General features: G+C 39.8%; 2 protein-coding genes, 1 non-coding gene and 1 pseudogene across 17 annotated transcripts; 3 read left to right on the top strand and 1 right to left on the bottom strand.

The window, feature by feature from the left end:
- Positions 1 to 11950: 11950 nt before the first annotated feature.
- RAP1B (RAP1B, member of RAS oncogene family) lies at positions 11951 to 63993 on the bottom strand. Of its 15 annotated transcripts, none has more exons than XM_055240029.2 (9): positions 63762 to 63982; positions 53353 to 53396; positions 25177 to 25259; positions 23497 to 23565; positions 21886 to 21942; positions 19376 to 19516; positions 16560 to 16703; positions 15783 to 15899; positions 11951 to 13194 (listed from the first exon to the last, which is right to left on the bottom strand). In XM_055240029.2, exons 3-8 carry the CDS (start codon positions 25231 to 25233, stop codon positions 15813 to 15815), a joined length of 555 nt encoding a protein of 184 aa, XP_055096004.1. In that variant the 5' UTR covers positions 25234 to 25259; positions 53353 to 53396; positions 63762 to 63982; the 3' UTR covers positions 11951 to 13194; positions 15783 to 15812. The 15 variants fall into 15 exon arrangements, with proteins under 15 accessions (XP_055096004.1, XP_055096005.1, XP_055096003.1 ...); XM_055240030.2 differs by having other exon boundaries at positions 63753 to 63942; XM_055240028.2 differs by lacking the exon at positions 53353 to 53396 and having other exon boundaries at positions 63753 to 63993.
- LOC129461143 (ATP synthase subunit d, mitochondrial-like) lies at positions 30901 to 31481 on the top strand (annotated as a pseudogene).
- On the top strand, positions 38658 to 48022 carry LOC129460238 (large ribosomal subunit protein uL16-like). Its single transcript, XM_063614240.1, has one exon. The coding sequence runs from the start codon at positions 46973 to 46975 to the stop codon at positions 47426 to 47428; it is 456 nt and encodes a 151-aa protein (XP_063470310.1). The 5' UTR covers positions 38658 to 46972; the 3' UTR covers positions 47429 to 48022.
- Positions 46888 to 47022, top strand: LOC129461327 (small nucleolar RNA SNORA70). The gene has a single exon (XR_008650480.1). It is a non-coding gene; the product is annotated as a small nucleolar RNA SNORA70 (small nucleolar RNA).
- Positions 63994 to 72089: the final 8096 nt, after the last annotated feature.

Here is a 72089-nt window from a genome sequence, read left to right as displayed (position 1 = left end):
GTAATGCATATTAACAACTTGGTAAATATCCTTCAGTTCCTTTCTTTGTCTCCTTTCCCAGGTGCACACATGCATCCCTCACGTACATCCTTCTCTGTGTTCTGTTTTGTTCACTTTGCACGGGAATCCTTCTAAGTCAACCTTTAAACATCAAACTCATTTTTAAATGAATGCATAATGTTCTATATTATGCATGAATCATAATTTATTCAATTTTTCTATTGATGGGCATGCACTCTGTTTTTCCTTTTAGAGTGTGGCAATAAATAATCTTGTGTATATATCCTTTCATTTCCTTGGTGTAGATATCAGTAGTAGAATTGAGGTCAAATATGCATATTTAATTAGAATAGATATCAGCTCTATAATGCACATTTCCATCGGCAATAAATGATTCATTTCTTGCCCTTTACCTCTCTTCTGGGACTGTAGTGTTCTCTGCAGTTTTCATCCATGTGTTGGGCTCATTGGTACTTTGATTTGTATTTCTCTGGCTACAGTTACAGCATCTTTTTATGTTGATGGGCCATTTGGATTTGTTCTTATCTAAACTGCCTAGTTATATATCTTTCAACCACTTTTCTTTTGAATAGTTTATCTTTTTTTTTTTCAGACGGAGTCTCATTCTTGTTGCCCAGGCTGGAGTGCAATGGCACCATCTTGGCTCACTGCAACTTTCGCCTCCTAGGTTCAAGCGATTCTCCTGCCTCAGCCTCCTGAGTAGCTAGGATTACAGGCATGCGCCACCACACCCAGCTAATTTTGTATTTTTAGTAGAGATGAGGTTTCTCCACGTTGGCCAGGCTGGTCTCAAACTCCTGACCTCAGGTGATCCACCCACCTCGGCCTCCCAAAGTGTTGGGATTACAGGCGTGATGCACCGTGCCTGGCCATGAATAGTTTAATCTTTTATCTGTGTTATACTTTCCCAAATTTGACTTTGCAATATATTTTGCCAAATTTTAAATTTATATATACAGTCTGTGACTTATGGTCTTACTTGTAATTTTTCAGCTTTGTGATGGATTTATCAGGGTATTAAATGCATTTTCGACTTACATTTTTGACTTCTGATAGGCTTATTGGGACATAACCCCATTGTAAGCTGAGAAGCATTTGTGTGTACACACACACTTATTATTTACTTGAAATATATATTTTAAATATAGCTTGAGTTTTAAAAATTGGCTAAGAAGGTCTACCCTATCTCTAGATTTCCAGTCTCTTAGATGTTCTTCTAAGATTTCTATTGTTTTACTCTATAGCTTGAAAAAATTCTAATATATCTGGAAAGTGCTTTTTGCATGATATAGGGGTTGAACTTTTATTGTCTTTAGATGGATAGTTAGTTGTGCTAGCATTTTATTGATATTATTTTCTTTTTTTTCCTTTTTTTTTTTTGAGACGGAGTCTCGCTCTTTCACCCAGGCCAGACTGCAGTGGCACTATCTCGGCTCACTGCAAGCTCTGCCTCCTGGGTTCACGCCATTCTGCTGCCTCAGCCTCCCGAGTAGCTGGGACTACAGGCACCCGCCACCGTGCCCAGCTAATTTTTTGTATTTTTAGTAAAGATGGGGTTTCACCATGTTAGCCAGGATGGTCTTGATCTCCTGACCTCATGATCCGCCTGCCTCGGCCTCCCAAAGTGCTGGGATTACAGGCGTGAGCCACCACGCCCGGCCTATTGATATTATTTTCTATTGAAATATATTTTTGTTGGCCGGGCATGGTGGCTTACACCTGTAATCCCAGTGGGAGGCTGAGGCAGGCAAATGACCTGAGATTGGGAGTTTGCAACTAGCCTGACCAACATGGAGAAACCCCATCTCTACTAAAAATACAAAATTAGCCCAGGCGTGGTGGCGCGTGCCTGTAATCCCAGCTACTCAGGAGGCTGAGGCCGGAGAATCACTTGAAACTGGGAGGCGGAGGTTGCGGTGAGCCAAGATCGTGCCATTACACTCCAGTCTGGGCAACAAGAGTGAAACTATCTCAAAAAAAAAAAAAAGAGAAAGAAAAAGAAATATATTTTTGTCATGTATAAACTTGTCATATACTGAAATCTAGTTCTGGACTCAGTTCTACTCTACTGATTAATCATTGTCATTTCTTTTTTCACTTGAACTTTAAGATCATTTTGCTTAATTTCTTTTCTTTTTTCTTTTTCTTGAGATAAGAGATTTGTTCTGTCACCCAGGCTGGAGTGCAGTGGCACAATCTCAGCTACTGCACCCTCTGGCTCCTGGGTTCAAGCGATTCTCCTGCCTCAGCCTCCAGAGTAGCTGGGATTACAGGCACCTGCCACCATGCCTGGCTAATTTTTGTATTTTTAGTAGAGACAGGGTTTCACCATGTTGAACTCCTGATTTCAGGTGATCCACTCGCCTTAGCCTTCCAAAGTGCTGGCATTACAGGCGTGAGCCACTGTGCCCGGCCCATTTTGCTTAATTTCAATTTCAAAACCTCACCCAAGTCTGGCATGGTGGCTCATACCTATAATCCCAGCACTTTGGAAGGCCAAGGTGGGAGGCCACTTGTTTGAGCCCAGGAGTTCGAGACCAACATCCAGTCTATTAAAAAAAACAAAAACAAAAACCTCACCCAGTTGAAATTTAATTGTAATCATTATACATTAACATGCTAATTTGCGGGAATTGATATTTTTATATTATCTTCCCATTCAATGTATTTGTTCAGATCTTGATTTATGTCCTTCAATAAGATTTTATAATAGTTCTTTCTTAGCCTTATACCTTAAGGCATTTAGTTTTCGTCTGTCGTGTTTACTATCATATCAACTTGTAGGTATTTTTAATAAAGAAAAGCTATTGATTTTTGTCATGCTTATCTTATATCCACCAAATTCCTGAATGCTTCTAATAGATTTTTTTGAGCTTTCAAGGTATTCAGTTATAATACAAGCAAAAATAATTTTATTTTCCAGTGTCTATATTTAACATTTCATTCTTTTGATATAATGCATTCATTAGCTCTATTAGGAGACTCAGCCCCTATTCCATAGCATTGCTGTGAGGGTTAAACAACACATGTAAAGTGCTTAGAGCAATGGTGGCACACCTTAGGGTGTCCAAGAAATAACTAGTATTATTATTTCTCAACTATCAGAGCTTATCAGTTCTTTAATCTAGAAATGTCACTTTCAAGCAGTATCAAGCCAAATAACTGAATAAGTAAGCTATCATTTGCTGGTTTTTCTTATTCTTTCATCATTCCCCATTTTAATTGAATTTGGGGAGCCTACATGACAGCCTTCTTAAACTTCTATTTGTGATTCATAGGACGGCAGAAAAGAAGAGCCGAGAAAGTCTGTGCAGGGATGATTTCAGATTGTTAAGGTTATTTCTCTTTGGAAAAGAAGTTAATGTCAAACTAGATTTAAGGTTAGACATTAAATCTGTTTTGGTTTAACTCATGAAGAGTTTATTTTGTGCAGGTCAGGGAGACCTGGTCACAAAAAAATCTTTTGCTTACTAGAATTTGTAACTTTTCTTTTTCAAAGTGAGATAAAGCAGTCGAGCCAATTGTGACAAATTCCACTTGCTCCTCTGAGTGAGTTTTAGTAGTAACTGGGCTAAGAAAAAAAACCCTTCCTTATTATAATAGTCTTAGGGAGATCAACACTGTGCAACTGGCTCCTCTGACACAGTATGGAGGTAGGTAGTGGCACTGTAAAATGTCTTAACTTGCCAGGGCTAACCTGGTTGGCATTCTGTATCCATCCTGTTTGGATGACATCCTGAGACCTGTCCTCTTTACTCTCCCTTGAACAAAGGCCTTGGCAGGGGGCCTAGGGCAACCAAGTCATTAATTCTGCATATGTCATTAACTACATCCTGCCAAGGAGAGAATGCCCTGACCATGAGAATATCCTGTACTGGTTCAGAGTGGAAGGATGGGGGAGGGTAGTGGATGCCACTTCTTTCTTTGATGACATCCTCTGTGAAAGCATTGGTGGAATAAAATTAGTTGTATGATAGTGGCCAATGATGTCCTCTTATTTCTGAAAAATTAAGTGCTGGCTGTTAGCTGTTTGCTAAATAGTAATTACCAGATAGTTCAGCTTCTGCAAGGAGCCCAAGATGCATTTCAGGAAGTACTATTGCTTTTTATTCTAACAAAATAGATATAAATCTCCCGTTGAAATCCTGTATGATCCAAGGCATGAAGTCATGCTTTACTAAAGTTGGAAAATGCAAAGGAATGAGTAAGTGAAGTGAGAACTTTTTCCACAACAGCTCTGATAGAGAATGACTGAATCGACTTCTGGGAACTATAAGTTTGTATCTTAAACGTGTAAAGCACACAAGTGGCTACAATTTCCTTATACCATTACTTGAAATAATAAATGGATAAAAAGGCTATCTGGAGAAGCCCAAATTCATTTTTGAGAAGTGATTACAGAGACAAGAAACCCAACCCTAATGCTGAATGTACTAACACATATAAAAACCTCAAAACCCATTGGGTTGAATTAATCTCTGACTTCCTCAAATGTTCAATGTACTTCATTCCAACCAGATGAGTTTTTATCATTTAATTCTGTGCCTGTCCATTCCTCCCATTTCTTTTTTTTCATGTACCTCTAGATATGACACTTCTCCCATTTCTTAAAAAACAAAAACAAAATAACCAAGCAGTAAATAAAACATTGAATTCAGTGCAGAAGCAAAATCTTATAAACACCACCATTTGGTCTCAGAAACACTAATTTTCTCTCATATGAATCACATATGTCTGATTAAAGATGGGACAGATGACACGAAGAGAAAACCCTCTGGATATGTCTGAAAATGAAAAACAAAGAAAATAAGTTTGTTATATTACTATTAGATCTAAGTAAAAGGGGAGAAGTTTCTGTCATCATTGATAAATATAAAATATGTAGGGTAGGCAGGATATATACTGACACAAGTAGAAGGTAATTCTGTGGGATGACAATGGTTAACAGTATTCCATACCCAGTATGTTGCTTCTGGAATTGTAGAACTAGTCCATACTGAAACTCTGATGGACTCATTAAAGTCTCACCTAATCCCAGACTTCCCTCAGAATCCTTGTGGAGTAGCTTAATTCTGGGGCTTTCCTAGGTGCTCAGGATCTCTCTAGGGAGACCTAAGGGTCTGCTGATTCAGTTCAGAATGTTTTGAGTTATCCTGGAGCAGACCCATCTTTGGTACTGAAAAATTGTTAAAATGTTTTGGTAGGTTGTTAATGGCTCCCAACGACATGTCCACATCCTAACCCCCAAACTTCTGTTAACTTTATTTGAAAAAAGTGTCTTTGCAGATGTGATTAAGCATTTTGAGATGAGATTATCCTGAAGTATGTGGGTAAGCCCTAAATGTCAAAACAATTGTCCTTATAAGAGAAAGATTATACAGAGGAGATACAAAGATGGAGGCACGTGATGTGGCATAATGCCATGGAACAGGTTCTCTCCGAGAGCCTCTAGGAGTACATCCTAACACTTTGATTTTGGACTTCGACCTTCAGAACTGTGAAAGAGTACATTTCTGTTGCTTTTTTTTTTTTTTTTTTTTTTAGACGGAGTCTCGCTCTGTCGCCCAGGCTGGAGTGCAGTGGCGCAATCTCGGCTTACTGCAAGCTCCGCTTCCCGGGTTCACGTCATTCTCCTGCCTCAGCCTCTCCGAGTAGCTGGGACTACAGGCGCCCGCCACCACGCCCGGCTAATTTTTTTTTGTATTTTTAGTAGAGACGGGGTTTCACCGTGGTCTCGATCTCCTGACTAAGCCACCAAATTTGTGATGTTACAGCAGCCCTAGGAAACTAATACATACTTTTAAACTAGGACACTAATTTTTTTTAGAAAACAATGGAAATAGATCAACATACGAGAATCTAATTAAAAAGAAGAATGTTCTCCCTAATATTTTGGGTAAAGCACCAAAATCCCACTTACGAAAATTGAGAGAAAATAAAGTTTACATTACTGGGGAAGTAGAGGAATACTGCAAATGCATATATTTGAAAGACGACTTGCCGGGCACAGTGGCTCATGCCTGTAATCCCAGCACTTTGGGAGGCTGAGGCGGGTGGATCACGAGGTCAGGAGTTCAAGACCAGCCTGGCCAAGATGGTGAAACCCCGTCTCTACTAAAAATAGAAAAACTAGCTGGGCGTGGTGGTGGGTGCCTGTAATCCCAGCTTCTCGGGAGGCTGAGGCAGAGAATTGCTTGAACCTGGGAGGTGGAGGTTGCAGTGAGCTGAGATGGCCCCACTGCACACCAGCCTGGGTGACAGAGCGAGACTCCCATCTAAAAAAAAAAAAAAAAGATGTCTTTTTACAGCTGAATTTAAATATAAGTTTGCCAATACTGGCTCTGAAACAGACTTTATAGTTGCTGCAGATATACATAGACCTGGTACTAATTAGAGGATGGTATTTCCAAAAACTATCCCATCATCTCCTTACCTTATAGCAAATTCACCACGAAGTATATACAGAGAGATAAAAATAATGAAGCATTTTGGAGCACAAAATTACTGCTGGTCTATAGCATACTAGAAGAGGAACAATAGTATTTTGCTCTTTGCCATAAAAGATGCTGTATTCTCAGTTGCTGCTCAGCTATTTGCCTTGTTCTCTGCCCATGTCTTTGTAATAGCAATCCTTGTACTCCAACCCTTCTCCCCATCCCAAGCCTGTTTAGGCCAGGCTTTCCTTTTTATTACTTTTAACCCCATGTAATTCTTATGAAAATAATTTCATTCACACTCATGGTTTCAGTTGCCTCCAATATGTCAACAACTCCAAGGTCCAACCATTCAAATCTGACTGTGCACAGAAAACACATGTTCAAAGGTAGCTGACAAGCTGGCTGTGTTAATTCTGGCTCTACCATTACCCCCTCTGGGTTATCTTTCACAGAGCTGGCAAATCTGTTGCTTATGTATTATGTAACATTTACTATTAGTCTCATTTAGAACAGTAGAGAGCTCCCCATAACTACGTGCTGTACCCATCCGATTCTATTCCATTTCCAGTAGGGAAAGATACTTTTTTCTTTTTTGAGAGTCTCCCTATGTTATCCATGCTGGCCTCAAACCACTGGAGCTCAAGAGTTCCTCCTGCCTCAGCCTCCCAAGCAGCTGGGATTACAGGCAAGCACCACCACACGCACTTACTTTTTTCTGCCAGCCACATAGTTTTTCATCATTGGTTGATTTGCTCAGGAAATCTGACACTGACCTGTTAATAGTCAACTAGATGTAATAGTTGGGAATATAAATCAAACAGTCCATATATTTTACAAAATACAATTTTTACTATGGGTCACTTGCTTTAGTATGGATAATGGAACAAGAACCACCTATGGTTAGACAAGTTATTAGATAGTTTATTTGGTCTTTCCCATCGACTTGTTAAAACACCTTGCCAGCAGAGACTGGATTTTTTTTTCTTTTTCTGTTTTTTTTGCAGTCTCACTGTTGCCCATGCTGGAGTGCAGTGGTGTGATCTCAGCTCACTGCAACCTCGGCCTCCCAGGTTCAAGTGATTCTCCTGCCTCAGCCTCCTGAGTACCTGGGATTACAGGCACACACCACCATGCCCGTCTAATTTTTGTATTTTTAGTAGAGACAGGGTTTCACCATGTTGGCCAGGCTTGTCTCAAACTCTTGCTTCCAGTGATCCACCCATCCTGGCCTCCCAAAGTGCTGGGATTACAAGTGTGAGCCACCAATGCCAGGCCAGACTGAATTTATTATATCATTTACTCCTTCCTACTCCCCTCTGCTCCAAACCTACTGCACTGCACATTAAAGAGTTTGACAGTAATAGAATTTCCTGTTCTGAAATTAGTGCTCACAGGGGACATAACTACCAGATTATAAATAGAAATCTGAATGGGTAATAATGGCAGATGACAAAAACATTAGAGGCTTTTGATCTCTGCCTATTTAAAAACTGAAACCTGACTTCAGTGAATGTATTATTCACACAAAAATCCTGTAATATATGTATGTGCTGTTTAGTTTTCAGGAAAAACCCTGCATTTTGACCCAAATGCTAAATTTGGATAATTGTCTCATTTATGTGGGTCTGTAAGGAAAGTCAGGTTAAACTAGGTTCATAGTAAAACAACATAGTAAAAACTGTCTTCGTACCCTTTTGGAGAAATCAGAAAAATTAGACTACCTATGAATAAAAAAAATTATATATATGAAAAATGACAGCTCACTTTTCTAAAATCATTACAATTTTCTCTTAGAAAGTTGGAAAGCTCTTAGAAAGTTTAAGAGACTGTTACCAATAGAGCTTTGTTCATTTGCTGTGTATTTTCCCCATGTGGGCAGAAAATCCCTGCTGTACCTCCGATATTGTAAACAGCGCCTGAAACACGGTAGACAATACTGAATGGATTTGATTCTTAGTTACAAAAATCAGGTAGATGTGCCTAATTTTGGACAAAGCCTGTAATTCCTAAGGTCAGTAACCTACAGGCCACCAACAGGGATGTTTTAAGAAGCAAGTTTAAAATATGTGTAACATGGAATACTTTTTTTAAAAAATTGCAGCATTTAGAATACAGACCTATTTAGCAATAAGCACTTTACTTGTACTTTTCAAAGATAAACTAATGTCAAGCCTATGGAATTAGTTGATTAATCTGTTTACTAGTCTTGTTTCAACAGGTATCCCAACACAGACTCATCCATTTTCTTCCCAATAGTTAAGGAAACATACATAAAGTTTAGTTCTTTTCTCAATCTACCTCTCTTCTCTCATGTATTCTTGAAATATCAAATGTGTTGATTAGGCTGGGTGCGATGGCTCACACCTGTAATCCCCGCACTTTGGGAGGCTGAGGCAGGCGGATCACCTGAGGTCGGGAGTTCCAGACCAGCCTAACCAACATGGATAAACCTTGTCTCTACCAAAAAATACAAAATTAGCCAGGCGTGGTGGTGCATGCTTGTAATCCCAGCTATTCCGGAAGCTGAGGCAGGAGAATTGCTTGAACCCGGGAGGCAGAGGTTGGGGTGAGCTGAGATTGCACCATTACACTCCAGCCTGGGCAACAAGAGCGAAACTCGGTCTCAAAAAAAAAAAAAAAAAAGAAAAGAAAAAAAAAAAGAAAATTCAAACACATTGATGCCCTGTAACAAATAGAACAGACTTATTTTTTATTTTTATTTTTTTCTGAGACAGGGTCTCACTCTATTGCCGTCGTGGGAGTGCAGTGGCATGAACACAGTTCACTGTATCCTTGATCTACTGGGATCAAGCAATCTTCCTGAATAGTTGGGACTACAGGTATGGACGTGCACCACCATGCCCAGCTAATTAGAAAAAAATTTTTTTTGTAGAGATGGAGTCTATGTTGCCCAGGCTGTCAGATTTGTTCTGTTTGAAAAAAAAATTTTAGTCTTACAAATCACAATGTTAAGGCTCACTGACAGATTATAAGAAAGCCTGCAAACACTTTTAAGGTTTCTAAGGTAATAGTAAGAGTATTAATTGTAAAACACTATAACTCCCTTTTACATTTCCAAGATTTAAAGAGATAAAAGAGATTAAATTCAATGAAAACAGATTAAGAGTTTAACTCAAAGGAAAGTTGTAGTGATTAGAGTTTTGATTCTAAGTTTGCTGTCCCACAACTAAAGATGGAATGATTTTAAAAAAGGCAAAACTTCATTTTATAAATGGAATTTTAAAAATTTCTATTTGTAATACCCACATATGGTAAAGATGAGCTATTTACATTTAAGAAACAACTGAATCAACAAGAAAGTCAATACAGGGTTTTTACACACATTTTAGAAAAATGTAAGTGAAAGACTACTCTGATTTTCTCCTAAAACTCAAGTTTCTCCAAGTATCGTTGGGGACATGAAAAGAACTCATGCCTTAGGCCGGGCGCGGTGGCTCATGCCTGTAATCCCAGCACTTTGAGAGGCCGAGGCGGGCGGATCACGAGGTCAGGAGATCGAGACCATCCTGGCTAACGCAGTGAAACCCCGTCTCTACTAAAAATACAAAAAATTAGCCGGGTGAGGTGGCGGGCGCCTGTAGTCCCAGTTACTCGGGAGGCTGAGGCAGGAGAATGGCGTGAACCCAGGGGGCGGAGCCTGCAGTGAGCCGAGATCGCTCCACTGCACTCCAGCCTGGGCAACAGCGAGACTCCGTCCCAAAAAAAAAAAAAAAAAAAAAAAAAAAAAAAAAAAAGAACTCATGCCTTTTCTGACTCAATTATTTTAGTTTTTTCCCATTAAGCACCAGAAGTCAATCTACATGAGTTGTGTTCCCAAACTGCAGTTACTATTTTCTATAGGAGAAAATGGTGCTTTTTGCCAAACCACAGCCTTATTCCTATCAGCATTAAAAAATATTAATTTTACATATATATATAGTATATATATACACAGACCTCCACTGTACTATATATATGTACTCTCTCTATGTATGTACTATAGAGAGGGAGACCTAGAGGATAGCAATGGCATTCGTTTCACTCTCCTATGAAGTAGGTATTATCATTCTCATTTTACAGATGAGGAAACCAAGGCACCCAACCAAAGGCATATAGTAGGAACTGGAAGAGCTGAGATTAAAAACCCAGGAAATCTGGCTCCAAAGTTTATATTCTTATTCACTATAGTAAACCATCCATCTTGTAACCCTAACACTCATCTGTAACTAATGTGTTGTTTCCCACCAGAGCAGTAGTTCTTCACCAGGGTGATTTTGCCCTCCAAGTTCACCTCCCTCGTCCCCCAGCAATCCAACTGGGGGACATCTGGCAATGTCTGGAAACGTTTTTGGTTGTCACAACTCGGAGGCTGGGGTGGTGTTACTGGCATCTAGTGGGCAGATATTAAAATTCCTATAATGCACAGAAGAGTTGCCAGAATACATTATCAAACATAAAACATCGATAGTGCTGAGGCTGAGAAACTCTTCAACAGAATATAAATTCTAGTAGGGCAGCATTTTATAGTTGATCTTGGTTGCTGCTACATCCTTAGGCCTAGAACAATTTTTGTACTTAAGTACTTAATTTGTCCAATGAATGAATATTTAGCTGTTTGAGCCTACAACTGGGCCTGGTACATAGCTGGTAGGCAGCATTTATTAAAAGTAATTATTGAATTAATGGTAGTATCAATGGATGTAACAGGACATAGTAAATTGAAGTAATTTTAATGTTTCACAGTCCCAGTTTTTTGGGCTTAATTTTTTTCCCAAATGATTATAAATAAAACCAGTTCTGCCAAAACAACTCCCTTTTGTAAAGAATCAGACTTTCTTCTTAACATGAAAGCCTTTAAAAATGTATCACTTAAACAGCGTGTATTTAGGGGATTAGCAGATACCCCTCTATTAGATATTATCACTAATTAATTGCTCCAGTAGCTGGCAAATACTTTGAAAAAGTTTGTGTTAAGAGCTTCTTTACAATTTTTAAAAACATTTTTAAAATAATTCTGTAAGAATTCAGTTCTTACAGAATTATAGCATATTTAAGAAAAATATGGATTCTCTAGAAGTGCTTAATCCACATCACTCAAAGATTTTTATAACCACAATATTCTAACTTCATCCTATATTTTAAAAAATCCATAGTGTAACATCCATCAAAGTATGTTAAATCATTCCTCTTTTACCTACCTCATCAAAGAGCTACTGAACATAACTCAAAGGCATTTGTTCATAAATAATACTGCTTGATTTACAAAATTATTTCTCAAAGAAAAGTTCAAAAGGTGGTTATGTGGATATTCAAACAATACGAGAAAACCTGCTGCTTACTTATTCCTGTAACTGAGTCTGGCTTGCCCAAATGTTAAATTATGAAACCACGCTGTGTAAAATGCACCTATTACAATTGAAACCAGGGTAAACCCATATTTATTTACTAGCACTGTTAAAACATTACACAAAACACATTCAAGTGGCAAGTAATTATAATGCAAGCCCTTGCATGGCAATCCAAATTTATTGAACTACTGATGCTAAGTTATACAAAATTGCACCACTTTAATTAAGGCTTTTAGTTTACATTTGGCCACCTCAAAGTAGTTGTAACATTAGGTTGGTCAATTTAAATACTGTGGCTCCCTGTTGGATAGACACACAATCTTTACATCCAAACATTAATGCATACAAAGCAACAAGGCATTGTTAAATAAAACAGCAATAGTTACTGCAAATTAGGCCTTGTGACCAATTACATATGATTAAAATTACTTCCCACATTCACATCCACAGTACTCGTCCACCATTTAACATCTCAACCAAAACGTTACACATGTGAAACAATCACTAACAGGCAAAAATACTAAACCTGTATATTTGGTATTGCAAATACACTTATGCATGAGCAAGCAAGGGATTCACAGTGAGAATCTACAGCTGCAGAAGCCTGAAAATGATTTACAAAAATTGTTAAATCATTAAAAAATTGTTTGAAAATATACACTTCTTGTTGTAGACCCCCACTGTACACACGACTATAAACATTGTTCCCTATGTAAACAAAAAAAGGAAACATATAATAAGAGATTTGAAAAGTCTGGACATTTCCTTCCCAACAGATATTAAAGGCAACGTCTTTAATCTAAGACATTATACTGAAAGGACTATCATATTTTAAAGACAAGATCACTGTCTCCACAGGTTTTTTAAAAATTAAAAAAACTATATAGCTGTGTTAATCAAAGCGCTTATTTTGTACAATAATAATGACCTTGAATTTCTTAAAAAAAAATTACAATAAGCTACAAGTATCAAAGAAGCGAAGTTATCTGGAGTAGTCTATATAGGAGCTCTTTGGACTTTCTTTTATTATGCTAAAATAGTGGTGCTTTTGGGATTTACATTATTGTACTCTCCAATACAAAGTATGGGGCATGTTAAAGTATACAGTACACCATTTTCATACATGTACAACATTGGTGGATGAAGAATGTCTCTTAGCAGTAATACTGGATGTAGCCTCTGGTTTTACCAGCTGCATACTCTAGGACTATTATGTAAGTAAAAATCTCTCTTGTGATACTGGAAAGTGATTAGAATGTGCAAACTGATATAGTAGCTTTCATCCGCCTCTTAAAGGGTACCACCACAGGAAAGTCCATTTAAGATGTTGGTAGGTTTAACAAAGTTGGAATGCTGGCACTGTTGAATTGGGCAACAGTTCTTCAGACCTGTCAAAAGGAAAAAAATTAATTAAAAACATGGGCTGGAAAAAGTAAAGACCCAAAAGGAAACAGTTAAGAAAACAGTCTTGAAAGTGTTAGAAATGAATATAATCTAGGCTCTTGTTGTAGGCATTACATTAGTGGCAACATACCACAATTCATGGCAGACCTTTTCATCTTTTCCTTCCAAAAAGATGAAGTCTATTCTGCTGCCCTCTTGAAAGTCAGTTAAATGAAAATCTTAGGAACAGAAAGGGAAAGTACCTTTGTGCAAATTTTTGTACATTACCTTCCAAGGATTAAAAAGGAAAAAAAATCACATTAAAATTGTTAGTCAAGTCAACCTGATTAGAATTAGGATTAAAAAGTCAGATAGCAATATTAACAAAATGGGTGATCCTGTGTTTACACAATCGTAATGTAATCCTAGAATTAGATCATAAGTATAGAATGCACATCTAACCAAGGTTTCTAGTATCAGATAATCAAGTTCTTCCTTTTTCAATAAGAGTGGCTAAAAAGCTCGTTCAGAGAAGCAGACAAATAGAATTTATTTCATGACAGTGTTTTACAGATTTACAATCACATTATATACTTTCTAATTCCATATTTAAACATTCTATTAACTTTAAGACTGATGTCAGAAAAAGCTGGTATTATACTAAAATCACATGTAATTAAAGTTTTTTAAAAAGTAAACTTAGAACTGTTAAATATGTACTTTGAATAATTTTCTGCATACATGCCTCAGCTAAAAAAATGTTTCCTATTATATTTTCCTGGTGATCAGACTTGTTACAAGCTCCAGAAGAGTTGTTAATATATATGTGGCTGCTGAAATAATTTTCACAAATGCCTAGAACTTTAGGTCCTCATTCTGAGTCTGAATGAGGTTTGCAATCAAGTTTTCTAAATCCTAGCAGACTGCTGCAAATTAAAAAGGACAGATGGAAGTGTGTGAGCTTAAGCACATGTGTGCTGCTAAGAACGGGCATGTGGTCAGGAATTACAGGATATCAGAATGAGAGGATATACCACTAAACAGAACGCCCTAGATGGAAGGCAGGAATAAAAACTCTAAAAAGATGCAGAATCAAAGTGCTATGGCAGCATTGAGTCAACTAACATAGGAAGAAACAAGAGTCAGGAATGTCAAAGGTTCTTAAGAATAAATAAATTAACAGTTTAACAATAAACAGTTTAATGACAGCTGAAGAGGAAACCATTATCACTGGCAAACAACAGCAGCTAACAGTTGAGTGTTAACTATGTGCCAGGTACTGATGGAGATCTCTGCAGCAAACCCCATGGTACACCTTTACCTATGTAACAAACCTGCACATCCTGCACAGGTACCCTGGAACTTAAAAGTTGAAGGAAAAAAAAAAAGTGACTGGCACATGATGAACATGTCAGGGGTGTGTGTGTGTCACATGATGAACATGTCAGGGGTGTGTGTTTTAAATTAGGCACGGGGTTGGCTGGGAGCGGTGGCTCACGCCTGTAATCCCAGCACTTTGGGAGGCCGAGGTGGGCAGATCATGAGGTCAAGAGATCGAGACCATCCTGGCCAACAATGGTGAAAGACCATCTCTACTAAAAATACAAAAAAACTAGCCGGGCGTGGTGGCACGCGCCTGTAATCCCAGCTATTAGGGAGGCTGAGGCAGGAAAACTGCCTGAACCCGGGAGGCAGAGGTTGCAGTGAGCCAGATCGCACCACTGCACTCCAGCATGGCGACAGAGCAAGACTCGTCTCAAAAATAAATAAATACATATAAATAAATAAATAAATAAATTAGGGATGGGGTCTAGCTATGTTGCCCAAACTGATCAACTCCTTGCCTCTAGCAATCCTGCCTCAGCCTCCCAAAGTTCTAGGAATACAGGCATGAACCACTGTACTTGGCCATGTTAGGGGTTTTTATTAGCAACACTACCCTGTATTTATCTTAATACAGAATGTATCATGTTTTGCAATTAACTGCCTTTCTCTTTCAGTATACCTGAATTAGCTTAAAGTAATTAAGAGTCAAGGAGAGAAGGCGGGTCTTGTTCACCACTGTATTGCCAGCACCAACCAGTATACCGAATGAACTTATTTAGAATACTCAGTTGGGTGTGGTGGCTCACGCCTGTAATCCCAGCACTTTGGGAGGCCAAGGTGGGTGGATCACTTGAGGTTAGGAGTTCAAGACTAGCTTGGTCAACATGGTGAAACCCCATCTCTACTAAAAATACAAAAATTGCTGGGCGTGTTGGCATGTGCCTGTGATCCCAGCTACTCAGGAGGCTGAGACAGAAGCACTGCTTGAACCTGGGAGGCAGAGGTTGCAGTGAGCTGATATTGAGCCACTGCACTCCAGCCTGGGTGACAGAACGAAACTACATCTAAAAAAAAAAAAGAAAGAATACTTACGTGAAATACTTTACTCATGATAATAATTAATTAAATACTAACTCATGGATATCTTATAAAAATAAACCATTTATTTTTCAGAACCAACAAAAAGAATTCTATACTTGCTTTCATGACAGAGTGCCCTTAATAAGGCTGAGTGATTTAAAGTTAGAGGAAAGATAAGTGAACATACCTGGCTCAGAGCTACAATGCATTTAGTATATTAAAGCAACTGACATGATGACTTTTTGCGAGCCTTCCCAGGCACTGGAGTTTTTCTGTTAATTTGCCGCACTAGGTCATAAAAGATCTGCAAATACATTAATTTGTTTTAATTTACAGGAGGAACACCTCCCTCCCCCGAAAATGAAAAAAGTAAATTGAAAAAACAGAAATTTCCATGGATATAAATTAATGCCCGGAATTGTTCAGCTAAGGAATGAGAATAAAATCAGCTGTTATAACTGCCAAGCTCAAATTTTTGGGGAGTGTTAATATTGTGCTCCTTAAAATACTTAGTTGAAGGAGCTGCAGAGATCTTAACTTAGTTCAATTAGAACATTTACCATTACACAAAGAAAAAATCCTTTTAAAAACTATGTGTTTTTGATCTACAACATGACTTGAAGCCTTTCAAGAACCATGCATACCTTTCGGAATTTTAGTCTCCATTTTTTACATAACATCCTTCATATACCTGAAGTCTTAATCTGTCTTCCCTATCCCTGTATTTTCTGTCCAGTCTTCCTTTTTCATGGTAAATATCAATGTACAAGTATTTAAGAGACTGAAATAGTATTGTTGTTTATTTACTACATAGATACATTTAACATAAGAGGTTTTGGTTTTTTTTGCCTGTAACATCAACATATTACCCTGAGTACATATTAACTTGGGGTTAAGACATTTTCCATTCATCTTCAGTGTTGTACTTCAAATGAAGACCCATTGTAAGTATATTTGACCATACCTCATTAACATTTATTTTTGATTTTGCAGAAGATTCTAAGAATGCACAGTTGTTCCATTGTCTTGCTAGATTTTGACCTTGTTCCTTCCCTACAACTCTTTCATCTTCCAAGTCACACTTATTACCAACAAGAATCATTGGAACCTAAAAATACATTTGTGAGAGTAAAAATAAGTAAGTAAATATGCTATATGAATTCAAATCAAAAGAATTCTAAGAGTCAAATCTAAGAATTATGTTTCACAGAAAAATCTTAAATAATGTATAATAAATTTACAGCCTTAACAATTTAATCTGTAACATAAATGTAAGTATTAACTTTGATGTCAATTATCTCCACTGCTTTCTCTTTTCATGGAAATGTCAAATGATAACTCCAAAGGGAAGAAAAGAGAGAAACAAAACTCTCATATATTAAGTAAAATGAACACAACCTAGTCAATGTAGACATAAATAAGACAATTTTACATAAAATTTTGAGAAAACAAGCTATGATCCTGTTATGGAGAGATGGGGGGAGAAAAACCTTAAAATTTTATCATAATGGACTTATAACTAATTATAGTAAGCAAAACATACAAACTTTAAAAAAAGTACAAAAGGGTGTTACTGTGAAAATCCAATGTATTTCAGCATTTTAAAATGTTTCTCTAAAGGGTGTGAATCAACTTCAAGTTTTCTGGTTTCCTGATGTGCATTTATTAAACTCAGCATTCTCAGTTGCACAACACGAAAAGGAGAAATTTGGAAGGCCCCCAAAATAGAATTTTTAGTTTCTCATAGTCTTGTATTAAAAAAGCCAATCAAGGCTGGGCGCAGTGGCTCACGCTTGTAATCCCAGCACTTTGGGAGGCCGAGGTGGGTGGATCACCTGAGGTCAGGAGTTGGAGACCAGCCTGGCCAACATGGTGAAACCCTGTTTCTACTAAAAATACAAAAATTAGCTGGGTATGGTGGCACACGCCTGTAATCCCAGCTACTTGGGAGGCTGACACAAGAGAATTGCTTCAACTTGGGAGGCAGAGGTTGCAGTGAGCTAAGATCGTGCCATTGCACTCCAGCCTGGGCGACAGGGTGAGACTCCGTCTCCAAAAAAAAAAAAAAAAAAAACACAAAAAAACACAAAACAACAACAACAAAAAAAAAACACCCATCAAACTGAATTTACTAAAAATCAAGACCACTTATTAAATGGATTTACAAATTTAAAAATGTTCCCTGAGATTGCTTTAATTATGTAGGGTTCCCCCAAATTCCCTTGTTTCAGAAGTCCAGAAAATAACAGCATTTACCATGGGTGTCTCCCAGCACTCACAATATTTGCTAAAATTAAATTAAACTGCAGTACAATGAGTCTTATTTATGTATTTATTTTGAGACAGCATCTCCCTCTGTTACCCTGGTTGGAGTGCAGTGATGTGATCTCAGCTCACTGCCAACCTCCACCTCCCAGGCTTAAGCGATCCTCCCACCTCAGCCTCCCGAATAGCTGGGACCACAGGCACGTGCCACCATGCCGGCTAATTTTTTTTTTTTTTTTTAATTTCTGGTAGAGGCAGGGTTTTGCTGTGTTGCCCAGGGAGGTCTTGAACTCCTGAGCTCAGGGGATCTACCCACCTTGGCCTCCCAAAGTGCTGGGATTAGAGGTGTGAGCTACCATGCCCAGCCTGGTTCTTACAGTACCCAGATCAGCATCACCAACACCACCTCGAAACTTGTTAGAAATGCAAATTCTTGGGTCCTACTGCTGACCTACTGAATCAGAAGCTCTGAGATCTCAGCCCAGCAATCTATGTTTTAACTGGTCCTACAGGTGATTCAGATGCAAAATCAATTTTGAGAACCACTGCTATATTTAGTGTGATGAGGAATTAAACTCCATTATGGTAGACTCTGAAGGGGCACCTAAATTAAAAATAATGTTAGAATCTAATGTATTTGTCACCTTTCTTTAAAAATTATTATTGGCTGGGCACAGTGGCTAATGCCTGTAATCCCAGCACCTTTGGGAGGCCGAGGTGGGTGGATCACCTGAGGTCAGGAGATCGAGACCAACCTGGCCAACATGGTGAAACCCTGTTTCTACTAAAAATACAAAAATTAGCCAGGTATGGTAGCATGTGCCTTAGTCCCAGCTACTCAGGAGGCTGAGGCAGGAGAATTGCTTGAACCCAGTAACGTGGGTGTTACAGTGAGCCGAGAGCATGCCACTGCACTCCAGCCTGGTGACAGTGAGACTCTTGTCTCAAAAAATAAAAATTAAAAAAAAAGGCTGGGGACAGTGGATCACGCCTGTAATCCCAGCACTTTGGGAGGCCGACGCAGGTGGATCACAAGGTCAGGAGATCGAGACCATCCTGGCTAACATGGTGAAACCCTGTCTCTACTAAAAATACAAAAAATTAGCTGGGCATGGTGGCGGGCACCTGTAGTCCCAGCTACCCGGGAGGCTGAGGCAGGAGAATGGCGTGAACCCGGGAGGTGGAAATATGGCGCCACGGCACTCCAGCCTGGGCGACAGTGCAAGACTCCATCTCAAACAAACAAACAAAAAAAAAAAAAAAAAAAAAAGGAAGGGTGTAAGTAACATTTAATTTTCACAGGATAATGGCAAAGGAGGAAATTTCTCACTTTCCACATGATATATATTTGAAAACATGTATGGGTATTTTTGCCTTTCAAGGACAAAGTTTAAAAAAAACCAACACCCCCCTCCCCACCAAAATACACAAACTTTAAAATGAATTTAAATTTAGACTTAAACAATTATAATCAGGGTTTTGAAATAAAATATATTTATTAGGAAGTCAGCTTACATCATCAGTGTCTTTAACTCGAAGAATCTGTTCTCTCAGGTCTTGTAAATCGTTAAATGTGGACTGTGCTGTGATGGAATAAACTAATGCAAATCCTTGTCCATTTTTCATGTACAAATCCCTCATTGCTGTAAATTGTTCCTACAATAGAAAGAAAGGAACGTTAAAAAACAAGAATGTTTTGACAGTTATTTTTATAATTTTCAAAGTCTATAATTATAGCTCAATGAAGAATATTGTAGTATTCTGTAACTTTGTTAAAATTATAATCTATGACAAGATACTATTTGAAAAATTGGCATTTTAGTTTCTTTTTCTTTTTTTGAGATGGAGTCTTGCTCTGTCACCACGCTGGAGTGCAGTGGCACAATCTCGGCTCACTGCAACCTCTGCCTCCGGGGCTCAAGTGATTCCCCTGCCTCAGCCTCCCGAGTAGCTGGGACTACAGATGCACGCCACCACGCCTGGCTAATTTTTTTCTTGTATTTTGGTAGAGATGGGCTTTCACCATGTTGGCCAGGATGGTCTCCATCTCCTGACCTCGTGATCGGCCCGTCTCGGCCTCCCAAAGTGCTGGGATTACAGGCGTGAGCCACCAAGCCCAGCTGGAAATAGGTTTCTTATTTAAAAATAATATACCAAAGTAGATTTATATACAAAAAATATACTCAAGTGGAACAGAAATATCCTATCCCCAAAAGTTACTAAAGGCAGCTTTTAAAATATATCATAGTGTGTAGAGCACCCCAACTGTATCTGCCAAGTTAATCTATATAGCTATGACTCAAATGCTATAGTTCTGTAGGGCTCCATCAGCATGATCTAGACCATCCCATTTTCCCAAACTATTTTTCTTCGCTAGACTGTGAGCATCTGAAGGTAAGAACACAGTGCCTGACCTGTATCAGGTATTCAAACATTAGCTGAATGAATACCATACACCAAGAACAAATCTTCCCTTCATCTTCACATACCTACAAATCTAGTTTGTCTATAAATACGTTGAAGGAGAACAGATACCAATCAAAGTATTTCTTTTTCTTCTGAGATGGAGTCTCACTCTGTCACCCAAGCTGGAGTGCAGTGGTGTGTTATCAGCTCACTGCGACCTCCACCTCCAGGGTTCAAGTGATTCTCCTGCCTCAGCCTCCCGAGTAGCTGGGACCACAGGCACCTGCCACTGCACCTGGCTAAGGCTAATTTCTGTATTTTAATAGAGACGGGTTTCACCATGTTAGCCAGGCTGGTCTTGAACTCCTGACCTCAGGTGATCCACCCACTTTGGCCTCCCAAAGTGCTGGGATTACAAGGCGTGAGCCATCACACCCAGCTCAATCAAAAGATTTCACACAGCTGCTGAGGAATGAATGTATGCCTGTATTATTTGAAATATGGTAATAAATTGTTTTAAAAGTACTAGTGAGACTGAAAATTTTCCTTCTAACACATTTTCTAAACTTTTCAATAACTGACCCACTGCAATTACAAAAAGTGCAATATACTTCCTCCACCTCCCGGGTTCAAGCTATTTTCCTGCCTCAGCCTCCCAAGTAACTGGGATTACAGGTGTGTAACACCATGCCTGGCTAATTTTTTTATATTTTTAGTAGATATGGGGTTTCACTGTGTTGGCCAGGCTGGCCTTGAACTCCTCACCTTAAGTGATCCACCCACCTTGGCCTCCCAAATTGCTGGGATTACAGGCGTGAGCCACTGTGCCCGGCCAATATAAAATCAATGATTCCACAGAACAACAACAAAAAAAAGATTTAAAGTTTAGCAACTAGTGCTCTTTTTTTTTTTTTTTTTTTGAGACGGAGTCTCGCTTTTTCACCCAGGCTGGAGTGCAGTGGCTCAATCTCGGCTCACTGCAAGCTCCGCCTCCCGGGTTCACGCCATTCTCCTGCCTCAGCCTCTCCGAGTAGCTGGGACTACAGGCGCCCGCCACCACGCCCGGCTAATTTTTTGTATTTTTAGTAGAGACGGGGTTTCACCGTGGTCTCGATCTCCTGACCTCGTGATCCGCCCGCCTCGGCCTCCCAAAGTGCTGGGATTACAAGCGTGAGCCACCGCGCCCGGCTCAACTAGTGCTCTTATTTATTTTTTTTGAGACAGTCTTGCTCTGTCACCCAAGCTGGAGTGCAGTGGCACAGTCTCCACAGTCTTGGCTCACTGCAACCTCTGCCTCCTGGGTTCAAGAGATTCTCCTGCCTCAGCCTCCTGAATAGCTGGGAATACAGGCGTGTTCCACCATGCCCAGCTAATTTTTATATTTTTAGTAAAGATGGGGTTTCGCCATGTTTGGCCAGGCTGGTCTCGAACTCCTGACCTCAAGTGATCCGGCAACCTTGGCCTCCCAAAGTGCTGGGAACAGAGGTGTGAGCCACTACAACCAGCTGCAAGCAGTACTTTTAAATAAGCTTAACTATTATTTGTCTATAGAGTACTAGCATTTATGAAGTCAATACTGTTCAAACGGTGCATATACTTTGGTATTTAGTTTTACCTACCGTTCCTGCAGTATCCAAGATTTCAAGCATACACTGTTGTGCATCTACTTCAACTTGCTGGTAGAAAAATTAAAATACATGTTCATTTTTTAAACGTACATAAGACTACCTTAATATACACAAAAAAGCTAATGTATCAAAAATAAGACACACAGATTATAACAACTTTACAAATATCAAGCAATACTTCAACAAAGCAGGAGGAAAAATAGCTAAGTAATCAAGATTCAAAGACCCCCAAATTGTAATCAAGTTCAAAAGCCATGTGTTCTCAAGTCAACACAGGGAAACCTACACAATCCAGTCTCAACATGGATCTCTCAGCACTTAATTCTAGAGAAAAAATAGTTTCAAAATAGCTCAAATAAATAAACAAAACCAGCAATAGTTCCAACAGTATCATAAGTAATTCTGTCTATCTCAATTCTCCCATGATACTTTAGATATACCTCATTTCTCTAGGTAACTATATGCCCTCACCATACTGGAACAAGATTTCTGGTATTAAGGAAGCAGTGCCACAGCTATTAAATAAATTACACATATATCCCTGTTACCCCTTTCCATCTAGTATTTCCTAGGGAAAAATAGGTATTTAGAATCAGATGTAGAAAGAAAGCAGTTAATACTGTCACACAGCTGGGGTGCAAAAAAGTTTCCAGTTTTTTTGGTAGACTGTGGACGTGGAGGGAGGAACGGAAACACAGTATTTGTACAACAGTGGGGCCAGGTTGGCTGCTTCATGAAGGTTGGGAAATACCTCTTTCCCTACTATGTTAAAAATGTCTACACATTGTTTTATTGTCACATGCTGTTAATGGACACAGGAATTCACCTTTCTATAGACTGAGCATCCCTAATCTAAAAATCCAAAAATTGCAATGTTCCAAATCCAAAACTTTTTGAGCCATGTGTGGAACATCACGCTACAAGTGGAAAATTCCACACATGAGCTCACGTGACCAGTCACAGTCAAAATGCAGCCAAAACTTTGTTTCATGCATAAGAATATTAAAAATATTATATAAGATTATGTGTATAAGGTATATATGAAACCATGAATTGTTTAGATGTGGGTCCCATTCTATTTCATTATGTATATACAAATATTCTAAAATCAGAAAATAATCTGAAATGTGAAACACTTCTGGTCCCAGGTATTTCAGATAAGGGATATTCAACCTGTACTGTGAGTGGTGGCACTTTCTCAAGAGGTTAGTAAGTACAAAGCTTAGGAAGACTTGTGTCCACCTATTTCTAGGTTAAAAAGAGGGGAGCTTGAGAGTAATCAGTATTGCTAGGTAGGGGATTGGAAGTAACATGGGGCTACTACTTGAAATGGATGGTCTGCTTTAAAGTTTGTGTGTCAAATTACAATTTTAGGGTCAGGATAAACTTAAAATTCTGTGAATATGTGAGAGTATGGGTGTTTATGATCCTCTTAAACTGGTAAACATGCAATGCCAGAAAGTAAGTGTAAACTTTTCTCACTAATTTTATAAATTAACCCTGCCTCCATCCTACTTTGTATAAAACATTCAATAATTATAAACCTAAAATAAGTATTTATGTTAAAATCAAAAGCAAAAGGCCTTCCAAAGTAATATATACCTTTCTATAAGAATCTTCTATCGTAGGATCATATTTTTCTACAAAAATTCCTTGAACAAATTGTACAGTCTGAAAAAAAAATTAAGAAATCATTATACTTCTAAAGAAAATATATTCAATCTTTAAATTGTAAACTGATTTCACACAGGGAGTTACACCATCGATGAAAAAAACCACAGTCAATACTACATTTGAATGTGTACATTTGGTAAGAAAATTACCTCAGAAAGCTGTTTTATTATTTTTAAATAAATAATCACTATGCTCCTTATTGGGTAATTCTACATTTAGAGATCATATATTAAGATTTTTTTAATGTCTCTTGCTTCAGTCCTTTGTTTTTTGTCCTTGAGACAGAGTCTTGCTCTGTCTCCCAGGCTGAAGTGCAGTGATGCAATTTTGGCTCACTGCAACCTCTGCCTCCCAGGTTCAGGCCATTTTCCCACATCAGCCTCCCGAGTTAGCTGGAATTACAGGCATGCACCACCACACCTGGCTAATTTTTGTATTTTTAGTAGAGATGGGGTTTCACTATATTGGCCAAGCTGCTCTCAAACTCCTGACTTCAGGTGATCCGCCCGCCTCGGCCTCCCAAAGTGCTGGGATTACAGGCGTGAGCCACTGTGCTGGCGTTGTTTCAGTCTTAAGAGCTTATATTTGATTTTGAAATTAGAAATTGACTAATTGTTACGTATACACACATACATGCAGGATCAACTGACCTCCCCATCGCTTTGGATACAAATGAAAAAGCAGTTCATTTCACGTTGTATATACTTCTCAGTTTGTTCCAAGCATGTCAATTCTGAGCCAGGTGGCCTTTCTAAGTGGCCAAGATGGTTTATCTTATGAGTGAGGCAGAAGGTCAATCTATTTGCTTGTGAGGCTTTGCTAAGCTCTGAACTATTCATCAAATTATTTTCCCTACGTTTTTCCCCTTTCCCAACCCTCATTACCGAGTTATGTCTTCATTCTTGCTATACCATTCCTTGATGCAGAAAATATGCCGTTAAAAAACGTAAAACTGAACAAAGGTAGTATCTGAAGAAGACTTTTTATAAGCTTTGTTATTTTCTAACATAAAATGTACAGGGTAAGACTATTCATAAGAAGAAAGAGCAAGCCAGGCATGGTGATTTATGCCTGTAATTCCAGCACTTTGGGAGGCAAAGGTGGATTACCTGAGGCCAGGAAGACCAGCCTGAGCAATATAGCAAGACACCATCTCTACAAAAAAGTTTAAAAATTAGCCTGGCATGGTGGCACGTGCCTGTAGTCCCAAGCATTCAGGAGGCTGAGATCACTTGAGCCCTAGCCTGAGCAACAGAGTGAGACCCTGTCTCCAAAAAAATAAATAAATAAATAAAAAGACCAAAATTTATTCCTATCTGGCTCTGAAATGCGAGTGCAAAAAGCCATGTATTTGTATGCTCTCAATCTCTGTGCTTAGCTCAAATTGTATTCCAGCATAACTTGTGTCATTCTGGAGTCAATGTTCCGGAGAGAATATGATCCACCCAGATATAATTAAAGTTGAGTAAAATTACAAGAAAAATATTATATTGCTTCTAAAGTCATTAAGGGATTTTATCTTAACAAAGACAAATCATCAAAACCTAAAACTCAACAGAAAAAGAACATCTTGGAGTGAAAGGCTTAGGTAAAGTAAGAATGACTTACCAAAGCAGACTTTCCAACGCCTCCTGAGCCAAGAACGACTAACTTATACTCACGCATGATGCAAGCTTGTCAAAACCCAGTACCTTATTAAAGGAAAAAAAAAAGAAAAAGAATTCTAAGTAAAGTTTTGTATTCCTGTGCTTTTCACATAAATAAGACATTCAGGAAAATAGATTTATTTAAAATGATTACTATACAACCCTAATATGGAGCACCCTATAAGCAGACTTACTAAAAGATGCTCAGAGGTAGAAGAAAACTACAGAATTACAGACATGACTTTGAGCCCGATCTAGGATAGAGAGCACAGGTCTGAAAAGAAATCCAACCACCTGTTTTGTTACATCAAGTTTTACTCAAACACAGCCATATCCACTCATTTGTGTATCGTCTGTGGTTTCTTCTGTGCTATAACAGCAAAGTAGTTACAACAGAGCCTAAATATTTACGTATCTGGCCAAGCTCTGGCATACATAAATGGTAAATATAAATATGTTGGTAGAGGAAGCAGAAGACCAAATATTTATTCCTAAAGTGGGGGACGTACAGACAACCTGAAAATGGTCTCGAATCAGAGGCAGAACTGAAGAATATGAGTTCCCAGACTGAAAACGTCTACTTAGAATGTTTAGTATGATGAAATAGTAGAAATAAAAACAAAATATATCCAGAAAGAAACAATCCATACCAAGGCTTATCATTATAAAATTTCAGTATAAGAACAATAGACATAAGGTCTTAAAAGATTCCAGGGTGGGGGCATTACATGAGAATAAAAGGCTCCTACATTCCTAGAAAAAAACTAAAGGGTCAGTAGTTCAAGTGGTACAAAAGTAGCCACCAGAACAGGTTTTAAAACTTCTAATCAAGAAATGACAGTTTTTTGGGTCATGGTTAACAAAGCTACTATAACTAACTGGTTTAAATGATTTTAATCAACCAGTAACAATTTGCCTCAGATGATATGCTTCTACAAACTAACCAATTAATGAGAGTTCCTTACTTCTGAAACTCGGGCAATCAAAAATGGCCTATTAAACAGACACATCCCAAAGCCAACCAATCAACAACTGTCTCACTTGAGTGACAGTGCTTCTATAGCTAACATTAACCTGCTCCTGTCTTTGAAACTCTGCCAACCATTGAACTTCCTAATTCCCCAAAATCCTGTAACACCAGCAGTCTAGCAAGGTTGGGGAAATTTAAAAAGAAAAAAAAAGAGCAGTGTATCTGATCAGGATAGGTAATCAAGGACTTGGCCAGATGTAGTGGCTCACGTCTGTAATCCCAGCACTTTGGGAGGCTGAGGCGGGTGGATCACTTGAGATCAGGAGCTCAAGACCAGCCTGGCAAACACAGCAAAACCCTTTTTTTGGGGGGGTGGGGGGTGGGGGCGGGGACGGGGCTTCACCATGTTGGCCAGGATGGTCTTGATCTCTTGACCTCATGATCCACCCACCTCAGCCTCCCAAAGTGCTGGGATTACAGGCATGAGCCACCACACCCGGCTTCAAAACCCTGTTTCTACAAAAAAAGACAAAAATTAGCTGGGTGTGGTGGTACACGCCTGTAATCACAGCTACTTGCAAAGCCGAGGCATGAGAATCGTTTGAACCTGAGAGGTGGAGGTTGCAGTGAGCCGAGATCTTGCCACTGGGCTCCAGCCTGGGCAACACAGTGAGATTCTGTCTCAAAAAGATTCAATAGGATACAAAATAAAAATTGATTTAAGGAAATTTTCAAAAGTATTCAGGCACAGACCCAACAGCTAAGGTAAAGAGATGGCCTTTTTGTATATGGGTTCAGGTCTGAAATAGGAAACTTAAAATGGAAAACTGGTAATCTGAAAAAATCTACAATGGTTGAGATTTTCAGTCTTACAAACAACCTAGAAAAAACTAAATAAAAAGGTCTTTGTTTTCGAAGAAATGAAAGCCCACAGAAGAGGCTACTTGTACAAACAGAGCCACAGGAGGAACTGATGTTGCATGTTCACTAAGAAATGGAAGTACAATAACCCCAAATCTGTTCAATATTGCTGCTCCAAGGGAAATATGAGCATCCAATTCTCTACCCTTCCTCCACTGGGGGTGAGAGTGGGACTGACTACATATAGTCACAGGAAACCTTTTGGGGGTGATGGAAGTGTTCTAAAAACTGGTTGTAGTGGGCCAGGCGCAGTGGCCCACACCTGTAATCCCAGCACTTTGGGAGGCTGAGGCGGGTAGATCACGAGGTCAGGAGTTCAACCTGGCCAATATGGTGAAACCTTGTTTCTTCTAAAAGTACAAAAATTAGCTGGGCGTGGTGGGGGGCACCTGTAATCCCAGCTACTCGGGAGGCTAAGGCAGGAGAATCGCGTGAACCCTGAAGCAGAGGTTGCAGTAAGCCAAGATCACACCACTGCACTCCAGCCCGGGTGGGAGTGTGAGACTCCATCTCAAAAAAAAAAAAAAAAACCCCACCAAAAACTGGTATTCACTAAAACCTCCAAATATAACACAACTGACCGAAACAACATAAAAACTACAATTTAAAAATACTGAATATAAAAACTATACATTTATCAGAGGTGATTATCTAAGAGACGTATGCCTTTATTTTCTTATTTCACAAAGGTGGCTGAGTTGGCTGTGGGAGTTATACTTCTTAGTGAGGTGATTGGGACTCTTTTTCCCAGCTGCTTCATTTATCCATGAATGAGCATTATTATTTGTTGCTAGAATGAGTCAGGTTCATCCATATTATTGTATCTATCAGTAACTTGCTCCTTTTATTTATTACTATTGATTAAAATATACCATATGAATACACGATATTTTCTTTACTCATTCACACCAGCTGATTTCCAGTATGGGATATTATCAGCGTATTTTTGTTACCTTAAAGAGCAAAACAAAAAAACCCCAACACTAGTTAAGATTTGAATCAATATTTTTCAAATCTGTGCTTTCTACTACACCAGCCTTGAAAAGACTGTTTAAAAGACTAAGACTGAAATAACAAACAGATTTTTATTGTGAATGCCAACTCCGACTGACTGGCAACAGCCATTATCCTGTTTTTAGGATGGTGTGGTTGCATCTGGTTTTGCAGAAAAGACAAATCTGTTCAATAAGCAACATAATTGGCTTGTGGTGCTGGTAGGGACTAGGAAAGAGTTGTAGCACCTGTATTTGGGTAGTGTATTTGTGATCTCTAGGCATAATCTTTCTGTTCAAGTGTTCTTTTCCTGAAGTCCTTAGTTCAGGTTAAGAATAAGCACTTTGAAATATGTCAATTCCCTAAAATTTCACACACAATTAAAAATGGGAATAGTTACATCAGATTTTCAAAGAGATTTGTGACAACTACTATTTGAGACATTGAGACTAATTGTTCTCTTTCACAGAACCCCATGGGGGGACAATTTTGACAGCACAGCATAGTGGCTAATGGTACCTAAGTTTCAAATCGTGGTCTTCTATAATCTTGGGCAAGTCATGAAACCTTTCCGAGCCTCACTTTCCTTCCAGGTAAAATTAAGATAGTAACAGCTACATGATAAGGTTGTGAGATGAATTACAAAGAATGTAAACTCCATGAGGATAGGGATTTTTTTGTTTTACTCACTGCCATATTCCCAGAACCTGAAACTGCCTGAAATATGTGTTCAATAAATTAAAGAAAGAATTAATAAGGAAAGAAATGTAGTAATTCTTCAGAGTCACTGACACAACACCTTGCACATACTCGGTCAACAAAAGATAAATTTTAGGCCAGGCGTGATGGCTCACACCTGTAATCCCAGCACTTTGGGAGGCCGAGGCGGATGGATCGCTGGACGTCAGAAGTTCAAGACTAGCCTGGCCAACATGGCAAAGCCTCTACTAAAAATACAAAATTAGCCGGGTGTGGTGGCACATGCCTGTAATCCCACTTACTCGGAAGGCTGAGGCAGGAGAATTGCTTGAACCCAGGAGGCGGAGGTTGCAGTGAGCCCAGATTGCACCACTGCACTCCAGCATGGATGACAGAGCAAGACTCCCATCTCAAAAAAAAAAAAAAAAAAAAGTTAACTTTTAAAATAAGAGTAATGGCAATGGTTTGAGCTGCCACTCAGTACAGAGAACTGCTATTCCTTCAGTTGAGAATCACTGCTTGACTTTTTTTTTTTGAGACGGAGTCTTACTCCGTCACCCAGGCTGGAGTGCAGTGGCACGATCTCGACTCACTGCAACCTCCGCCTCCTAGGTTCACGCCATTCTCCTGCCTCAGCCTCCCAAGTAGCTGGGACTACAGGCACCCGCCACCACGCCCGGCTAATTTTTTGTATTTTTTTAGTAGAGACGGGATTTCACTGTGTTAGCCAGATTGGTCTCAATCTCCTGACCTCGTGATCCGCCCGCCCCGGCCTCCCAAAGTGCTGGGATTACAGGTGTAAGCCACCGCGCCTGGCCCACTGTTCAACTCTTCAATCTACTAGCTCAATAAAACATATAAGAACCCTCCATGTCAATATAAAAAAGCAAAAAGCTGTGTATACATCAGTATTGTGAATAATTTAAAAATGTTCAGAGATAATGACTGGGAAATAGCCCCTTTTAAGTATTTAAAAAACACATTACTAAACAAAAATCCTGTAATATTGGCATTATCTCTGACCGCTAGTATTAATCACAGAAGTCTTAATGAAATCTATTGGACCTGAAGTTATGCAGACTGTAATTCTGACTGCCTAGGAGGAATCTCATTATTACATTACCTCAAGGGTATGGAAAAAAATCTTGAGATTATAATAGAAAATGAATTTCAATTCCCTGGAATAAAAAAAAGAAAAAAAACACATGACAAGGTGGTGGGACAAGGAATTGTTTTTCTTTTTGCTTATTTTTTTTTCTGACAGTTCTATTGTTAATAAATAGAAAAAAATTATAAAACAAATGAAACAAAAACTGAAGTTAACAGAGGAATTGTGAAGTTGTTTTATAATTACCCCAATATTATAAGAATGCTGATAATTACTGGCATTTTTAAGAAGTAGACTTTAGAAAACTCAAAAATGCCAAGTTTAGCCACTCAACTCATAGAGTAACTATAAAATACTGATGTTGGAAAAGCATTTCTTGGATTAATAAACTAATGGTGAGGGTACCTTTTTAAAGAAATAAACAGGTAAGCATAAAAGAATCAATTAAAGTTTAATTCTATTCTTTAAGCCTTAATTACTTCTCAGAAAACACTTCTCAAAAAGGACTAAGATGCTTTACTGAAAATTACATTAAACATATTTTAAATGCTTTATAGAAAAAGAAATACTCTTAATGTAAATACTGACATTTTAAACACCTATCTTGTATCAATGCAATATTTACAATTAGCAAGCAAAAAATTTATCTAGAATGAAAAGATAAATACAGTAGCAAAGGACTTAAGTTAGTACTTTAACTGGTGTGCCACAAGTAAATGATTATATTCTGAGAAGCTTGCTCATTTTTAACTACTTGTACATCAGTAGAAAATAAGGATTAAGTCAAAAAGAAGACAGGAAGTAATACTAGAATACCTGGTATTATAAATTATTAAGAGTTCTGACTATTAGAAAGTATTACTGCCATGTACTACCATTTAAAGTGAAGAGATTTTGGAAGAAAAACAAAAACTATAATCAACAGAAAAATAAACTCTGAAAGAAATTTTAGAATGAACAACCTTCAAGAAGTTAAAGGCGGCTGCAGTGGACTGTGGGCAGCCAGAGTCGGTGAAGGATCCCAAGATGGCTGGGCGAAAACTTGCTCTAAAAACCACTGACTGAGTAGCTTTTGCAGAGATCACAACCCAGAACCAAAAGGCCATCGCTAGTTCCCTGAAATCCTGGAATGAGACCCTCACCTCCAGGTTGGCTGCTTTACCTGAGAATCCACCAGCTATCGACTGGGCTTACTACAAGGCCAGTGTGGCCAAGGCTGGCTTGGTGGATGACTCTGAGAAGTTTAATGCCCTGAAGGTTCCCGTGCCAGAGGATAAATATACTGCCCAGGTGGACGCCGAAGAAAAAGAAGATATGAAATCTTGTGCTAAGTGGGTCTCTCTCTCAAAGGCCAGGATTGTAGAATATGAGAAACAGATGGAGAAGATGAAGAACTTAATTCCATTTGATCAGATGACCATTGAGGACTTGAACGAAGCTTTCCCAGAAACCAAATTAGACAAGAAAAAGTATCCCTATTGGCCTCATCAACCAATCAAGAATTTATAAAACTGAGTCCGGGAGGAAGCTCTGGCCCTTGTATTACACATTCTAGACATTAAAAATAGTAATTATACGGTAGACCAATAGCACCATAATTTTAGGCACAGTAAATTATTTAGCCAATATCTCTCATTGCTAACTCAGTTTCATTTAACTTCTTGTGTTGCCTTTAACTTCTTTTTTTTAATATCATTCTCGTTTGAATTTCCAGTATAAGTGATGAGATTTTGTTCATTTACATGTGCTCTCTTTATGGTATTCCTTGTAAACAATAGCATTTATTTGTAAAAACTGGATGCAGTTTGAAACTATCTGTACAGTTAAGAATTGCTAGTTAACAATAATATGCCTATGTATGAATTAATCTACAAATGTAGTACATTTGTATTCATCTTTAGTCTATGAATTAACCAATTATACCAACTAATGAGGGACTCCCAGATCTTCATTTTACTCAACCCGTTAAAAAGACTGTAGCATATATGCGAAATGAACTTAATGTTATCAACAGAGCAACTATACGATACTTCATTAGCAAAAAGGTGCAATTTCTACATCACGTAGGCACATACACAATTATAAACTTTATATGCATGATTCACATTGCCCCTCCAACACAATCTAAGATTACAGATGAAGAAAATCAATTAAATTTCTAAAGAAAGCTATCAAAATACTAAAAATTCCACTACTGTTCAAACTTAAAAGTATTTTCTACACTTTTAATTTTTTTTTTTTTTACCTTTGATTCAGAGGAACTGATTTTTTCAAATGCATAAATATTTCTGCTATTTATCTTTGAATATTTTTTTGGGTAGTTTTTAGTATTAGGTCATTTACATTTTACGATTCCTAATTTGAGTTCCTTATATAATCACCTAAAATTTGCGTGACTACAACTAACCTGATTGATGAAAGTAACTGACAGCTTTTACACTTGGCTATTTACTTCTTGCAAAATACCTACTACCTTACTCATTTGTTTAAAAGTAGTTTATTATTTCTTCTACAACTTTTTCCATTTACTCTACAGACTGGAGTTTTATTTGCATCGGTTCTTTTTTATCAATTTTAAAAGCTGTTTAATTCTAGTTTCAGAGCAAACCACAGCAAAGACATGGAAAGACAAGAAAACAAAACCTCCTTTGGCATCGTCGAGAGTCCGGTTTCATTGGCTGCTTCGTAACTGAAATGAAAGTGGAAGAAGGGGGTGGTGGCTCATGCCTATAATGCCAGCACTCTGGGAGACAGAGACAAGCAGACTGCTTTAACTCAGGAGGAGTTCAAGACCAGCCTGGGCAACATGGTGAAACCCTGTCTCTACAAAAAATATGAAAATTAGCCAAGTGTAGTGGCACACACCTGTACTCCCAGCTACTTGAGAGGCTGAGGTGGGAGCATCACTTGAGCCCAGGAGGTCCAGGCTGCAGTGAGCCATGTTTGTGCCACTGCACTCCAGCCTGGGTGACAAGTGAGACCCTGTCTCAAAAAAAAAAAAAAAAAAAAGAGAAAAACAAACATAATCATATTCTACATTAAGTTCAGTAAATCTATCTAAGATATTTCATTAACCAGAAATTATTAACTAATATTTTCACAAAACAATAATGAATGCTATAATAATTCTGAGTTAACAGAAAATCCTGAAGACATGAATCAAAAGAAAATAAAAACTGGTCTTATGGGGTAGTTTTTGTCTAAATGTGTTCACTATATTACACATCAAAATGCAAATAACTAATTTAATTATCTAACATCCTGGATTGCCTATAACATTATTCCTAAGATTCAACTGTAGATATTACTGATCCAAATTATGAACAAGAGTTATTCTAAAAAATCACTGAGGAAACTAAAAAGCATAGCAAAATGATAACTTTATGTATTAAAAAAGAAAATTCTTGTTTAACTACTTGGTGCTGAGATTTATTGAGGACATACTCCATCATCCCAAGAACTGTGCTGGTCAGAAAAGAAAAGCTAAGAAATGACACCTTCCATTAACACTACTATAATACAGCATTCAATATTTGACATCAATAAATATATACTGAGTTCCTAATATATCTTAGGCACTATTCTAGGCAGTGGGAATATAAAGCAGTGAACGAAAGACCCTGTCCTCAGAATTTATAATCTGGAGTGAAGGGTATAGAGGGGGAAACAAAGTCAATATAAAGTGTCAGATGTGATAAGCAGTATGGAGAAAAAAAAAAGATAAGAATGGATGGTTTTATATGGGGTGGTTATGAAGGACTTCTATTAAGGTGAAATTACTAGGCCGGGCGCGGTGGCTCACGCCTGTAATCCCAGCACTTTGGGAGGCCGAGGCGGGCGGATCACGAGGTCAGGAGATCGAGACCATCCTGGCTAACAAGGTGAAACCCCATCTCTACTAAAAATACAAAAATTAGCCGGGCGAGGTGGCAGGCGCCTGTAGTCCCAGCTACGCGGGAGGCTGACGCAGGAGAATGGCGTGAACCCCGGGGGGCGGAGCCTGCAGTGAGCCGAGATCGCGCCACTGCACTCCAGCCTGGGTGAAAGAGCGAGACTCCGTCTAAAAAAAAAAAAAAAAAAAAAAAAAAGGTGAAATTACTATATAGCTCAGTACACAAAGAGTCCTGTCAATGGATTGATATTAAATTTTGTTTTTAACAAAAGACTACCATTAGGCTTTGTCCTGTTGAGCATTTAAAAAATCATCTTTGGGCTGGGTGCAGTGGCTCATGCCTGTAATCCCAGCACTCTGGGAGGCTGAGGTGGGCGGATCACGAGGTCAGGAGATGGAGACCATCCTGACCAACATGGTGAAACCCTGTCTCTACTAAAAATACAAAAATTAGCCGGGTGTGGTGGCGGGCGCCTGTAATCCCAGCTACTCCGGGGGCTGAGGCAGGAGAATCGCTTGAACCTTGGAGGCAGAGGCTGCAGTGAGCCGAGATTGTGCCACTGCACTCCAGCCTGGCAACAGAGCAGGACTCAGTCTCACCAAAAAAAAAAAAAAAAAAAAAAAACTTTGGTGGCGTGACATGCTAATTAGTTTGTGGCTGAAGTTAAATTTGGATTTGGGAGTCAGAGATTTATCCAGCCCCTTCCTCTGCAAAAAGGGGCATAAATGGGATTTCTGGAGAAGTCTAAATGTAGTTGGTCTTATGAGGTGCTGTTTTTCAGTATGTACAAAATGCCCTTTGGTGAGTTCCTGTGCCAGCTCTTTACAGGAGGACATTTATCTCTTTTCCTCAACTGTGTAGCAAAAACAACACAGATCAGGACAGCATATCTCAAGATGCAGTTCTTAGGAGGTTAGCGTCAAGGAAATGTCTCTGAAGCATTCTTGCACTAACTCAGCCCAGAGTGATCACTCTCCTTCATGACAAGTTATACCAAATACTTTAGGACTTGATTATGTATTACCTTGTACTATTTTCTAAGGAGACAACAAGCTGTTGAATTTGAATTTAAGAAGCTCTATTTAAAAAGTTGTGTATCTTGAGATAAATGACTTAATTCTTGGTTTCCAGATTCCTTGTTTACAAAAAGATGGAATGCGGGAAGGGGAAATACTGAACACTCAGATGCCTTATATCAGCCAAGTAACCATGTAAACGCCTGAAGCAGTTAAGGTCTTATTAGGTAATAACGTGGACTGTGGTCAAGTAGGGAGTGAATGCTTTACAGGTAAAGTCATTTGAATTCTAAAAATTATGAATATTGTATAAACCAACAAAATCAATTTGAGAGATAAGAGATCTGAACCCTGGTCCAGCAGTTTTTGACTTCTAGACTAGATCCCTAAAGTCCCTTTCAATTATAAAATGTTTTGTTACAATAATGTTACACGTACCAGACTTTGAAGAATTAAACATAAATGGAATTTTAAAAGCATCTTAGGTTGGGCGTGGTGACTCATGTCTGTAATCCCAGCACTTTGCGGGGCTGAGGCGGGCAGATCACTTGAAGTCAGGAGTTCGACACTAGCTGGCCAACATGGTGAAACCTCGTCTATACTAAAAAATACAAAAATTAGTCGGGCATGGTGGTGCACACCTGTAATCCCAGGTGCTCAAGAGGCTGAGGCAGGAGAATCATTTGAACCTGGAAGGCCGAGGCTGCAGTAAGCCAAGATCACGCCACTGCACTCCAGCCTAGGCAGACAGAGTGAGACTCTGTCTCAAAAAAAAGAAGTTATATTCCTTATACTATAAAAAATATAAATTGCACTGGTAATAAAATTTAATGATAATCTAAATATTATTTCTCTAAATTCATAATGGTGGTTTGATGTTATAGATATCTTAGAGTCATTATCTTTCAAAAACAATACACATTTTAAAAAGGAGTGAAAATAAACATAAGACAACATCCTTACTCCTAAGGTATGCACAACTGAGAAAATCCATTAAGACTAGTGGGCACTCAACCAGGACAAGATGCAACCACATTTTCTTTTACTTTCTTGCATGCTAGTCCAAGATGCTTTATGCAATAAAAGCCATATAACTAAAAATTAGGGCACGGACATGACATCCTCTCTCAGGAAACACACTTCTCTTCAAATAATACCACAAATAAAGAGACTAACTGTATAAGGGATTATACAAATTGGTCACAGAGATTAAGACTGGGAAGTAAAATATAAAAAGTTAAAAACAAGTGACTACCAAGGAAAAAATCTATATACCAAACATACAAAAAATGTGGACTAGTGAGCCAAGTGTCACCACACTGCACTATGAAACATTAAAGCCAACAACAGATTACCTTTAAAGACTGCTTTAATCCTATCCAGGATAAAACACAGCAGACCAATGGAATTTTAAAAACTTTAAATTTGTAATCCAGTTAGCACAATTTGCATCCAAGGTTACCTTAAAAACTTTGAATCCAAAATTATCTTGAAAAGCAAACAAATCAACTCATTTAAAAAAAAGGACCCATATTTAAGTAACTTAGAGCAATTCTACATTTTAAGAAGATGAAACCAAATAACTGACATTTTAAGAGACTTCCTTAACTGAGTGAGGCTAGTTCATAATTGGTAAATAAAGAAATCCTGGGGCTGGTTTGAGGCCCAAACTCAGTTTTTCCTTATACACTTAAAAGTAAATACTATATCATCTTTGGAGCTCAGGGTGGTAAAACATGAAATCTGGAAATAAGGAGACCAAAACTAGCTACGTAATTTACCAGAGGGTGGTCACTTATTTCTAGGCTGGCGTCTTTTTTTTTTTTTTGAGACGGAGTTTTACTCATCGCCCAGGCTGGAGTGCAGTGGTGTGATCTCAGCTCACTGCAACCTCAGCCTCCCTGGTTCAACTGATTCTCCTCTCAGCCTCCCGAGCAGCTGGGATTACAGGTGTGTGCCACCACACCTGGCTAATTTTATATTTTTAGAAGAGGTAGGTTTTCACCATGATGGCCAGGCTGATCTTGAATTTCTGACCTCAGGGGATCCATACGCCTTGGCCTCCCAAAGTGCTGGGATTACAGGCCTGAGCCACTGCACTCGGCCTCTAGGCTGGTGTCTTAATCTGTGAAATACAGACAATACTGATTGTACAGAGTTGATGGACAGATTAAGTAAGAATGTACACTGTTTATAAAAGCATTACATGTTAGTTATTACCATCATCAAGCAACTGCAGGGTAGTCCCTATTTTGGTGTCCACTATCTGGTCTATAAATGTTTTCTGAATAAAGACTAATTATTCATTTCCAGCAAATGACAGAAGTACAGACTTTTAAAAGAAGAGTAATAAGTTATCTTTTTAGAGGTAAATTGCCATTTAAGTTCACATCAATTATTGACAGATACCATGAATCCCAACAGAAGATGAAATACACAAATCTTGGCATTTAAAAAAGTAGGGACACGCCAGGTATGGTGGCTCACGCCTGGAATCTCAGCATATTGGGAGGCTGAGGTGGGTGGATCACCTGAGGTCAGGAGTTCGAGATGAGCCTGGCCAACATGGTGAAACCCCATCTCTACTAAAAATACAAAAATTAGCTGGGCGTGATGGTGCACACCTGTAATCCCAGCTATTCCGGAGGCTGAGGCAGGAGAATTGCTTGAATGGAGACTCCACCTCAAAAAAAAAAAAAAAAAAAAGTAGGGATCGGCGTGGTGGCTCACACTTGTACAATCCCAGCATTTTGGGAGGCTGAGGTGGGAAGACTGCACAAGACTAGTCTGGACAACACAGCAAAACCACACTTCTACAAAAAATTTATAAAGTAGCTGGGTGTGGTGGTACATGCCTAGAGTCTCAGCTGCTCAAAAGAAAGGGAGGATCACTTAAGCCCACTAACTGGAGGTTACAGTGAGCTATGATTGCATTACTGCACTCTAGCATGGGTGACGCAGGACCTTGTTTCTAAAACAAACAACAAAAAAACAGTTCTTATACTTGCCTTCTAGGAATTACAGTCCAGTAGAAATGCCCTGCAGCAGGAACTCTAGTGTTAAAACCAACTTCTGGGTTCCAGACAACTGCTCTTAACTTTATAACCTGATTTATTTCTTAAATCTCATTGACAAATGAAAAAGTAGCTTAGAAGAATCAAATCCTTGAAAAGCAATAAGCAACATTTAAAAAGCATAATTTCTTTCCCTTAAAATATGCCCAAAAATAGCTGAGTGTCGTGGCTCATGCCTGTAATCCTAGGACTTTCGGAGGCCAAGGCGGGTGGATCACTTGAGGTCAGGAGTTTGAGACCAGCCTGGCCAACATGGTGAAGCCCCGTCTCTACTAAAAATACAAAAAAAAAAAAAAAAAATTACCCAGGTGTGGTGGCGGACGCTTGTAGTCTCAGCTACTCAGGAAGCTGAGGCAGGAGAATCGCTTGAACCCGGGAGGCGGAATTTGCAGTAAGTAGAGATTCTGCCACTGCACTCAAGCCTGGGCTACAGAGCAAGACTTAGTCAAAAAAAAAAAAAAAAAAAAAAAAAAAAATCTCTGCATGGGTATAACCAAAATGGAAATTTTGCAAAAGCAGTTCTCCAATCTCAAGTTGTTTAGCTACTACACTCACCCCTCAACCCCAGTTTGAAATTCTGTGATCCTAAATTATAAAAAGAGGCTTAAGTAAGCCAGGCACACTGGCTCACGCCTGTAATCTCGGCACTTTGGGAGGCCGAGGTGGGTGGATTGCTTGAGGTCAGGAGTTCCAGACCAGCCTGGCCAATATGGTGAAACCCCATCTCTACCAAAATACAAAAATTAGCTGGGTGAGGTGGTGGGCGCCTGTAATCCCAGCTATTAGGGAAGCTAAGGCAGGAGAATTGCTTGTACCCAGGAGGTGGAGGTTGCAGTGAGCCGAGATTGCACCACTGCACTCCAGCCTGGGTGACAGAGTGAGACTCTGTGTCCAAAAAAAAAAAAAAAGAGGCTTTAAATACTGGTTCCTGAAGTCAGGTAACATTACTTCTCCCACTGCACTTTCTGAAAGAGAAGATACTTGACTTCTCCTTTCCACCTCCAACTCCAAAAGTAATACTTTAATAGCTAAAGAGGATAACTGTGTCCTTTTCTCATTCCCAAATAAATTCAACTAATTCAGCTGTCAGAAGGACCCGTTATGAATCTGTTTAACACAATGACAGACTTTAAAAATCTTTTTGAAGGAAAAAATAAGGGGCCCAAACACTACCTCTCCTACCCTCTTTTAAAAATAAAACTCCTAACAAGGAACTATAAAATAGAAAGCTGCTAAAATGAAGACTGCTTATCATATTTACTTTGTCTGCCTCTCTCATAATGAAGACACATGGAAAATGTTTCCAATCTTACTCATTCTGCCAAGAAAGATCTCCTGTGAACAAGATTTCTAAATCTAGAAAGTGCAAAATTTGTAGATTATCAGACTGTGTATAGCATTTTCTCTATTCTGATCATATTTATAATACCTCAAGAAAGAAAAAATTCCCTTGCCCTTTTCATGGATTAATACTGCTAGTAAATAAGTTTTTTCAACTAATCACACTAACTTTCTCACTGAAATATTCAACAACATATCATCTGACATGCAACGTAAGGTTAGCTTTTCCAGTTTCATTTCTAGTTACCTTTTCAGTTCAGTATTTGAGCATGTATGGTAGAATATAGAACAGAGTGTAACAATTTATCAATAATCTGACAAATGCAGAAGAACCAGTTTAATAGATTTCTCAGCTGAGTCAAGAGATAAGCAAAATAGTTAAGTGATTTTTTAAAAAAAGGAGAGACCAACAATTTCAAAAACAGGTAAAAAAAAAAAAAATAATAATAATAATACAGGCTCAAGATCACCTTACTAGTTTCTATCAGATCTTTCCAAATAGGCTGTATTTGTGTAGAACTCCTCCCTGCTCCCAATTCTCTAGATGTGACCAAAAAAATGTCATTTTTTCCCTGTATCTGAATTAGCAGTAAAATCCATAGGGATACATACTGACTTGGCATAGGCTTTAGATCCCATTGTCTGGGTTGGAATCAGTTCTACTTAGTTGAATGGCTTTGGTCATGTTATTTTAAACTCTGTGTCTCATTTCCTCACTTGAAAATGGAAATAAAATTATCTACTTCTTACGGTTCTTAAAGATTCAAATGAAATAACTTACCCTATGCAAAATGTGTAGCACAATGAGTAACACACAGGAAGCAGTCAGTAAATGTTAATTTGCTATTTTTTAAAATTAAATCTATCTAGGTGTTTATAGTGCTTAAGACACCTAAAGGACTTCAATAGCATACTATTTTAATAGGTAACTGTATACCCGGGAGTTGTCATGGATTCTTCTCTCTTCACTCCATTATCAAGTCTGATTCATTCTACCTTGGTATCTCTGGAATCAATTCCACTCTCTCTACTCCACTACCTTATATTGGGCCTTATTATTTCTTACACAGGAAGAGGAGGATACAAGAGGCAATGAGAAAACATTAATTTGCTTTACACCTCAATTTCAATGACCAGATTAGAGATGTTAAGTTTTTTTTTTTTTTTTTTTTTTTGACAGAGTCTTACTCTATTGCCCAGGCTGGAGTGCAGTGGCACAATCTTAGCTCACTGCAACCTCCACCTCCCAAGTTCAAGTGATTTTCCTGCCTCAACCACCTGAGTAGCTGGGACTACAGGCACATGCCACTATGCCTGGCTAACTTTTGTATTTTTTAGTAGAGATGGGGTTTCACCACATTGGCCAGGCTGGTCTCGAACTCCTGACCTCATGATCCGCCTGCCTCGGCCTCCCAAAGTGCTGGGATTACAGGCATGAGCCACTGCACCCAGCCAAGATATTAGTTTTAACTATGACAAAAAGGTTATGTGGCCCAGAAATCTGAGGAAAAGCAAATGTGACAACTACATATTAAAGCCCAGAAGACACTCTGTTAGTTTTATAAATTAAAATGTTCACAGTGTTTGCACTGTGTTAGCTCACAATCAAGCAGGGTCTACAGTATAAAGTGCTTGCTGTGGATGCACAGAAGAGAACAATTGTCTACCTATAAAGAACTATCAGGCAAGGCTTCCTAAGTGGATATTTAACGCAGACCAGTGGATATATAAATCATTAGGGAATAGGGGAGTTCACTTGTAAAGTAAGGGCGCTCTGGGGAACAGGATGAGTATGACTGAAGTCATCAAGTCATGGGTGGTGGGGGGTTCGGTGGAGGTATGGGGGAATTTATTTTGTGATAATAAATCTCAACTTAGTTTTAAGGTTTTAGATGTAAGATGTCACCCAATGAACTTTGATGATGTTTTTCCCAGCTTATGAGAAATAGAAATATCAACAGAAAAAAGTACTGCACAAAACTGAAAACCTTTCTGACTTAGTAAGCTTCTCACAATAAAACACGCAGTGAGTAGCTTGTATTGTACAATAAACCATAACATATGAAAATCACTTGCCAGCTGGGTATGATAGCTCACATCTATAGTCCGAGTTACTTGAATCTTGCTTGAGTGGGAGGATTGCTTGGGGCCAGGAGTTCCAGACCAGCCTAGACAACATAGTGAGACATCATCTCTAAAAACATCATTAGCCCACATAGTGCCTATAATCTCTGGACTTGCTCCCATTTCCTCTTTATCTGAAGCCTTTTGTAAAAAGGAGAGTTAAGTATCTTACATCTTATTTTTAATTTCTCTAGCAATAGACACCACTGTTGTGGTCAAATCACCGCCACCATTTACTCCACATTCTTTTAGGGTCTACTCTAAAAAAAAAACTGTGTCTACTAAACATAAACCAAAACTACTGAAGAGTCCCTCTGCTTGTGAAAAGAACATCATTCTTATTCAACTTTAGTCAAAATTTTCCCACATTTTGGTCTTTTTTATCATCTGAATCTGATCTTTACCATATGAATATAATCTTCCAAATATTTGCTAAAAGGCACAAGTAATTTTTCTTTGTTAATTAAAAAAAATTTTGTTTGGCTGGGCATAGTGGCTCATGCCTGTAATCCTAACACACTGGGAGGCTGAGGCAGGAGGATCACTTGAGGCCAGGAGTTTGAGACCAGCCTGGCCAACATGGCAAGACCCTGTCTCTAATAAAAATACAAAAATTAGCACGGCATAGTCACACACATCTGCAGTCCCAGCTACTCAGGAGACTGAGGCCCAAGAATTGAACCTGGGAGGCGGAGGTTGCAGTGAGCTGGGATTGCGGCTGCACTCCAGCCTGGGTGACAGCCGAACTGTCTGAAAAAAACAAAACAAAATCCAAAACCCAAAAAACTGTTTCCTTCATGTTCATTTTATGTGTTTATTTTTTAAAAAGAAAAAAAAAAACCTGCAGTAAAGCACTGATATGCAAAAAAGATGGCTACATCATGAAGTGGAATCAGGGTGACCAACGGTCCAGGTTTAAGCACTGAAAGTCTCATGTCTGAGGAAACTCTCCATCCTGGGCAAACAAGAATGGTTGGCCATTTTAGGTAGAATACGTTCTGACAGGAATTTGCTTCTTATTTCATATTCTTAAAGATGGAAAAAACATACCTGCTCTTAAAAAGCTTACAATTTTGTAGGAAAAGATGGAGACATAAAAATATGAAAAATATCATGAGATGTACAAAATACTATGGGAGTTCAGAAGGAGAGATAAGGAGATTTATGAAGAGGGTGGCAAAAAAAAAAAGAAAGTTACAATATTTCAATAGGAAAGAACATACCAGGGGTAAGAAAAGTGAGAGCAAAGGCACAAAAGGCAGCATAACATGGGAACATTAATTAGACTATAGCGGAAAAAGCAGTCTGACTGGCTCACAGGGAACAAAGGAATAGGAAAATAAAAATAGCAGGAATCTTCAGTTAAGATTAAGGAGATCTCTGAATATCAGTGAAGAGCTTTGACTCATTTAATAAGCAACAACAGACATTTTGAAGATAAATACTGAGAAAACTAAAGATACTTTTAAATTAACGAAAGAAGTTCTAACAGTAGAAAGCTGAACAATACATCTAGGCATGGTAAGCATTTCATTAAAATATGAGTAATATGTGATAATTTTTAAAATGCGTAAGTTAATTTGCAACAAAAACCTATATTAAAATGGTGAAAAACAACAAATGAGGTCAGAAATAGCATACCAAATGGAAGAAACTGCAAGAAACTGACATAAGGATAGTTAGAAACTTGGAATTTCAGCTTTATTCAATATTATATGGATATTAAGTATCTGCTATGTGCAGCCAGTGTAGATATCATATGCAAACATTTTTGGTTCCCTATTTTTTATAACAGGATATTAATTTTGATACCACGGCATCTAATATCTAAGGCATGCTGAAGTTACATTTAGTTATACCACTATCACAAAACATAGCACTTAGGGTATTTGCCTACAACCTCACATGTATTAACAAATAAAGCAGATGTATAGGGCAGGCCCCATTTTTCCCTCAAAAAAAGTACTTCGAATCTGCCAAAGTGCATGAAAAAAACATATTCAGGCTGGATGCAGTGGCTGACACCTGTAATCCTTGGGCAACAAGGCGAAACCCCACCCCTACAAAAAATACACAAAATGCAGTTCCACCTACCCAGGAGGATGGGAGGTGAAAGGATCACCTGAGCCTGGGCAGGTTGAGGTTGCAGTGAGCTGTGACAGCGCCACTTCACTCCAGCCTGGGTAACAGAGACCCTGCCTCGAAAAAAACAAAACAGAAACAAAAACAAAAAACACTCCAAACCCAAAAAAGCAAAAAGCCCCAAAACCATACTCAGTTAAGGGTTAAATACCTCATGACCTGGGGCCTACGTGTAATGATTATTGCTATATAATCAAAACCTAACACAGTGGCTGGAATATGGAAGACACCTAATTATTTGTTGAATGAATCAAAACCAGTTTCTTGCCCTAGAGGGGAGGTTGGCCAACTAGAACTCCCAGACCAAATCTCATTTGCTCCCTGTTTTTTTTTTTTTTTGGTATATAAAATTTTGTTGAAACACAGTCACACTCATAAAGTTTTAATGGAACATAGTTCATTTGTTGTGTCTTGTCCATAGTTGGCTTCAGGCTACAATAGCAGAGGTGAATGGTTGTGGTAAGAGACTGTATGGTTAACAAGGCTTAAAACAGTTACCTGGCCCTTTACAGAAAAAGTTTGCCAACACTTGCACTATAGGCTAGAGCCTGGAAGAGACAAGGACAGACCTTGCCCATTAACTCAGAGGTGGTAAATGGGTTTTAGCTTAGTCATCAACTCAAAATATTAATAGCTACCTGTAGCTAAGTACAGTGTTGAGAATGATTTTTGAGATCAACTAGGACTCAAAGGGAAAGAATCTAGTTCTCAATTACCAATGGCTACTGTGGCTTAAGTGAAGGAGAGACATGGTTGTATTAATGATTCCAAAAACATTTGAAAATTTCTGCTGTAGAGTATTTTAAACATCTAGCACTGTTGTCTGACGGTTTTACAAAAATGAATTAATTAGCTGCAAAATATATGCCAAACAACCCCCTCAAAACAAATCAAAACACCTATAAAGAATTACTGAGAATGATCCTGCTAAATGCTGAAGTCTGTCTACCAAAACCAATGATTTCTGGCATAGCTAGCTATCATTTTTATAACATTCATTCAGTATCTCTATGTGACAGGTACATTATTCACTTAGTTAACAGACTGAGTTGTTTAAGATCATTCATGAGGATGATAAAATAGTATATATAAAGGGAACCTACAGCAAGAAGGTTAAGCCCCTAGTATATATAAAAACTTTAAGATTTATAGATAAAATTGAAAACGGCAGCTTGGGTAAAATATATTTCACATTTAAAATGAAAATCTAATCTGTTAATTTTGTGCATTTAGATTCTTCAAGTGGTTAAAATACACATGGTCTAACATCAAAGTATTCATGCCACTGGGGTTCTGAAGTTTCTCTTCAGATTATTTCAGAATAATCCTTTGTTAACCAATAAATATATTTCTAATCTGGAACACTGACGTGTCTGTATGGTGCTTTTAAAGCTCTTACCATGTCCTTTCATATATTAAATTCCAATCTTCAGAGCAACAATGAAGATAAGGTACTATCTTTAGATAAAGGATCTGGCTGGGCACAGGGGCTCACGCCTGGAATCCTAGCACTTTGGGAGGCTGGGGTAGGTAGATGGCTTGAGCTCAGGAGTTTGATACCAGACTGGGAAACATTGTGAAACCTTGTCTCTACAAAAAACACAAAAAATTACCTGGGCATGGTGGTGCACGCCTGTGGCCCCAGCTACTCAGGAGGCTGAGGTGAGAGGATCACCTGAGCCCAGGGAGATTGAGGCTGCAGTGAGTCGTGACTGCACCACTGCACACCAGCCTGGGCAAGAGAGTGAGACTTGTCTCAAAATAGCTAAATAAATAAGTAAATAAAAATAGATAAAGGATTTGTGATTCAGATTACTTACCTGAAGTTGCAGAACCACAAGACTGTAGATTTAGGATTAGAATCCAGACTACTGCTGTCCAATAGAGCTTCCTGTGATGATAATGTTCTATCTGGACTGTCTAGTATAGTAGCCACTAGCCACAGATGACTATCAAAGACTTAAAATGTGGTTAGTGTAACTGTAAAACTAAAATTTTGATTTTATTTAATTTCAATTAAAACTCTTTCTACACTTCTGGATTTTTGCTTATGAAACTACTGAACAAGGCATCCAGAGCTTCAATATTCATGAAAAGCTTGGATCTACCAAAAGTGTCATCATCAGGGCCTCTTTATTTCTGGAAAAGCAGTTTGCCCCAGTCTCATTCTTGTACTTTTCTCTCACAAGGATACCACTCATTTTCTTCACATAAATATCCCTTTGAAAAGTTTTTGCTAAATTTTCTAAAGTCATGCATTGGACAAGGTTTCCTGTTGGAAGTTATACAAATCACATTTACATATAAAAATAAGTCATTAAAAAATATCAAGCAACTTACAAAATTACTGTGGAAACTAGAGAATGAAGTTGGAAGCTAACATAGCCACAAACACCCAAAACCATATTACAAAATTGGCCAGGTGAGGAAACTGCTGTCACATCACTAACAGTAGATGCTTCAGTTTGTATCAGTTGTTTCTGCAGCAGAAAACTGATTTGTGGTATACATCAACTAAGAGGAAAAGAGAAATCCATCAGAAATTTATCATCTCTTCCATCTCAAGTTAAAGTACACGTAATTTTGTGGGGCCTAGGTCAAGTACTTGTGCCCTAGCTGCAAGGAGGCTGGAAAAGCTAGTATCTGGCATATTCATTTTCTTCTTTTTAAGAGACAAGGTCTCATTCTGTTATCCAGGCTGGAGTGCAGAGGCGCAATCATAGCTCACTACAGCCTCAACTCCTGGGCTCAAGTGATCTATCCACCTCAATATCCTGAGTAGCTGGACTACAGGCGTGTGCCGCATGCCCGATTATTTTTTTTTTTAATTTTTTTGCAGAGACAGGGTCTTGCTATGTTGCCCAGGCTGGTCTCAAACTCCTGGCCTCAAGTGATCCTCCTGCCTTGGCCTCCCAAAGTGTTGGGATTTCAGGAATGAGTCACCACTGTCTGGCCCATTTTCATTTTCTATAAAGCAAGGCTATCTACCAAAACTTATGTCCGTTTTTTCAGTATACTGGGGAGTCTCTCTAAAGATAAATTAACATACCCTGTACACATCTATCTATATGATAAAAGACGCTTTTAGTCAGGTATTATGTTTCTGTTAGATGTAGTTCGGCTGGTATGGGTCACATTCCAGCATGATGTGAAGTAAGGAGCTACGCATGGGGTATTTCGAAAAGCGGGTAAAACAAAAGTCACACTGGGAATAACGAGAGGGGAAGTTTCAAGGTCAGGTCAAATTTATATGTGAAGGCCCAGAAGCCCAGGAATGCTAATCAATTTTAAAGTAGTGGTTGGCTACCAAACCATTTACACTTCTAACACTATTAGTAAAATCTCTCATTCTAGTAGGGATTGGGTGTATGTGTGTTTTAAAAAACACCCTGCTGCAGCCTATTAAGCCGACTGAGTTCCTTTCCTCATGGGGGCCCAGTGTGCAATGGCTACAAACAGCAGCTTCCTTGGTAGTGTATGCAGCCTGTTTGTTGTATCGGTTGCTCTAAAGGACCTTGGAGACAGTCCTTTCAGATGGATGTACATGTTTCTGACCTTGCACTACCCCAGTGTAGGCTTCAAACAGGCATGCGAGGTGCCTTTGGAAAGCCCCAGGGCACTGTGGCCAGGGTTCACATTGGCCAAGTTATCATGTCCATCCGCACCAAGCTGCAGAACAAGGAGAATGTGATTGAGGTCCTGCGCAGGGCCAAGTTCAAGTTTCCGGGCCACCAGAAGATCCACATCTCAAAGAAGTGGGGCTTCACCAAGTTCAATGCCAATGAGTTTGAAGACAGGGTGGCTGAGAAGCGGCTCATCCCAGATGGGTGTGGGGTCAACTACATTCCCAACCATGGCCCTCTGGACAAGTGGCGGGGCCCTGCATTCATGAGGGCTTCCACTGTGCTGCCCCCTCTTAATACTCACCAATAAATTCTACTTCCTGTCCACCCAGAACAAACAAACAAACAACAACAATAACAAAAAACACCCTGGAAAATTCTGATACTACCTTCCCTTTTCCTTAAGACCTTTACCCAAGCCCAGAACTACTAGGGGCTGTCTACTAGGAACATTTTATTCATCTTTTTGCCTATAAAATAAATTTCCCCAATTTAGTACAGAAAAGGGTGTCTGCTATTCCTCAGATCTCCAGAAATCAGATTATTTAGTAGTTTAAATAAGCTACTCAAATGCCTTAACTTCCACAAGTCACAGATTAAAAATGAGACACTACCTCCAAAGGGATGACTGAGACTGGGGGGAAAAAGGTTGTCCAAGATGGTTCTCTATGTCCAAAATTTAAAGATACCGTCAAAAACGCCCCATAATATTTGCTGAACAGGTTGCAAAGTAACTACAACCACCACAGAAATAGCCCTATTAGTTAGAGAAAATATCTACTTTCATATATTTCAAGCAAATGCTATACTACATGCAGTTTATAAGCTGTTGGGGTACAGGTATAAGAAATCCAGGAGAGCTGGGCGCGGTGGCTCACGCCTGTAATCCCAGCACTTTGGGAGGCCGAGGCGGGCGGATCACGAGGTCAGGAGATCGAGACCATCCTGGCTAACACGGTGAAACCCCGTCTCTACTAAAAATACAAAAAAAAAATACAAAAAATTAGCCGGGCGAGGTGGCAGGCGCCTGTAGTCCCAGCTACGCGGGAGGCTGAGGCAGGAGAATGGCAGAACTCCGGGGGGCGGAGCCTGCAGTGAGCCGAGATCGCGCCACTGCACTCCAGCCTGGGTGAAAGAGCGAGACTCCGTCTCAAAAAAAAAAAAAAAAAAAAAAAAAAGAAATCCAGGAGACTGAGACCACGGTGAAACCCCATCTCTACTAAAAATAAAAAAAATAAAAAATAAAAAAAAATTGGCCAGGCGTGGTGGTGGGTGCCTGTATCCCAGCTACTCAGGAGGCTGAGGCAGGAGAATGGCGTGAACCCAGCAGGCGGAGCTTTCAGTGAGCCGAGAATGCGCCACTGCACACTCCAGCCTGGGCGACAGAGCGAGACTCCGTCTCAAAAAAAAAAAAAAAGGAAATCGAAAGTGAGGAACTTTAGTGTTAGTAGATAAATAAAGGTAAGAACTCCAGAACAAAGCATACCCATTTTCATGCATAGAAGAATGCCATAAATATTTTCTCAACATGAATGCTTAAGTGGGGTGGTGCTTTTGCAAACCATCACCCTCCACAAGGATGGGTGAAGCTTTTTTAAAACATGATTCTACAGTCTGTTTCAACACAAGGCTGAATTCAGAAATAAACAGAATTAGTGTCTTCTATGAGAGGAGAAACAAATGGCTCAGAAAAATATTTTATTTCATTTTACTGTTACCCTCATAACCAGGATCAGATGACAAACTCAATATGACCACTCCTGAATACATCTGAAACTTTTTTTTTTTTTTTTTTTTTTTTTTTTTTTTTTTTTTGAGACGGAGTCTTGCTCTATTGCCAGGCTGGAGTGCAGTGGCACGATCTCGGCTCACTGCAACGTCCGCCTCCCGGATTGAAGCAATTCTCCTGCCTCAGCCTCCCGAGTAGCTGGGACTACAGGTGCATGCCACCACACTCGGCTAATTTTTGTATTTTTAGTAGAGACGGCAGGGCGGGGGGGGAGGGTTCACCATGTTGGCCTGGATGGTCTCGATCTCTTGACCTAGTGATCCACCCGCCTTGGCCTCCCAAAGTGTTGGGATTACAGGCATGAGCCACCATGCCCAGCCTCATCTGAAACTTTAAAAAAGAATGCCTTGATTTTAGATTGTGGGTTCATAACCTGCATGATTATATTATACATTCAAAATGAAACTTAAGGACCAGAATATTCCTAATGGAAAACTCCCCAGTAAACCTGCCAGAAGTTCAGAGGAGAAAAATTAACCAAGTAACAAAACATAGTGGGAGCATAGGTACTTCCTATAATTTTCTCTAATACTAATTTTAGTATCTCAACCTAAGCATTTATACTACCTGCTTATGCGCGCACTGGCTCATGCAGCTAATTGTGTTATAAAGTTTTTTTTGACTAATTTAACAGTTCTTCCTTTTATAATCTACCCTCTTCAGTCTATTCAAAGATCCATTTAGTATTCTGTAAAATAAAGACCACTCAGAAAAATGAAAGGCACACCACACTTCACTGGAAGACATAAATAATGTTTACATTGGGCTTTCACATATGAATAAACACTTAATTACTTACTTGCATAATTACTAGGCCAGTAAGCACTTAAAAAAGTAGCTCCAAAAGATGCCTATCATGGCAATTCTAAAAGTGGTAAGACGGTATCCAAAAAACATCACATGCATTAATGTGTGCATCATTGAACATTAGTATATACACCGAACAAATGGATAAAGGCAATGAGAACCAAAGTCTGGGTGGTTAACTAGGCTGTTAGAATAACCAGAGCATCTGAAGAAAACATGGAAAGTGGGCAGTCACTTCCTGTAATCAATTCTGAGTTTCTAAGTAGCCTCTTCAGATATTTACTTCAATCCTTGTCACTACCAAATGGTTCCATCGAGGAGCTTTTGTTGTTGTTGTTGTTATTGTTGTTTGAGACGGAGTCTCACTCTGTCGCTTAGGCTGGAGTGCAGTGGCATGATCTCAGCTCACTGCAACTTCTGCCTGCCAGGTTCCAGCAATTCTCCTGCCTCAGCCTCCTGAGTAGCTGGGACTACAGGAACACACCACCATGCCCAGCTAATTTTTGTATTTTTAGTAAAGATGGGGTTTCACCATGTTGGCCAGACTGGTCTCGAACTCCTGGCCTCAAGTGATCCGCCTACCCTGGCCTCCCAAAGTGGCATGAGCTACCGTGTCTGGCCTGAGGATGTTTAAATGAGGATTACATTAGTCCTATTTACAATATTCCTATTCTAATCTTCTATTGTATTCTTACTTTACAATTAAATGTATCAAATAATTCTTAAAAACTTTATTAGGAAACAAACTGCCCAATATCTTACAAGACTTAAAAAATCACCAAGATGAAACTGTGGTTAAGTTATGAGCTCTCAATATTTAAACATTTAAAAAAATGTTAGTGTTTGTCAGGCACCAACCTTAGCTATTTCCAAACATTTAACTGGACTATGCAATTATAGAATTAGGTGATTCTCCCATACCCTAAAGACTCATCACCCTCAGCAGTGCATTCCATCCTGAGTCAGGGTCAAATAATTCCTTGGCAAAGAGGGTTTCTAAAGCTAATTGCTTCAAAGTAACATTTTCAGACCCTGGTATCTTCTCCAAACAGTAATGAATAAAGCCTTTTTAACTCATTTGAAACCAATTTCTTCTCTCGTTTTTTTTTTTTTTTTTTTTTCAGAGATGGAGTCTCACTCTGTCGTGCAGGCTGGAATGCCATGGCGTGATCTCCGCTCACTGCAACCTCCGCCTCCTGGGTTCAAGTGATTCTCCTGCCTCAGCTTCCTGAGTAGCTGGGACTAGTGGCGTGCACCACCACGCCTGGCTAAGTTTTTGTATTTTTAGTAGAGACAGGTTTCACTGTGTTAGCCAGGATGGTCTCGATCTCCTGACCGCCTGATCCACCCACCTTGGCCTCCCAAAGTGCTGGGATTACAGGCATGAGCCACTGCACCCAGCCTGAAACCGATTTCTTATAGAAATTCTGAAATCCTAAAATCTCTGAAAACTCAAAGTTCTATAACTATGTTGGTGGCAAAGCTTGACCTGATATATAATGGCAAAACTTCATCTGAGCACTGATGGGAGACTATTTTTACCTTTCCTCTCACTTAATGTGACTATCCATGTTTCACATTAATACTGTGTTTGATTACTCTTACCAAAATCTAAAACAAATCTTTCCTCAAAATTCTGAAATCCAAAAATACCTGGCACCAAAGGTTATATATAGGAAAGCGATTATGGCCCTATAATCAATTTTACAAACATCTACCAGAGCAAAACACTCTTGAATTTACTTCAATTTCTGTAGTGCTGCTCACTGTAATTCACTGTTAATCTCAAACTCCTTTAATATGCAGATTCTACCTTATTTTTACTGTCTTTTCTAACTACTAGATCCTAAGGGTTTCACTTCTTCCTTTGACTCTAATAGGCACTCATTTATATCGCTCATTTGGATATTCTGAACTGCTAACAGTTTTATATTGGTTAACTTTTCATGTCTTTGCTAAAAACCTTTTGTGCAAAATTACTCAATTTAATCCTAACATATAGTAACTAAGAACAATTAGCTTTCAATAACATGCAATCAGATCAAATAGCCCTCAAGAGACAGATGACCTAAATAAAAAATGAGGAATTATAGTTGGACATAGATATAAAACTTTAAAAATTAGTTTAAGGCTGGTTGTGGTGGCTCACGCCTGTAAATCCCAGCACTTTGGGAGGCTGAGGCAGGAGGATCCTTGAGCCCAGTAGTTCCAGACTAGCCTGGGCAAGATTACAAGACCAGGCCGCTACCAAAAAAGTAAAGAAAAAATCAGTTTAAGGAGTAGCTTATGGGAATTGATATGGACAAACCGTTACATACTTTATATATTTTTTTAACTAAAATAATTCTCTTGAGCACTAGGCAGTTACTGGGCTAACCATTTGAGACAGTGGTGGAAAAGTAACATGATCTTCCTGTCCTCCTGAAACAGTTTAGAGGGGATGAGAGGTAAACAAATGGATAAATATAATTATTGATTATGGTAAGAACTACAGAGGTAATGAAGACAGATGCTCCTTTATATAAGATGATCAGGAAAAAACTCTGTAAATGTGACATCTGAACTGAGATCCACTGTTGTGACTGAGGCAGAATTGCAGAGGGCTGGCAAAAGATTGTCACAGAAAGAAGTACAGCTGACTAGAGCTTAGTGAGTAATGGGGATAAAGTTGTGAAGTAAGCAAGAACTGGATTATGCAGTACCTTCTAGGCCTTGATAAGGAACTGGTTCTTAAGGATAAATTGGGACCAGAGGGTATTATTACATATCTGATTTACATTTTTACATTTTTAAAAAGGTCACTTTGTATTCTGGGTGGAAAATAATGTGGGGAAGGACAAGAATGAAAACAAGTTAGGAAGCTCCTGTGAGTCCAGACAAGAGATGACTGTGGCTTAAACAAGGGTGGTATCACAGAAACACAGGATTTGAAAGCCCGAAAAGACCTTAACAGCCATTTAGTCCAACTGTCTCTACATAAAGATAAGGTCCTAAGACAGGAGTTAACTTGTTCAAGGTTTCATGACCAGTGCCAGAGACTAAACTGAAGCCTGTCACCTAGGTCAATGTTACCACCACTAAACCATGCTTTTTAAGACAACAGAGTACAATAAAAGGTCTAATTACTTAAAACAAATACCTGAGTTCTCAGATTTAATTTCACACCCAACCCAATGGAATGAGCTAAAACATATGAGGACAATGACATAAAGGTCTAATTAAAGCACCTGAAGGTCCAGAGAAAAGTACATAAGGGGAGCAGAACTAGTCAAAGGCTCTCCAGTCAAACTGCTTAGTGATGAAATTTTAAGACTATAATCTCTAACTCAAATATGATGCCAGTTTATCCTCTACATAGGACCTTCTGATGGGTAAGATATATCAACCACTATAATCACAAGTGTTTTTCAATGTTGAGTTTATCATTCCTGTTGACCAGAACTGTGAAGTGAATTGCTTTTAACAGTAGTCCTGCACTTAACAAGAACCTCTTAATCACCATCCTCACTCTCCTTTCTGCTCTACTTCCTGCCCTTTCACCTCTTCATTGCCTATTATCACCATCATTAATCATCATCACTTTCATCTAAACAGAGAAATGTTATAAATGCTTTTTCTGTCCTTAAAAGCTTGCATACCTAGTCTTAATTGTTTTGTTGAAGGATGATTAAGTTGAGAGCACCTGGAAGAAAAAAACACAAGTATAAACAAGCTAAAATCGAAGGATTTAATGCAATATTTTCAACTAGCAACTAAAACTCTATAAACAAGTCAGTGACAACCTTGTGACTAATTTGGATGTCCTGGACATAAAATATGATCTCAGTATGTTCCCTAATTCAGAACTGCTAGAACAGCTGACCAGTTAATTATTTAATACAGGCAGCACTAAAGCTTCCTGTTAAATTCCCTTGCTCTTTATGGGATTAGCTCATGTAGGCAGGAGTTCTATAATGCTTAATCCCTGAAGCTATCCTGAAGTTAGCATTTTCACATGTATTCCTTCCCTAAACCTTTTCTTCCTCTGGTGTCAACTTTGTTCTCTGCAACACTGGTGTTCATACTGAATTCTCTTTTCTCTCCATTTTAATCTCTGTAGGGAAATAACTGGCACTAAATTTCCAAGAAACTGTGCACAATACAAACTGTAACTTAACCATCTTTCTTAACACTTTCCTAATCTGAAACTGATTACTCAATCCAAACACAGTCTAAAAATCCCTTAAAATTTGTAACCAGACTGGTGTTGTGGCTCACTCCTGTAATCCCAGCACTTTGGAGGACTGAGGTAGGAGAATTGATTGAGCCAAGGAGTTTGACACCAGCCTGGGCAACATGGCAAAACCCTGTCTCTACAAAAAATACAAAAGTTAGTTGGGTGTGGTGGCACACGCCTGTAGTCCCAGCTACTCGGGAGGCTGAGGTGGATCAACTGGGCCAGGGAGGTCGAGGCTTCAGTGAGTTGTGACACTGCACTCAAGCCTAGGTGAAGTGAGACCTTGTCTCAAAAAAAAAAAAAGGAAAATAAAATTTGGACTTATCCCATGAGTTTATAAAAACAGTTTAACAAGGATTGCTACAAATGTTTTAAAATTAACATAAAAAAGAAGGCCGCGGAGTGGCTTTACCCAGCACTTTGGGAGGCCGAGGTGGGTGGATCACCTGAGGTCAGGAGTTCGGGACCAGCCTGGCCAATATGGTGAAACCCTGTCTCTACTAAAACTACAAAAATTAGCCAGGCATGGTGGTGGCCTGCAATCCCAGCTACTTGGGAGGCTGAGGCAAGAGAATCGCTTGAACCTGGGAGGAGGAGGTTACAATGAGCTGAGATTGCACCACTGTATTCCATAATCCAGCCTGGATGACAAGAGAGACAGACTCAGTCTCAAAAAAAAAAAAAAAAGCAAGAAACAGCATTCTCCTGAAAGGTAAAAAAAGGATCATTCTACAGGTGTGTTTTTGAAGAGTGTCTACTTAAGGTAAGACAACACACCAAATTCTCAGGTCAAAAAGACATTACTAAACTTGAAACTTACAGCTTTACTATGGGAAAGTTACCAAATATTTTAAAACTGAGAAAGTCAACTACTAAAAATCTACTTAAGGATTACGTCAGAATTTGGACACAAGTGAATTCTGTCTATAGATGCGCAGTCAGGTATACAAAACAAATATCAAAACCAAAAATAGGCTTAAAAATAACTATTATCTAATCCATTACCAAGACTAAAAGTTGAATGGACTGCTCAGAGAAGACTACAAAGAACTTAAACTTAAACTGATTATATATCAATAGATTTTAAGATAAAGCACATGAAAACATTGCTTCACATTTATCTATGGCTCCCATTCCTGCTTCCAACAAAAATATAAACAAAATAAATCAAAGAAGACATCAAACACTGAGAGCAAGCATGGAAAATGAGTAATACAAAATACATCAGACAGTTGGGAATATTTTAATAGCGTTTTCAGATAAATCTGGATATTGGTCTTTGACACTACACCAAAGCTCAGCAATTGGTTGCAATATGGAACAGGATACCTTATTGATAAACTTTATGTTCTCTATAACATTAAAATCCGTTGGTCTAGCTGACACTTTGGAAAGATTTCTTACCCATGTATGATTTTTATAATATTATGCATTGATCATTTGGAAATACTCAGTTATGCAGATAATCAAATGACAGATTTCATTATATACTTACAGCAGCTGATACAAGCTTTCTAAAATTTTTGCTTAAAATCTAGGAACTTTATCATTGACCATAAATACTACTACTATTTTCCCTAAAGCAAAGCCTCACTGTTTTCAAGAAAATGTCAGCCTAATGCCCTAGTCTGGCATTCTTCTAAGCAAAAATGGCATTGTATGAAGACTGATTCAGTGTGCAACTCAATCACACAAATACTTTCCCTAGAAACAACTATTATATTTCAGTATGCTGCCAAGTGTTTTTGTTTTGTTTTTTGAGACAGGGTCTTGCTCTGTTACCCAGGTTGAAGTGCAGTGGCACGATCACAGCTAACTGCAGCCTCCAACTCCTGGGCTCAAGAGATCCTTCCACCTCAGCCTCCAGAGTAGCTGTAGGTGTGCATGACCACACTGGCTTTCCTTTTTTTTTTTAATAGGAGAGACAGGCTCTCACTACATTGCCCAAGCTGGACTTAGCCTCCCAAAGTGCTGGGAGGCTTGCTGTCCATTGCCTCGCCAGTGTTTTAAGCATACTTCCTATTTTGTTACAGTATATTAAAAAGATGTGTACAAAGGTAGAGATTTAGTTTAAAATTTTTTTACTTCTTCATCAAGAGCATTTAGGTGAAACTTAAAAAAAAAAAATGTGAGTGCATGGCAGTGAATACAATGATTATTAGGACAGTGAAGTACTCTAACCTGGTTTATTCTAAAGTGCCAGAAGTTTTATCCACCGTTTTTACATTACAGGTACAAATGTCACTACAGAAAAAACGGCAAAGAATGTCTCAGTGTTATAAAAATAGTTTTGCACTTGCAGACTCGCCAAAAATGTCTAGGGGACCTCCAGGATTCCTTGGACCATACTTTGAAAATACTGATCTAGGTAATGCATGTTACACTAATCAAAACTCACAATTATTTATTAGTCCTTATTCATACTTTAATGGGAATCTTAAGCAATGCCATAAGAGAATAAAAGCTTTACAGGGCCAGGCAAGGTGGCTCACGCCTGTAATCCCAGCACTTTGGGAAGCTGAGGTGGGCAGATCACAAGGTGAGGAGTTCGAGACCAGCCTGGCCAATATGGTGAAGCCCCGTCTCTAAGAAAAATACAAAAAAAATTAGCCAAGCGTGCTGGCGCATGCCTGTAATCCCAGCTACTCAAGAGGCTAAGGCAGGAGAATTGCTTGAACTCGGGAGGCAGAGGTTGCATTGAGCGGAGATCGTGTCACTGCATTCTAGCCTGGGCGACAGACTCCATCTCAAAAAAAAAAAAAAACAAAAACGCTTTATAGAACAAGAACTAATACGACTGGGTATGGTGGCTCACGCTTGTAATCCTAGCATTTTGGGAGGTGGAGGCAGGCAGATTACTTGAGCTCAGGAGTTCAGACCAGCAGGGGCAACATGGTGAGACCCTGTCTCTATAAAAAATACAAAAATTAGCTGGGCATGGTGGCATGCGCCTGTAGGCCCAGCTACTTGGGGAGCTGAGGCTGGAGAATGGCTTGAATCTGGGAGGTTGAGGCTGCAGTGAGCCAAGTTTGTGCCACTGCACTCCGGCCTGGGTGACAGAGTGAGGCTGTCAAAAAAATATAGTACATTATTATTTTATGGTTTATAAAACATTTATGAGTAATACTGCATTTGATCCTCAACAACTCTAACAACAGTATGTCATCATTCTCACTGAGGAGGCAAGGAGGCTGGAAAGCTTCAGAAGGAAAGTACACATTTTGCTTTATACACATTTTGCTTTAAAAAAGTCATTGTAGTGATGGCATTATGGATGATATTCATTTTCTTCTTTATACTTTTCTATATTCTAAACATTAGTAAGAAAATCAAAGACAATCTTATAAATACAAATTCAGTACACTATCTCAAGTTTGTTAATTTCAAGAGCAGTAGGAGAAAATAACAGATAACATACATTATATATCTCATCCTATCCCTCAATTCAAGATTCCAGAGGAATTCCTGCATTTTGCTGTTGTATTGAGAAGCTCGTGGATAACTTAGAAGCATCAGCCACAAATGTTAGTACAATGTGGTAATAGGATTCCATATTCTAACTGCAACTTTAAAACACAAGGTAACAAACAGCTGGATGCAACAAACATACCTTTTGACGCATAAAAACTAAGTAAAAATAGATTATATATATAGTCCTTATTTTATTGATACCCTTTCAGTTCTATTAACTGAGAACTTAGAAAGTCCCTGAATTTAGTATAAAGTAACTCTGAAAAATATATTCTAATGTGAGAAGGATAAATTTTAGAATACACAGATAATTATAATTTCATTTTACCCAGCATTTTCCATTTCCTCTCCAGAAGCTTTCACCAAAAATTGCTACTAAATAGACAAAACATGTTTCATCTTTTTCCCTTCCCACAAGGCAAAGAAAAGGAAACAGGTAGAGGCAATCCACCACTTCGGCAATCAGTTCACTGTATATTTTTAAAATAAAGTTACTTAGTGAAATGCTGGGCCAGGCACAGTGGCTCATGCCTATAATCCCAGCACTTTGGGAGGCCAAGAAGGGTGGATCCCTTGAGCCCACGAGTTTGAGGTGAGCTTCGGCAACATGGTGAAACCGTCTCTACAAAAAATACAAAACCTGGCCGGGCGCAATGGCTCACGCCTGTAATCCCAGCACTTTGGGAGGCCGAGGCAGGTGGATCACCTGAGGTCGGGAATTCGAGACCAGCCTAATATGGTGAAACTCCCTCTCTACGAAATATACAAAAGTTAGCTAGGTGCGGTGGCCTGCACCTGTAGTACTAGCTGCTCAGCAGGCTGAGGCAGGAGAATTGCTTGAACCCGGAGGCGGAGGTTGCAGTGAGGTGAGATTGCGCCACTGCACTCCAGCCTGGGTGACAGAGTGAGACTCCATCTCAAAAAAAAAAAAAAAAAAATTAGCCAGGCACAGTATTCCCAGCTACTCGGGAGGCTTAGACTGGAGGACTGCTTGACCCCTGGAGGCGGAGTTTGTGGTGAACTGAGATCCTGCCACTGCACTCCAGCCTGGGGGACAGAGCGAGACTCTGTCTCAAATAAAAAAAAAAAAATTAGCCAGGCACAGTATTCCCAGCTACTCGGGAGGCTTAGACTGGAGGACTGCTTGACCCCTGGAGGCAGAGGCTGTGGTGAACTGAGATCCTGTCACTGCACTCCAGCCTGACTGACAGAGCGAGACTGTCTCAAAAAATAAAAATAAAAAAAAAATAGGGCAGGCGCGGTGGCTCATGCTTGTAATCCAGCACTTTGGGAGGCCAAGGCGGGTGGATCTCAAGGTCAGGAGATTGAGACCATCCTGGCTAACACAGTGAAACCCAGACTCTACTAAAAATACAAAAAATTAGCCGGGTGTGGTGGCGGGCACCTGTAGTCTCAGCTACTCAGGAGGCTGAGGCAGGAGAATGGCGTGAACCCAGGAGGCGGAGCTTGCAGTGAGCCAAGACTGTGCCACTGCACTCCAGCCTGGGCGACAGAGCGGGACTCCGTCTCAAAAAAAAAAAAAAAAATCCAAATTATTTATTAGAGTTTTTAATGGATGCTCACTTCCTTTATTCAGTCTATTTGCACAACAGTTAAAAACATTCAATCCCCCAGTACTGGAAAAAATCACAAGTTATGAGACCAGAATTCAGTTAAAATTTAAAAGGTCTCACTGATATATGTATATATATATATATAAAGTAGTATAACTACAAAAACAAAGTGAAAGTAATTACAAGTAAGCTTTAGGAAATGGTTTGATATAAAACTCAAACTCACAACATTAAATAATTACTCTCTATGGTCAGAGAGACAGATTTGTAACTTAAAAGAACATTTCTAGTATGCAGGCACCTCATATACAATCAAGTAATTTTTTTCTTTTTCTTTTTTTTTTTTTTTTTTTTTGACAGAGTCTCACTCTGTCGCCAGGGTTGGGAGTGCAGTGGAGCGATCTTGGCTCACTGCAACCTCCGCCTCCAGGTTCAAGCGATTCTCCTGCCTCAGTCTCCCAACTAGCTCGGATTATAGGCACCTCCCACTACACCCAGCTAATTTTTTGTATTTTGAGTTGTATACTGATACCACAGAATATAGTCCTCCTGTACAACAAAAATCAGATGGAAATTCTCAATTCATGTTGTAAATATTTTTTATTTTAGGGAATTTAAATTAAAAAAAAAACTGGTACATTTCCCCTACATTTTCATTTTTTCCTAAGTTTTAAGGTTCTTTGGAAAGTTTTAAAAATTTTGACCCTCTACTGATTCAAAGGAAAAAAAATCTTTCTAAATTACTACTTAAATAATCAGTTGCTACTGCACCCTTGATTTGACCAACATTAGGAATAAATAGTCCAATGTTAGGAAATACGGAATTTACGTAAGTGATACTATTTTTTGTTGCTGGTGAATTTTAAAAAGTGATGTTTTTAAGGCAGCACAAAAGTTCCTGATAACTTTTCTTGTTTAAAATAGAAACTCTCTAAGACCAAAGAGACTTGATTTAGAATCCAGTGCTCAACTGGGTTCAAAGTACAACAGATTATATACAAGCCAGTTTTTACTGCAAATGGATAAATTCATCTATTCTTTGTAGCTACTGCTTCCACTGTGCTCATGAGATTTACAAAGAACTTAAGACCTCAAATGGTAATTAGTACCTTTCAATACCATTGCAAAATAATCTATGAACACAGGAAAACATTAGCTTCCAGAGCCATGGTACAGTACTCCTGTTTATAGATGGCTGAGCTAAAAATTTTGTCCAATGTTACAATGAATCATTGCATCAGCCAAAATGTCTTAACTTGTTCTAAAAGAAATTCAATTTGAAAAGTCTAACAAAAACTTCAGCCTAATCTCTTAGACCATGGAGTCCTCAATGACAGGAGGGGGAAGAAAATCCAGGGCATATTTTTAGTCACAACCTTTGTCTTAGAAAGTTTAAGAAAGACCAATATTTGCCTAACTTTTCTATAGAGTGAACATGTGACATCACTGCTATAAAACAGCAGTAAATAGCTAATTCATAAATGCTAAATTACTCCTAGCGCCAGTCAAATCTAGACACTGCAGATCAATACTCAACCTCCTCTTTAGCAACACAGAGAAACACAGTTATTTTACATCTTTAAGGAAATGATGCAAATCAGTAAGATCTGTGTGATAATCGATAATAAAACAGCCTATTTAAACAATACTTTTGGGGAAAAAGTAAATGGACACCTTGTAAAATCGGTCAAATTCTCTGTAACAGATCCAATTTCAGATTAATTTCACTGCCTCAATAAATATTTATCCAGTACCTACAAAAGGCAAAAAAACCTGAACGTGAGCTTTTCATCCAAATCTTAGACTGCATTTAAAATAACATGTCTAATCAGTTACCATGTTATCAATCTCTGCATAGACCTTCCACCAATCTTGAATTAGACAGGAAGATACACTTGAAAGGATCCTTACAAAAATGGATCTAGTTGTTTTAACGATTGTTTGCTATACCCTCCTTACATGGTGGCTCTTTATTATGGGAGGGGGTCACTTTACCTTTATACAGGTTAAGAGAAAATACTGGAATTCTGGAAAGGATTGAGGATAGAACGAAAATTAATTTGTCAAGTAAAAGGGATTCCAAAGCCAATATGGAAATGTTTCTTTTTAAAGGATTACACCGTTCTCTTCAAGTATCCTCTCTTTGAATGTTCATTACCATTATAATCCCTAAATTCAAACGCTAACCATTACACTGTGCCCAGGCAAAGGGCTAGGAAGAATACTGTGAAGAATGAAATGGATCAAGTCCCTACCCTCATGGTACTTACATTTAACTGGTGTTGAATGTCTACTCCAAGGCACCATGCCAGTGCTTTAAGGAATACAAAACAATATATATCTTGTGGTTGGAGTTTACAATTCAATGGAATAAATAATATAAAATGGTAACAGGAGGTAGGAAGTAATGCGTGTCATAGAAGGTAAGAGAGATGACTTTTACGCGGTCGGGGGTGAGTGGGAGAACGTAAAAGAGAGCAGAGCAATCATTTTCTTTTTTCCTTTTTTTTTTTAGACAGGGTCTAGCTCTGTCACCTAGGCTGGAGTACAGTAGTGCCATCTCGGCTCACTGCAGCCTCTGCCTTCCAGGTTCAAGCTGGTTCAATCTGAACTTCCCAGGTTCAGATTCTCGTGCCTCAGCCTCCCGAATAGCTGGGATTGCAGGCGCGTGCCACTACACCCGGCTAAGTTTTGTATTTTTAGTAGAGACGGGGTTTCACCATGTTGCCCAGGCTGTTCTCGAACTCCTACCTCAAGTGATCCGCCTGCCTCGGCTCGGCCTCCCGAAGTGCAGGGATTACAGGCATAAGCCACCACGCCTAGCCAGAGCAATCATTTTCATGCCCCATACCACATTTTAAAGTTAAATCAGTTTAGTATTGGTTCTTCAGTTGTATTTTGATACCTGGCATATTAAAAACAACAAACTGGCTACATGTGTTCCAATGATTTACTTTAGGACTTCCTCAGATAAGGCAGCTTCACAATTTATTGTCAATGTCAAACAAGGAAATGCATGTGAAAACACCTAATGCAGTACAGATTAAAAGCACAGATGGGCTCAAATAAGACTATCATTCAGGCTCTGTGTGCTTATTTAATCTGAGTATCAGTTTCCTCACCTAAAACCTGAGGATGAAACTACCCAAGTGGTTTTTCCTCCTATTTGACTAAGGTACCCACTTTTTAAAAGTGCGATATGGGAAGAATATTCTTTGTAAGATGATAATTCACTATAAAAATGTTGTATTTCTTTCTCCATGTTGTCTCTTATGGATAGACTACTGTCCTAAAGGTCAGTGGACCCACTAACTGGTTATCTTATCTAGGCCTCAGTTTCCTCCTCCATAAAATGACAGGGTGGGACTGGATGATCTAAATAGTCCCTTCCGGCCCTTAAAAAGTCCCATGACTCCACTATGACTCAATAAATACTATTTCAAGAGTCAGCTTTTAAGAGTAATATGGGCTTGAAGTTAAATGAATGTCTCCCTTTTCTATTTACTTAAGTTACTTTTTGTTAAGATAAGGTCTAGTTGAGCAAGTCCAAACAGTATTTTAATTACAAAAAAAGAGAGCTGAAAAATAAATTTACGAGTAAGAGCTTTAAATTGTTAAGTACTCGACATATATTAGATGCTGCCAGCAAAACCAAAATCCAATTAGATGGAATTAATTTTAAAATACTAAAATCACAATCTTCATTTAGTGTCAACTTTCTACCCCGTAAAAATGTGACTTCCCGTTACTGCAACACAGAACTGCTTCTATTCATACCAATCAGAAGTTACAGGGCCAAAACGTTTTTCTAAACTATTGAAGAGAGTGGGAGAGGGGGGAAAGCGAAGGGGAAGGAAACCATCTGCTTTAACTTGCAAGAATTATCTTTTCTCCAAGGCATCAGTGCTTTTCAGAAGAAAAATCCGGAGGGCCCGGTTCATTGGGCGTAGTTTTAAATAAAATTCATGGCGCTGATAGTTTTAAGATTAGACACCTCGAGATGGCGAAAAAGAGAAGAGGACAAACTTCCTGGATTTTCTCTCCCTCTGTAAGAGAGATTTCCTCTTGCTGACGAAGGGAAAGGCCCCTTTAACAGTTTTTCTCTACACGGTGGCTGCTGCCAGACTAGGTGGGGCTCTCTCCGCTGCCTTCCTCCTGCCACTTCCCGCAACAAATGGAGCAAGCCAACCCCGTTTCAAGCAAACTTTTTCCCTGTCAGGCTCAAGCCCGCGGGGCGCCGGGGAGTGGTTTCCCCCGAAGGCTCCTCGCCCTAGCTCTGGACTGGGGGAAGCTGGGTCTTTGCAAAGGACAACTTTCTGGTTTCCGTTCTAACTTCCACCCATACCACGGAGGGAACCCAGGCGACAAGCGAGGGGGCTCGGGGCGGGGAGCGAGTCTTTGGGGGAGCCGGCGGGGAAAGGAGGGCGGCGGGAGAAGCTGCGGCGGCCGCGGGCTGAAGAGAGCGGGCGGATGGGGGGGGTCCTCGGGCTCTCACTTCCTCCGCCATATTTCAGACATTTGACCCCTTCCGCAAAGCGCGCTGTTCCCCCGCGGCGGCGGCGGCTCCTCCTCGCTGGCCCGCAAGGCAGCGCGCTCGCCGGCCCGGCGCCTGGCCCTCGCGCCACCTGCTGTGCGCCGAGGGGCTGCCGCCGCTGGGGCCCCTGACCGCCGCGCCCGGCCCGCGCCTCGCCGCACCCCACCCGCTCCCCTCAGCCGGCGCCCGGCCCCCGCCCCGCGCGGCCGCCGCCGCCGCTTCCCTCAGCGGCCACGCACTCACTCTGCGAACCTCTCACGCTGTCACCGGGTCCCTGCAGCCAGCGTCGCCCCGCGCTCCCTCCGGGTCGCTACTCTAGGCGCCACGGCGGTCCTGCCTCTGCCGCCGCCGCTCCGGCTGGTTTACACGCCTGAATCTGGGCGAGGTTTGGCGATGTCGCCTTGACGTCAGGCGTTCAGCCTCGCTCCAGCTTCCGCCCGCGGGCGGGGCGCGCGGGTGCGCGGCCCGGGAAGGGGCGGGCCCTGGAGGGGCGGGGCGAGGGGAACCGAGGGGGCGGGGCCGCCATGCGCCGTGTCCACCGCATGCCGCGAAGCCGGAGCGCTGGCCCTGCCCACGGGCCGCTTAGCTGCCTCTGGGAGGCCTGTCTGCCGAGGTTTTTCTCTCTAGCTGCGCCGCGCCTTCAGGCTTGCTTCCCCAGGCTGTCTGGTGGGCGGAATCCGCGCGTCGGTGTTTCTGACCCTCGTAGGTTCCAGTGGAACCCTCTGAAACCCAAAAGGCGCCGCCTCTTAATGCAAACTGTAGTCATTGACTGGTCCAGTCTGTTGGTATTCGCGTCGTCCTTTGTGCTGGGCAAAGTAACCGTGAAGTAACGGAGAGCGCCGTTTCTACACATAGAGCTCCCCGAGGGAGCCTGGGCCAGCAAGTCTTTCAATTCTTGAGATGCCTTTTCTCCTGGATTGACAAGTATTTTATCCATTGGTGTCTTAACCCGGGCGAACTCTTTCCAAATTCCCTTGCCAAACGCAGTTATCAAATCGATGATTTCCAAATAAGTTTGTACCCTGCACCTAAACCAACGCCATTTATATAACTAAAATAAATTGCGTATTTTAATGCATGGCCTGGACGCTTTATTCACTTAACAGGACTACCCATAGGCAGGTAGGTTTATCGTGTGACTTCAGGGCACCAGAAAACACTTTCTGTTCCAAAATGCCTCGTTCCAAAAAGGGCGGGAACTTAACACGGGAACTTACCATTCTTACCCTTAGTACAAGAAACTTACCAGAACTTTTTCTTGAAGCAGTTCTGATGGGCGAGGAGATTAAAAGAGCAAAGTGTAGGGAAAAGTGGGGATCGAGGGGTCATTTAAGACTTTCTTGATTCATAATTTAATTAGGCCCTGTACAAATTATTCTTGGAATAAATCTTCATAAACGTTGATAAATTTGGAAGATAAATGGAATGTGATCAATTTCACTCCTTTTAAGAATATGTAGTGATTGAAAACTAAGCTAACCTAAGTTAAATGAATAGGTGAGAATGAATTATAACAGTTCTCTGTGTTTTATAATGTTTTGCAATTTAGGTTAATTGAATAGATTACCTATTTCGATAATTTCTATTTCTTTAGAAAAACATTTTTAAAAAAATTATTTACTGTCTGCATTTATTGTGCATACAACATGATCGTTTGAAGTAATGTATACATTGTTACATTACCTCACGGAGTTATCTTTTTTTTTTTTTTTTTTTTTAGAGTCTTGCTCTGTCACCCAGGCTGGAGTGCAGTGGCATGATCTTGGCTCACTGCAATTTCCGCCTCTCAGGTTCAAGCGATTCTCCTGTCTCAGCCTCCCGAGTAGCTGGGATGACGGGCGCGCGCCACCACGCCCAGCTAATTTTTAGTAGAGAGGGGATTTCGCCATGTTGGCAAGGCTGGTCTCGAATTCCTGACCTCAGGTGATGCGCTCGCCTCGGCCCCCCAAAGTGCTGGCTGGGATTACAGGCGTGACTCGCCGCCGGCTGAGTTAGCTTTTTTTTTTTTTTTTTTTTTGAGACAGTTTCGCTCTTGTTGCCCAGGCTGGAGGGCAATGGCGTGAACTCGGCTCACCGCAACCTCCGCCCCCCCGCCACCCCCGGATTCAAGCGATTCTTCTGCCTCAGCCTCCCGAGTAGCTGTTATTACAGGCATGCACCACCACGTCCGGCTAATTTTGTAATTTTAGTAGAGACAGGGTTTCGCCATGTTGGTCAGGCTGGTCTGGAACTCCCGACCTCGGGTGATCTGCCCGCCTCGGCCTCCCAAAGTGCTGGGATTACAGGCGTGAGCCACCGCGCCTGGCCTTGAGTTAGCATTTTTTTATGAGAACACAACATCCATTCTTTCAGAAAACCTTTTTAAATGAAAGTTTCAACGGCAAATTTCAGAGCAGTCCGTTGGAATTACTGTAACTTCTCAATGAATAAGTGAATTACAAATAAATTTGACTTTACTAACTTTTCAATTATTGCATAAAAATTTGATAACTGAAAGTCTGAAACTTTGAGCTCACGGAAGTGTTACCTGAGAACACTGTGCTTTTTTTTTCTTTCTTTTTTTAGAAAAACTCTTTGTCCTTTGGGCAATTGATTTTTTTTTCCAGAAAGAAATTAGTTTTAGAAAATTGAAGCTAGAATTTTTAGAGTTTGAGAGAACATGTAAAATAATCTATTTAATTAAAAACACATTTTCTCTTATTGGACTGGAAATCATTGTATTTGTATTAAACCGTTATCACTCTGCAGAGAATACCATAATCTGCATCTCTTAGCACTGAACTCACTTTTCAGTTTGAGCCTCTTTCCTATTTATTTCCTTGACTTCTTCTCCAGGATATTCCATTGGCAATTTGCACTGGTCATGTGTGCAAACTGAACTCATCGTCTTTGTAACCAAACCAGTTTCTTTTCCTTTGTGAATTGTATCACCATCTTTTAAATTACCCAATCTTCAAGCCTGACACTTAGCTCTCTGCTCTTCTTGAATAATCCATCAATTGGCATATCTATTAGATAGTAATTTGACAAGGTCTTTCATTGTGTTTCCTCTTTTCCATTTCAACTAGGACCATACTAAGTGAGTTTTTAGTTGCCGAATTTAGGTTGGCAGAACTCATCTCCTGGACCTTTGCAGCCTGGTGGCCTCCAGTCTCTTTCTGATGTGATCCATTTTACACATTGTTGCCAGATGATTATCTTCAAGCATACCAAGCAAGTCATTTCCTTCCTCAAAGAGCTTTCAATTACTCCCCTACTCTACCAAAATAAAATTAAAATCCTTGTGTCTCACTTTTTCCTTTCACTTAAAACTGATTTACAGTCAGAATGGACAGTGGACTTTTCCTCTTGCCCACATAATTTGCTTCCCCATCTCTCTGTTGTGCATAGGTGAATGATTTCCTCTGCCTGGAATGCCCCTTCCCATTCCATCTCATTCTGCAAATTGGAAGGCAGAGGCGGGCGGATCACTTGAGGCCAGGAGTTCAAGACCAGCCTGGCCAACATGGTGAAACCCTATCTCTACTAAAAATACAAAAATTAGCTGGGCATGGTGGCACATGCCTGTAATCCCAGCTACTCGGGAGGTTGAGGGAGAAGAACTGCTTGAACCGGGACCCAGGAGGCGGAGGTTACAGTGAGCAGAGATCGCACCACTGCACTCCAGCCTGGGCTACAGAGTGAGACTCCGTCTCAAAAAAAAAAAAGAAAAGAGCTTCTTTTCTGATACTTCTAACCTTATGTGTTCTCTTCTCTTCTCTTTTGAATCCCCGAAACATTTTCTTGCTGTTTTTCTTTGTCACTTGTGTTTGACCTTCCTGTGAATAGGGATTTGCAAACTTTTTCTGTCAAGGGCCAGATAGTAAATATTTTAGGCTTTGTGGGCCAGACAGATGGTCTCTGTTGCAACCACTCAACTCTACAATTGTGGGACAAAAGCAGCCGTAGATAATACATAAATAGACCTGACTGTATTCTAATAAAACTTTATTTATGGACACTAAAATTTGAATTTCAAGTAATTTTAACATGTCACAAAATATTCTTTTTTTTTTCTTTTAGCCATTTAAAAATGTGAAAATCAGCTGAGTGTGGTGGCTCACGCCTGTAATCCCAGTGCTTTGGGAGGCTGAGGTGGGAGGATCACTTGAACCTCAAGAGCTGGAGACCAGCCTGGGCAACATAGTAACAACTAAGACCTTGTTTCTACAAAAAGAATTTAAAATTAGCCAGGTGTAGTGGCACATGCCTATCGTCCCAGCTACTTAGGAGGCTGAGGTGGGAGGATGGCTTAAGCCCAAGTCGAGTTTGAAGTTACAGTGAGCTATGATCATGCCACTACACTCCAGCCCTGGTGACAGAGCAAGACCCTGTCTCAAAAAGAAAAGAAAAGAAATGTCTAAATTGTTCTTAGCTTATAGGTGCACAAAAACAGGGGCGGCCTGGATTTGGCCAGTAGGCCATAGTTTGCTGAGCTCTGTACTCAGGGCCAGCTTCACAGGCATATGTCCCATGCATGCAGTTGTACAGAGCCCTGTACCTAAGTATATTGTTGTACTTAGCCAGGTAAGTACAATTTGGTAAACCCAGCAACACCCTGCATGGCTGGGTTGGGAAGTTGAAAAGAATAAGAAGACTGCTTATTAGATGCAAAAGAGAAAAAATACATATGGTAAACCCTTCTAAAAGGGTTCCATGATTGGTTTAATGCTCTAATGTCACTATCTTGATTTTTTGTTTGTTTTTGAGACGGAGTCTTGCTCTGTTGCCCAGGCTGGAGTGCAGAGGCGTGATCTCGGCTCACTGCAACCTCTGCCTCCCGGGTTCAAGCAATTCTCCTGCCTCAGCCTCCCTAGTAGCTGGGATTACAGGCGCCCAGCACCACACCTGGCTAATGTTTTGTATTTTTAGTAGAGACAGGGTTTCACCATGTTGGCCAGTCTGGTCTCGAACTCCTGGCCTCAAGTGATCTGCTGCCTCAGCCTCCCAAAGTGCTGGGATTACAGGAGTGAGCCACCGCGCCTGGCCATCTTGATGTTTTAAATAATTTTTTAAATAAGAAGCTTGAATTTCCATTTTGTACTGGGTCCCACAAATTACGTAACTGGTCCTGCCTATACTAGAAGATAAAATCCAGATCAGAATGTGTATGTGTGTATGTATATTTCTTATAAGATCAGGATTTCCCTCCTCTCCTCTCCTCTCCTCCCCTCCCCTCTCCTCTCCTTTCCTCTTTTTTTGAGACAGAGTCTCACTGTTGCCCAGGCTGGAGTGCAGTGACATGACCATGGCTCACTGCAGCTTCCAACTCCCAGGCTCAATCAATCTTCTGCCTCAGCCTCCCAAGTAGCTGAGACTACAGGCAAGTGCCACCACAGTCGGCTAATTTTTCTATTTTTTGTAGAGACATAATATGGTCTCACCATATTGCTTAGGCTGCTCTTAAACTCCTGGGTTCAAGCGATCCTCCCAACTTAGACTACCAAAATGCTGGGATTACAGGTGGAGCCACTGCGCTGATCGTATTTCTTTTTTTTTTTTTTTTTTTGAGACAGAGTCTCACTTTGTCGCCCAGGCTGGAGTGCAGTGGCGCAGTCTCGGCTCACTGCAAGCTCCGCCTCCCGGGTTCACGCCATTCTCCTGCCTCAGCCTCTCCGAGTAGCTGGGACTACAGGCGCCCGCCACCACGCCCGGCTGATTTTTTTATATTTTTAGTAGAGACAGGGTTTCACCGTGGTCTCGATCTCCTGACCTCGTGATCAGCCCGCCTCGGCCTCCCAAAGTGCTGGGATTACAAGCGTGAGCCACCGCGCCCGGCCTGCGCTGATCGTATTTCTTATCTTTATAAGAAATACAGCTTGGTGCTTTCCACATAATAGGCATTTGAGATATATTTGTTGCTTTCGACATAATAGGCATTTAAGATATATTTGCTGAATTTTCTTTTCCTAAGGTAGTGTGAAATGGCAGAGAGGGTGAGAATCAGAGTCCAGCTCTTACTATGCTTATTAGCCTAGTGGTCTTGGAAAAATCCCATTACCATGTTGAATCTTAGTTTCCTCATCTATAACATGGGATAATAATATTTGCCTTACAGAACTGTTGTAAAATAGTGTGTAGAAAATAGCAATGTCTCAGTCTCTGGGACAAGAAGCAGCTCGGCCGGGCATGGTGGCTCACGCCTGTAATCCCAGCACTTTGGGAGGCCGAGGCGGGTGGATCACAAGGTCAGGAGTTCAAGACCAGCCTGGCAGAGATGGTGAAACCCTGTCTCTACTAAAAATACAAAAAAATTAGCTGGGCGTGGTGGCAGGCGCCTGTAATCCCAGCTACTCGGAGGCTGAGGCAGAGAATTGCTTGAACCCAGGAGGCAGATGTTGCAGTGAGCTGAGATCATGCCACTGCACTCCAGCTGGGACACAGAGCAAGACTCTGTCTCAAAAAAAAAAAAAAAAAAAAAAAAAAGAAGCAGCTCAAAGCAAGTTTTTCCCCTTTTTTTTTTTTTTTTTTTTTTTTTTTTTTTTTTTTTTTTTTTGGAGGCGGAGTCTCGCTCTGTCGCCCAGGCTGGAGTGCAGTGGCCCAATCTCGGCTCACTGCAAGCTCCGCCTCCCGGGTTCACGCCATTCTCCTGCCTCAGCCTCTCCGAGTAGCTGGGACTACAGGCGCCCGCCACCACGCCCGGCTAATTTTTTTTTTGTATTTTTAGTAGAGACGGGGTTTCACCATGGTCTCGATCTCCTGACCTCGTGATCCACCCGCCTCGGCCTCCCAAAGTGCTGGGATTACAAGCGTGAGCCACCGCGCCCAGCCGTTTTTCCCCTTTTAAAGAAAGTGAATTAATAGTGTCCTTAACTATCTAACCTGATAACAGTATTTCTAATTTTTCATATTATTTACTTCCTTAAAAGTTTTACTTTTTTTTTTTGAGACAGAGTTTCACTCTTTCCCAGGCTGGAGTGCAGTGGCACAATCTCGGCTCACTGCAACCTCCGTCTCCCCAGGTTTAAGTGATTCTCCTGCCTCAGCCTCCCAAGTAGCTGGGATTACAAGCGTGCGCCACTACGCCTGGAGAATTTTTGTATTTTTGGTAGAGACAGGGTTTCACCACGTTGGCCAGGCTGGTCTCAAACTCCTGACCTCAGGTGATCCGCCCACCTCAGCCTCCCAAATTGTTGGGATTATAGGCATGAGCCACTGTGCCTGGCCAAAAGTTTTACTTTAAAGGAATAACATCTATGCTTCATTGGTTTCATTTTAAAAAGTCCATATGAGTAGCAGTCTTATTGCAAATCCAAAATTGGATTTTTAAAAGACCCAGATTTATAATTTTCCTGATTGACAGTTAATGATTATCAATGTAAACATTTAACTTCCAATTTATCATGGTTATCAGTAACATTAATGTACCTTAACATTAAACATTAGTATATTATTTTATTCACAAATTAACAATATTGAATTTGATCCTTTCAAGGCACTTCCTTACTGGCTTTTCCCTCTGTTGTGTGTATGTGTGTGTATGCAAGTATTATATAAATCTATGTATGTGTATATAGTGTATGGTATATAAATACAGTTCTGTACCTTTGCAACACCCTGCATGGCTGGGTTGGGAAGTTGAAAAGAATAAGAAGACTGCTTATTAGATGCAAAAGAGAAAAAATACATAGCTTACATCTCTAGTTATTAGTTTGTAGACAGCTGCTTTAAAAAAAAAGAAAGCAAGAAAAAGAAAAAAATTGCATCTTCAGTAGTTTCATTCTATTTTCTTGGTCAAAGATTGCATTCCAAACTCACTGCAGTTATTTTATAAATTCTACCACTTAATCACACAGGAGACCAGGTAAGAGCTTATTAGACCATTGCTATTATGAGAAAACAGCTCAGAACTCATACTCTCCTAGGGTAGTTTGTGTTCCTCTAAGATTTATGTTTTGGGGAAACCATGCACTTATATATATGAAAAATGAAGCAGCTTGGCATGTTTCTACTCTGTGTAATAACTGTAATAACTGCTTATTTGTCTCAAGATATATTTCAAATTCTGTCTATACTCAGTTTCAGCAGTTGTGGGCTTGACCACCAAACCTGCCTACACCACATTAAATAAATCTAACAGCCCTCTAATTTTGTCATTGCTAAGGTCTGTGATGTAAGGAACAGATTATACTTAAAATTTCCCCATCTCAAGTCTTAGCTGAGAAAAACCATAAAAATGAAAATGGCATTACCAGAGCCATCATGTAATTGAGTGTTAAAAGCACAAAACTATTGGTAAAACCAACTTCATAAAATATACCCTATTATGAAATTTTCAAAAGAAATTTTAAATTTAGAAAATCTTCAAAAACCACATATACTTTCAGAATCTGGGCTGTCCCCAAATCAAACAGCTAATATGCCCAACATGCTCGAGTCAAGCATTTCTTGGGACTTTATTATTAGGATAGTATTTAGCTTCTGGTTCCAGTTATGGCCAAGTCCTGTGTATGAGTCACATATCTCAATAATAGTTATCAAATTCCAAGAGGTAGGTTTTAATGACCCATTATAAAGATGAGAAAATTTCTTCTATTTTGT

This window comes from Symphalangus syndactylus, chromosome 13, assembly GCF_028878055.3.
Source record: "Symphalangus syndactylus isolate Jambi chromosome 13, NHGRI_mSymSyn1-v2.1_pri, whole genome shotgun sequence".
Lineage (NCBI taxonomy): Eukaryota > Metazoa > Chordata > Mammalia > Primates > Hylobatidae > Symphalangus > Symphalangus syndactylus.
The sequence above is the reverse complement of the archived record's forward strand: the minus strand, read 5'-3'. Positions and strand labels throughout refer to the sequence as shown.

Coding starts and splice junctions, on each gene's coding strand:
- RAP1B (XM_055240028.2), bottom strand. CDS start 25,233: ATGCGTGAGTATAAGTTAGTCGTTCTTGGCTCAGGAGGCGTTGGAAAG. Junction 23,566..25,176: donor GCGTTGGAAAGTCTGCTTTG/GTAAGTCATTCT, acceptor TTTTTTTTTCAG/ACTGTACAATTTGTTCAAGG. Junction 16,704..19,375: donor GAGTTAAAGACACTGATGAT/GTAAGCTGACTT, acceptor ATGTATTTTTAG/GTTCCAATGATTCTTGTTGG.
- LOC129460238 (XM_063614240.1), top strand. CDS start 46,973: ATGCAGCCTGTTTGTTGTATCGGTTGCTCTAAAGGACCTTGGAGACAG.